Below are 72,089 nucleotides of genomic sequence, written 5' to 3'. Positions count from 1 at the left end.
TATTGCTTTCCATTCTCCATCTAACTCGAACATTACTTATATCCCTTTAGGTACATTGTTTATTCACAAAATTAATCATCTATTGTTCCTCTAATATAAAATTATCTTATAACATTCTTCCATATTTAAGCCACCAGTTTCCTCTTTTAGGCCAAATCTCATACACAGTTGTCTCTTCATCCCAAACTACATTAAATAAAGGAGGACATTTGATCACAATAAAACAGTCCTTAATCCAATCGTCTTTCCAAAATTTTACACCTTCATCATTGTAAACTTCTCATTGCATGCCAAAAATAAAATAAAAGCTTGTGATTTGATTAACAATTTCCTAAAGCCATTAAATTAACAAGAACTCAAAAACAATCATACTAGCAAAATATAAAAGTGAATCATAATTATGGTTTGAGCCACATAATCCTAATTGTAGAGTGATACTTAGATGAACTCTTTCAAAGCATTATGAGCACTTAACACGAAAATAACATGTTTAATATGTGTATTTAGTGGTAGGAGAATAATAGTAATATAATCCTTCTTTTTGCTTCTATCAAGAAACCCAAATAGTATTACAATGATCTCACACATACTATTTTTCACCAAACTCATATCATTTAATTCATTGTCGAATTTAGTTTGCTGGATTTGAGAGAGATAAATGGAACTGAATGTGTACAATGAAAATTTTAAGAGTTTTTGAAGAATTATCTTTTTTCAAATCGGGATAGGGATATGGATCTTAGTTTAGTTGACTTATATCCACCTAATAAATCTGCATTTATTATCTTAATTTTTTTACCGGCCATAATAATAGCAACATATTTAAAAATATTCTGATATTTATAAAATGCTGGTAAAACTGAGTCACTACGGCATTTCATTCATAATTATAACATTTACTAAAATTTCACTATTGTCCACACTTAATATGAACCCACTTATATATTTTTTAAGCTTTTGCCAATATTTATGAAATGTTGATGATTATGTGGTGTAAATATCATAATCATTGATATTTATAAATGCTAATAAAACTAAGATATTGTTATGGTCCCAATCTGAATGGGGGTTGTGGATGAGCTCAGCGACTACGATGGTGGTGGTGATGGATTAGCTAGGGTAATGGTGACGATGCGGTTAAGGAAATTATGGTAGACAAGTTCGATACAAAGAGAAAAAAAGGAGGAGAGAATGGTCTGTTTCTTAGGGATAAGAGGGGTTGGACGAAAGGGAAAGGAAGCCTCAGTGAGAGTCGACAACTTAGATGAGAGGAAGGGGGAGGTGGAGAGGGATGATGGAGAGAAAGGATGATGGTTCAATAATCTCTAATAATGGTGAGCACCACATGGCTACCTAATTTGACTCAATTAGTTGGGTCGAATTGGTTTTAGTCCGACTAATCCACATAAATAAATGTCTTATACATATAAGTAAAGGACTAGAAAGCATATACAATAATATATGGTCTAAATTGCAAAAGCACTCTAATAAGTAAGAAAAATGATAAAAGTAAATAGATAAATAGCTAGAGGCTAGGTGTATGGTATAAGAGCTCTTAACCTAGTCCCACGCCTCAGACCTAATGTGATTAGGCTTGCTCCCGTGAGTAGAACATAATAGATATTGCGATGTTCGATTAGTGTTATTTTAGAAAATAACACTTAAACAGTATCTACATCAACGGTCAGTTGGAAATGTCACAAAACTTTATATTAGTAGTATTTTTCTGACTGCTGGAACAGTAAATATCATTATAGGTCAAATTACTTAAAGTGAGAGAACATAAGTAATTATTACTTGCTACTTTAGGTGTTGTAATTTGATAATATATAAAAGAAAAACTTATAACAAATTAGGATTTATAAAATTAAGACTACTCCAAGTTTGGATCCCTTTTGCAGCAGCACACAAAAAGAGAGTATATATAAATAGAGTTTCAAAGATTAGAACAGATCTTACAATGCAGCATAATCTCCTTATACCATCATGCTCAGTCAACTAATAAACTTCCAAAAAAATTAATTCCTTAAATCCAAGACAATGCAAGTTTGTAAAATTGACCATTGTTAGGAATAGAAGTTTGTAATGCTTCATCAAATAACATACTGTGCAGAGATTGACAATTAGAAATTTTATGACATACTCAAATAAATAGAAACAATTGTAAGCCTTAATCAGCATCATTCATCACTCACTCAAAGATAAAGTATCTCAAATTTCACTGAAAGAACTAACTTTTATAACCATAAAACAAGAAATATTACATCAAATTAAAGTACAAAAAAAGAAAAAGAAAGAATGAACAAATTCCACAGCACCCAATTCACAAAATCCTTGCTGCCTCCTCAATGAATTCTCCCATGGCCAATTGTTTTCCTTAACAATTAGAACTATAATGCTACTCCATGAACAACAAACTGAGATGGACTATTAAATTACAAAAACTAAAGCGATTTACGAGAGCAATTTTATAATCAGTATCTGGAAAAAAAGTTTATTTATCAAAAATAATTTTTTCTAGTATATTAGCATAATTGATAAATATAAACATAAATTTACAAATAACACCTTTATTCTGACTATATTATAAATAAAACTCGTTTTTCAACAAAAGATCCCACCGGGGTCCTTACCGTCATTGGATCAGGAAACTAGCTCTTTTATTCTATTGGCTAAGAAAGCTGTCTCCTGTTGTAGCTTCGGCGGAACGTTAGCTAGGGTTTCGCGGTTCCCTTTCTTCTTTCGAAGTAAACCCTAAAACCCTAGTTAGGGATCTCGAATCTCGTCCTTCGAGTTCCTCTCTTGGGGTTTCATCCCACCATGGCGTCCCTGAAGCGCAAATCCTTAGAAAGCGAAAACCCAGAGCTCGCCAAACCACAGAAGACGGCGAGGGCGGAGGAGGAGCCGGTGCGCATCGACGGGCCCGTGACCTGCGTCCACGACGTCTCCTACCCGGAGGGCTATGTCCAGGCTGCGACGCCGCGCGCTATCACCTCCGGCGAGAAGACGAAGCCAGCGAAGGACTTCCCGTTCGAGCTCGATCCCTTCCAGTCCGAAGCCATCAAGTGCCTCGACAATGGCGAATCGGTCATGGTATGCTGCCCTTCTCTCGTAATCTTTGTTTGGTCTCTGATGAATTGGTGGTATTGGTCTTTTTTCTATTGTAAATTGGAAGAGAAGGTGTATACTTTTCGGTGCTAAGCTCCTGTTATGATGTTATATATTGGGTTTTCTCGTAAAGATGCTTCTTTTCCTTCTTACTTCTAGTTATTGAAGCTGTTCTGAAACAATCTTGACAGGTTAAGAATCACTGTTTTCCCTCATTTTTGCTGCTGAATTTTTTCTTCTTCTTCCTCTTTTTTCCTTTCATTTCTATATCCTGTTATGTTATATACCGCTAATTTAGTACCAATAGTGTTTTAGTTCTAAATATCTCTTCTGGGATTAGAGAAGATGAGAACTTGAAAATTTAGTGACCTTTTCATCTTTTACATATCATTCATTGTACACCTGTCACAATTTTGTATTATGACGTATTTTTTAGGTTTCGGCCCACACATCAGCAGGGAAGACAGTTGTTGCATTGTATGCTATAGCCATGTCTTTACGGGACCAACAACGGGTCATCTATACCTCTCCTATTAAGGCGCTTAGCAATCAGAAGTACAGAGAATTTAAAGAAGAGTTTGGAGATGTTGGGTTGATGACTGGGGATGTGACAATTGAGCCAAATGCCTCTTGCTTGGTATAATTAATAGTTCTCTTATCTTGTTCTGAACATTCCTAAGTGAGGTGACTGCTACTTAGTTATTTAGATTTGATTTTGAAAATGAAATTTCAGGTTATGACCACTGAAATCTGGCGTAGTATGCAATATAAAGGATCAGAGATTATGCGTGAGGTGGCTTGGATCATATTTGACGAAGTGCACTACATGCGTGATAGGGAGAGAGGTGTGGTTTGGGAAGAAAGCATTGTAATGGCTCCTAAGAACTCTCGATTTGTATTCCTCTCTGCTACAGTTCCTAATGCTAAGGAATTTGCTGACTGGGTCGCGAAGGTTCATTCTGGCTCCTTTGTTGCAATTCGTTTTGAAAATTCAATTGTGTTTAGATTGTATTGTACTTAAGATCTTTTGAACATTTTTGGAATACCGTGCTATTATAAACATCCAACTTTTTCATTTGTTTGAAGCCTTTGAAATATTGTTGGTGAATTTGGCTGCAAGAATACATATTTGTTCAGACATGTTTCAACTGTCCAGAGTAGCTGTCGCTCATGTGATTACTCTTTCTTTTTGTATTCAGGTACATCAGCAACCTTGTCACATAGTGTATACTGACTATCGACCTACACCACTTCAGCATTATATTTTTCCTTCTGGAGGTGATGGCTTATACTTGGTCGTGGATGAAAAGGGGAAGTTTAGAGAGGACAGTTTTCAAAAAGCTTTAAATGCTCTAGTTCCAGCTGGTGAAGGAGATAAGAAAAGGGAAAATGGGAAGTGGCAAAAGGTATTATTGGCTGGTAAACCTAGTGAGGAAAGTGACATATTTAAAATGGTGAAAATGATAATTCAACGCCAGTATGATCCAGTCATACTTTTCAGCTTTAGCAAAAGGGAATGTGAATTTCTTGCTATGCAGGTATGCTTTTTTTTTTTCAAGATAATTCTCTTCTATATATCAATAATAGGAAGCAATTAATTCATTGAAAACCACAATTGTCATTATCTTGAGAATGTTTTACTAAATAAGAATTTGGTGTTGGTCTCAAATAATACCTGATCATCATTTTCCTGAAAAATAATAAAGAGAAGTTTTGCTTGGATAGTTAGATGTTTCTTGATTTTCTTATGAACTAGCATGTTCCAAATAATTTAAAGCATAGTTGTCTGTACAACTTATGAGTATATGAATTATTAATTACAAATATAGTCAATAATAATATTAGCACAACTGTTGGAGAAAATTTGAGTATTTGAAATATGTATTATATTACTGACCAGAAAAGTTTTAGCTAGCACAGTCATTGACTCGCTGCCATACTTAATTTTCCTCTAGTGTTCTTCTTAACCTTCGTTTATTTTAGAAATAATTTTTTTCTTATTCTATAATACGACTCCTTATTCTAAAATAACAGCTAAATATCATAATAACTCTATTTTAGAATATAAATACTATTTATCAAAATTACATCTTATATCACACACTAACCTAATTACTAGTTTATTTGATAGCTTTCCCGTCAACCTACTTTATATCAAGTCAAAGGGTATTCATGGTAATTTTTTAAAAAATAAAACACATTTTTTTCATCTTTTCCTTTATTTTATATCACATTAAAGGTAATTATACCTTTATTTTATAATACAAGTGAACATGAATAGTTATTCCTAGAATAAAGATCTCATTTTGGAATAATAGAGAAGAATATTTATTCTAGAATTGACTTTATTCCTGAAATAAACGAGGCCTTAATGAATATCTTTAAATATTTTGAGTATCGATGTTATTTCTTGTTGCTTTCACGGTCTTAACCATCTATTTTATTTATTTCTTCTGACCTTGCATTGTGCATGGCAAATGATGGACTGATTATGTTCCTGTCTTTATGGTTTTAGATGGCAAAAATGGACTTAAATGAAGATGAGGAGAAAATAAATATTGAAACAATTTTCTGGAGTGCAATGGATATACTTTCTGATGATGACAAGAAGCTTCCTCAGGCAAGATGTAGTTCTTTGGTTGATTATAACTAATTTGAGAATGTATCATTGGCATTCTTATGTATGATTACATACACTTTTGCAGTGTAGTTCTATATACCACTCTTTGATTTCTCTTTGTTTTTTCATGTTTTTGATTTACCTTTGCCAATTGTTAAATTTCATGACCATTGATCTTTGCCCCTTTTTCTTTTTGGTCCTTGCTTAAAACATTGTTTACTAAGAAGATTGATGAACTATATTATGTACTTGGTCTCCTATAAGCATAATGGAGTCAATATTTTGGATAGAAAATCCATTTCCGATGAAATTTTTTCAAGGGAATATACAAAAAGGTATGAGAAATCTCCCACTTGGTAGGATTTCTTTGGTGGATTTCAATAGAGGTTCAATGACATGAGTATATTACTCTTTTGTCTAAATTCCTTTAGGTGGCATTTAGTTGTCGATTAAGGGGAAATCTAGTTTAGTTATTCCTACTTTTTACTCTTAAAATTATAACTCTAATATAAACTAGCGAAATAGGGTGTTTGGTTGTAAACTAGAATAGTGTAGTAATTTTCTTTGATGTGATATAAAATTGAGCCAAAAGTAAAAAAAAAGAGTGGGAATTGCTATTCTTTTGTGAATTGACTCAAATATCTCTAGTAGTGTGTATGACTTTTGATTTGACATATAAATTCAAATTAAAGTGTTCCTTATTCCAATTTAAGAAGTGGAGATTGAATATAAAACTTGTAGATATACGATGTATATTTGTAGGCATGCAATACATATTTGACATAAGAATTTTTTTGAGGAGAAAAACTAGTTTTGCTTACTTTCTACTCAGACCAAAAGTTTTCACTCGATTTTAACCATATTTCGTATGCAATGCATATTTATTGATATGGAATGCATACTTTGACATGAGAATTACTTTGGGGAGAAAGAACTAGTTTAGCCAACTTTCTCATTTAACAAAAAAGTTCTTGCTCAATTTTCACTAAATTTTAATCATATTTTTTGCTTAAAAGTAATTTTCACTAGGTATGCAATGCATACTTGTGATATCCTTTTTATAAGTGTGGAGAAACCTTTGTAATTTGTACTAGGTGAACTATAAAAGGAAAAAGTGCTTCTTAACTCTCCTCAATTTTGGCTGTTTAGTTTGAACCAATTTGAATGCGATTTGCACCTGACTTATATTCCATATACGTCTTATAGTCAAAACCAATGATGACTTTCCTGGCATGGGGTGTGCTAATGACACCTTGTGTCGAGCTGTGCCGACCAACACGGGTGCATGTCGACTTGTGCCGATGCGGATCCTATTTCTTTTAACTTTTTCCTATTTCCATCAATCATTATTAATCAATTTAATTATTTTTTTAACAAATATGATGTCATATGAAGCCTATTTTTTATTTTATTTTTCTATTCCATCAATCATTATCAATCAACTTTAGTCATTTTCTTATTATGTATATTCTTATTAGAATGACTATATTTATCAATCAACCACGAAATAGAACTTATTAGAGATAGTAGAAAAAAAAAATGACCATCTCAAGCTCAGATGGGGGAATGACTCGAGTCTATAGATAGCATGACATTAAGAGAAGCACACATGATAATATGAGTTCATCATTATTACTATTATATCAATCATACTCGCCAGAGACACAACACTCTTATTCCATATCCATAACTGCATATATTTATGGTGTGCCTATGCTGATGTTAATCCTTTTCGTGCATTTTCAATATCCATATCATATTATAGAATAATTATAAAATTTATATTTATATGAAAACTATGTAAGACATTATAATGAGCAATACTATTAGTGGATAAGTTTTGGAGATTATTGACAATATTTAATATTCTTGTGTTGTCAAATAAAGTCTTCAATCATTCTCTTCATTTTATGTTCAACTATATAATTTAATTATTGACCTATTATTAATTAATATTCTATGTTAAATATTATTATAGAATATTTACTCATATTATGAAATTTTCAATCATTAATATTAATTTTAATGAATGTATTCGATTATATTATATGTTGAACAATATTTATATTTGACTATTGTTATACCTTTAATAAAATATGTTATTCACAAAAATAATCTAAAAACAAACGACTATAATGTAGATTTTAATACATATATCTAAACCAAAATTCAAAGATTGACGTGCTGAAGACCTAAAAATATTTCTAAATATTTTAATTTTTTTATTAAATATTCTAAATATTTCAAAACTATGGTGGTTCTAACTGTTTCTACAAGAATGCTACATTTTGATCTTTTGGTTTCATTCTTTGATTTGTTTGCATGTACATGTCTTCTATAAATAGTGTGACTTGATCATACATAAAATCCTAGATAGTGCGATATAATTACTAGTGTTTTGTGTCGACAAATTTGCCATTGTAAAGTATTGCACTAACACGCCCTAAATTACTTCTATTTGGGTTGCCTTTCTCTTGAGTTTCTTGAAACTGTTAAGGGTCATTTGAGGTTTTAAATACCATAAGAGGCGGTGCCTTGGTGCTAGCCTCTGGCAGCAGGCACTCAGAATTTATTATTTAAATGATAGGAATTTTTGCCTAAGAAGCATAATAGGCTATTCGGATTTACAAATCTAGCAGCATCTATAATGAGTTCAAATTCAAGGTCAACCCACGTACTAAAGTAGAATAAGAGTAATTGATGCAATCATCTGGGTGGGACTTACGTCGGACATACTCTGTCTAAGGCAGGGCCTGGGCAGTAAGGCAGTCATTATCTGAAATAATGTTGAGTTGTCTCATGATCATCTAAGACTTCTCCCTGTAATATGGGTTATTTGGATCACAGCTCAAAGTTGAGGGGTCACTTCTTTTATAGATAACTCTCGGTTTCTAATATCTTATCACAAATTAATAGTTTATACAGTTAAATATAAGAATTTTATAATAATGTGGACAAGTTTGTTACCTATGATTATTTTTCTTGTTTCCTCAATTAAGTAATAAGAAATAATATGGCACTACTAACAGAATATACTATAAATACTGAATAACTCATGAATAAGTAGTGGATTGTAATTTCTTCATCCTTGATTTCAACTAAACTGGCTGAAAGTCATCGAATTAAGGACAAATGTTTGATTTGAGGTAAAACCAATTGATCAGGTGGACACTAAAGCAAACAAAGGATTATAGATCTGTTTCATCTTCTTTTTCTGCCAAACTATTTGATTTGGTGACAATAAATTGCATCTTGATTATAGTTTTCTTCTTTTGATTTGCCTTCAATCCTTTAGATTCTCTTCTCTTATATAATGAGTAGCCCATAAAAAAAGAAGTATGCCTATTTGTATGAGTACTTTCACAATCCATTTATTGTGTTACAAGTGGATAATGTTGGCAAGATGAGTAACAATCAATTTATTTGTACATATGAATAATTTATCCCATTTTTCATCCACAGGTTTCTAATATGCTGCCCTTACTAAAGCGTGGAATTGGGGTGCACCATTCTGGCCTTCTTCCAATCTTAAAGGAAGTGATCGAAATATTGTTCCAAGAAGGTCTCATCAAGGTACAAAATTCGTAACATCTAATTGATCTTCCTCTACTTCATTTCTGATCCCCTCAATAACTCTAGATATCTTTTGGCCACAGTAGCCAAAAAGTATAGATGCATATCCTGAATCTTTGAGCTATTGATTGTTCAGCTTCTTGGTATAGGTTGATAGGAACCACCGAAAAATTAGTGATAATCTTTAAAATTATGTTCAATTCAGCCACCTTAGGTGGGGCAGCCACCAAGGCGCCCATCTATATGTTAGGTCAGTCTTTAAGGCAGTTTGAGCCTAGGGGTCCACTTAGTTGGCCAGTGGAGTGCCTAGGGTAATGATGGGCTCTAGGTGCCAAGTAATTTAGGAGTCATACCAAAGTAATTCATTTTGCATCCATTACTATTTGAGAATTTATTATATAGGTCTGATCTGTTGCTGAATTTGAAACTTCCTGTTTAGTGTTTGTTCGCCACAGAAACTTTTAGCATTGGTTTGAACATGCCTGCAAAAACTGTCGTATTTACCAATGTACGCAAATTTGATGGGGATAAATTCAGATGGATATCAAGTGGAGAGTACATTCAAATGAGTGGCCGAGCTGGCCGTCGAGGTATTGATCAGCGTGGCATTTGCATTTTGATGGTGGATGAGAAAATGGAGCCATCAACTGCTAAAATGATGCTGAAAGGAAGTGCTGATTGTTTAAACAGGTATCAATCTTGGTTGCTCATATAGTTTGAAGTTTATTGATTCATGTGGTGCTTAAATCTTTGTGTTGCTGGCTACCATTGACTTGTTTCATACTTTATGTTATAAGATTAACATTAAAAAAAATTATAATGTATGGGAGATTACCGTTGTGATTTAATCTTTTACTTGACATGGACATCAAATGACAGACACACCCATGTGTTTATCTAGCATTTAGGTTTTACGGTCTTAAGATTTATGGAGGGGCATATTTTGTACTTAACTGTTTCTCTTTTCAAAAAGAAGGAATATTCAGACTTTTAACTAGAACAGAGTGTGTTTTTTGAGCAATAAAAGGAAAATACAAAGGTCAAATGGAGCATGTCAAAAACATAGGATGTGAACATAAGGACTATATCATTCATCAATCATCTTCCTATTGTGGTAATGACACTAACTACAAGTTCACATTTAGGTTCAACAAAATGTTGGTCCATGAACAACTTGAAAGAATGATAAAACTCATCATTAGCAGATCGTTTATTCATGCTAACTTCATCTACAGTGGGAGTGAAATATAATATCAAGGTCTTTTGGGGGCTAATAACAGAAAAATGCAGGGGGCAAATGAAGCATGTAAAAATGTTGGGGTTTAAACTATAATAAACAAAAAAACAGATTATTGAATATAATTTTCCCATGAAATTAATTGGAGAGATAATGAAAGTGTTTGATTCTCTTTTGTCATTTTGATATTGTACACTTTATAGCTCATGTATTGATAATTCATTGTTAAATTATTGTTGTAAGTGTAGCTGAAACTTGGTCGGATCTTCATAGGCCTTCTAAGAGAACCTAATTATAAATTAATATGCAGTTTAAGAATGCATGAGACGGTAATTTTCATAAAAAAAGCTCTTCTTGAAATCAGGGTACTCTTAAAATTCAACTGTAAAATAGACGAGTTCAATTTGAATCATATGCGTGTGATCATTATTTTAGTCAAAGATTAAGATTGCGGTGTGTTCCTCAGTGGTTGGAAGTTGACTTGAAAGGTATTAAGATTGCTTGTTGGTTGTAGCTTGAGTTAGTTCAATTGATTTGAGGTTAGTTGAGCATGGGCTGTCTTGCTGAATGCTGGCTTTGCAATGTGGTGTTGGTCTTGAGCATTGACAGGCATACTGAAACCCTAGGTGGAATATAATTCTTGTTTATAGGTTTTGGCCTCAAACTGTAATAATGGATTGTTTTGTATCCTGAATTTACTTAATTGATAGTGAAATCAGTTGAAGATGGTATAGCTTGGTGAAGGTTGGCTTTGTAGATTGTAATATTGTGTTGGTCTTCATGGTTTTGCTTGCCGATCACATGGATTACAGCAATAGGTGCATCATTTATATAAGTATTCGGTTTACGCATGTGATCATTTGAGGAATCAGACATGGCTAACAAAATAATTTCCAATTTAAATGACTTTGAATCTTCTGAAACTTGCATCTTTTGGTTGCACGAGTTGTAAAATTTTTTTGCACATGCTATAGCTTTGTTTGCTTTTAAGATGCTGTTATTCTTTCACATATTCTGAGATTCTTGCAGTGCACTCTTCTCTCTCCAGCGTATGTGTTTTTGTATCTTTGTGGGTTCCATATTTTTATTATAAAGTTTTTTCTTATATCCAGTGCTTTCCACTTGAGCTACAACATGCTGTTGAATCAATTGCGCTGTGAGGATGGTGATCCAGAAAAACTTCTTCGTTATTCATTTTACCAATTTCAAGCTGATCGGGCTCTTCCTGATCTTGAGGTTTGATTATGTTCAATATGATAGATATGCCTGTGTTGTTTCTCTAAAAATTTAGCATAGTTTCCAGGAAATATATCTACCTTCTTCATAGCACTATATTTAGTTTAGTTTCCAGGGAGAAAATCTACTTTCTTCCTAGCACTGTATTGGTAGAAGATATCTGAAAACCTATCCCTTCTAACTTTCTATGTTTCCTAATCCATTATGATATACTATTTTTCCCTGCAGAAACAAGTAAAGGAATTGGAAATAGAGAAAAGTTCTATGATTATTGAAGAAGAGGAGAGTTTAAAGGACTATTACAACCTCTTACAGCAGTATAGAAGTTTAAAGAATGAGGTCCGAGATATTGTGTTTTCTCCAAAACATTGTTTACCATTCTTGCAACCCGGAAGGCTTTTGCGTGTTCGATGCCCTAGTGATGACAAGACTCCAAGTTCCTCCATTGAGGAGCAATCTACATGGGGGGTGATAATAAACTTTGAGAGGGTTAAAGGTCAAGGTGAAGGTAAAAGCAGATTGTTAGAAAGTTTATTGTTTTTTTGTAATGATGTCTCGAAAACTTTCTTTTTTTTCATGCTTTTGTGCTACTTCTTTTGTGATGTCATAGATAAAAGGCTCGAGGAAGCTAATTATGCAGTTGATGTCCTCACAAGATGTTCAGTAAATAAAGAAGTAGGTGTGAAGAAGTCAATGAAGATTGTTCCATTAAATGAGCGTGGAGAACCTGTTGTGATTTCAGTACCTCTTACCCAGGTCATCATAGTTTTCTGTCTTTAGTTCAAAATGTAGCTTTTTTCATTTGTCCATTATGGCTTGCTTTTTCTCTATCTTGCTGTTAAATGTCTGTCTTTTTCTTGCAATAAACTAACCTACAAGATTGATACAGGTTGACAACCTAAGCAGCATCCGTCTATTTATACCGAAGGATCTTTTGCCACTGGAGGCTCGCGAGAACACATTGAAGAAGGTTTCAGAAGTTCTTTCCAGATTTGCCAAAGATGGGATTCCTCTCTTGGATCCTGAAGAGGATATGAAAGTGGGGAACAATTTCTATAGTAATATAGTTTTGATATCCTTTTATCTTCTTTTATGGTACCTAAACAAATTGGTGCTGCTCAGGTACAATCTAATTCATTCAGAAAAGCGGTCAGAAGAATTGAGGCTCTTGAGAGCTTGTTTGATAGGCATGAACTTCGAAACGTGCCACTTATACAACAGAAGCTGAAAGTTTTGCATGCTAAGCAAGAATTGGCAGCTAGAATCAAGTCCATTAAGAAAACAATGCGTTCCTCTACAGCATTAGCCTTCAAAGATGAGCTCAAGGCTCGGAAAAGGGTTCTCCGTAGGCTGGGGTAATGTATATCAAGCTCTATTTATTATTTTTCAACCAATGCTGAGTCTTTGTTTCTTGGCTATCAAGAGGCGATATCTAAAAACATCAGAAGTTCCATGAGAGGAAATAATGGCAATTCAAGTTGAGAGAGTTTTCCTTCAGAATGATTCTTGATGAGAAATAGTTTATTCGCTGTTGTTGAAAGAATTTCAAATGGAAAACCATTTACTACAATTTCAATACTTGGTTTGTGGTGTCTTTTAGTAATATATTATTATGTTGACTAAGGAGCATGGTTGATTTTGAATAGATACCACAGAAGAAATAGGTGTCACAATGAGAAACCTTGCCATAAACGCAACTTTTGGGCAGTTTTCCAGTCTTTCCTGATATATTATCCTTTGTCCATCAAGTGTGATCATTGACAAACTCGCACATATTTCATTTCTGGTGTTTGACTTTCTTATTATCCCTTTTGTTGACTTTTGGTTGATCATCACCTTATATATATCAGATATATTACTAGCGAGGATGTTGTGGAGTTGAAGGGCAAGGTAGCATGTGAGATCAGCACTGCTGATGAACTGACGCTGACAGAGCTTATGTTTAGTGGCGCACTGAAGGATGTTAATGTGGAGGAAATGGTGGCACTCCTCTCATGTTTTGTTTGGCAGGAGAAGCTTCAGGATGCCCGGAAGCCACGGGAAGCGCTTGAATTGCTCTTCTCTCAGCTACAAGACAAAGCAAGAAAGGTTGCTAATGTTCAGCTTGAGTGCAAGGTACAAAATAAGCCGCTTAATTTATTTTTTTCTCATATTTGTGGTAAATTTGTATTTAACGTCCTGTCTTTCCACTTATTTGCAGTTTACACCCTATTTCAATATTTACAAATTGAGCTTTTTATTTTATCAAATGTGTGTAGAAAATATCTTGATGTTAGTTTTGTTAACTAAATTTAATTAAACTCTTAGGTTAACTTAACTATACTAAGTAAATTACCAAGATATCCTTACCTAATTCAAAATACTTTACCCAACCCAAAATAACCAATCTTTTTAATTGCTCCAATTATGAGTACAATAAACATGTGTTCTTTAGGGAAATGATCATTGAGACACCTTACTCTTTCATCAACCAAATTAAATGTTGGATAGTTTGGTGGTTCAGGGCCTTCAGGCAATGTGAGTGGCTGAGAAGGGGGTTTTTCCTAGAAAGTTAAAGAACGTAGGTAGTTATAGGTTGGGAAGGGACTGTAAGGAAGGAAAAATGTGAGGGTTACACTGATTGGGGGTGTGCAGAGGATTGAATGGTTGGGTGAGCGGTTAGTAATATGTTAAATTTGTGATCAAACATCTATTGGGTTTAGGATCAGTACTATATCTAGTTGCTAAGCTCAGAGTAGACTAACTGGCTCTTTCTCTTTTACCTTGTAAATTTTGTGACAGGTCCAAATTGATGTGGAGAACTTTGTGAATTCATTCCGTCCTGATATCATGGAAGCTGTGTATTCATGGGCAAAAGGCTCGAAATTCTACGAGATAATGGAGATTACACAAGTATTCGAAGGTAGCTTGATCAGAGCTATTAGAAGGCTGGAGGAAGTTCTGCAACAGTTGATTTTAGCCTCCAAGTCTATTGGAGAAACCCAACTAGAAGCTAAATTCGAGGAGGCTGTTTCTAAGATAAAGCGAGATATTGTGTTTGCTGCTTCTTTGTATTTGTAGTCTGGTATGCATTTTAGATTTGCGGGAATACTCGAACTCCACTTACTGTGCTGAAGCATATTTTCTTGTAATCTTCTGAGACAAAGAATATCTGCAGATTTGGAGAGGGATTGTGAAAATTGATGCGGCATTCATGAACCTGCAGCTGTAACAACTAACTGGAAGATCACTTGCATTGATAGTGTGCCCCTTCCACCTTGTACCTTATCAAAGTTTTGAGTTAGAAATAGGTCACAGCAAGTCAGTAACAATTTTCCGTTTGTAACTTTTCGTATCTGTCAAATAAGCTGAGATGTAGAAACATTATATCTATTGAGAAATGAGAAATTAAATTATTTATATGGACCTTTTTGTTCTCATAAAGATGGAAGTTCTAATTTTTTGTTCCATGGACATCAACTAGAAGATCAATCAGTTGACTGTTGCTACTAAAATTTAGCAGTGTCTTGACTTTGTGATATATGCACTTCTACCAAATGTTAATTATATTATCCCGACATAATATTTGATTATGTGCTTTTCCTAACTTAGTCATGCAGGAAATTTATCATGTTTAAGCTCTGTCTATATATTGTTTTTAACATAAATGAAAGTTTGAAACTTGAAGTTGATCACATATTTGTTAAAGGTAAGAAATGAATTCATAATTCATCCTGACTTCTTGCCTCACTCTTGAATGTGAAATTTCTTCTTTTAATTGTTAGATTTCATATTTGTCATAAAGTGATTTAATCCTTGACAAGATTAAGCTGATCTTGAACTTTTGTTTATTATTTCCAGATTTCAGTTTGCCTTTTAACAACATTGGTTAACCAGAGCAGATGGAAAACATCTTAATGTTATAACTATTTGCAAAATTTACTTTATAAAATCTTTAGCTCCCGTTCACTTAGAAATACTATTTTTTTAAATTATATTTTATATTACACACTAATTCAATTACTAATTTACCATTAATTTGAGTATAATTTTTTTTAAAAATATTTTATCAGAATTTATTACTACTCTCTCTTCAATCTCAAACATCTGATCAATGTCTTATTATAAATTATAACTTATCTATCTCAAATATATATAATACATAATACCACCTCATATGATAATATATAATATTATTATTAAATATTATTTTAATAGTAAAATTTTGAAATTAAGTATATATTATGAAATTGCTTAATAATATAATATTTAATCGGACATAATAAGAAAATATTTATAATCTAATGTTTTATAGTATTTTTTCTGTTACACTAAATAAATAAAACTTAACGTCAAATATATAAATGACAATAATTTAATATTGCATGAAAATAAGTATTAATATGTTATTAAGTAAAAGTTATTAAATATTATTTTCCAATATCTATTATACTTAAATATAAATAGAAATATTAAAAAATTCTTAACAATAAACTAATAAACTAATATATAAAATAATATATTTACTATTTAAATTATGTATTAATGTAATTGATTCATTCTTGTAAATATTTTATTGTTAATAATCTCATGTTCTAACGTAAAATAAATATATTTTCCACACAGACGAAAATTTTATTATTATTGACTATAATGTTTTTAATAATCTTAATAAGGTGAAATATAATTTATATTTTATATTAATTTATATATACTACATAATTTCAGATATAACAGTTTGATTTAATGGTCTAGACTTAGGCATTGCACAAGTATCAACATATAATGCATATATAGATGACCAACATAGTAATGTCTCTAGGCATTACACACCTATCACTCATTGGTTGGAGCATTGCATCTTCATATATGTAGCATTATATATCTAACAGCTAGCATTGCATAGGACAGCTTAATAGTATTACCTACCTACTAGTGTATAATGCTTATGTAGATGACCAGCATAGTAATGCCTCTAGGCATTACACACCTATCACTCATTGATTGGAGCATTGCATATTCATATATGAAGTATTACAAATCTAATAGTGAGCATTGCATATGTAGGACAACTTAATAGTATTGCAATGCTAGCAATATTGTTTAGCAACGGTAAACATTACCTACCTACTAGCAAACAATGTATATGTAAACGACCACTATAATAATGCATGATGATCGGTGCATAAAATATGACAATACAATTTTTTATGCATGCATTGCATACATATAATATATTACTTTGTATCTCAGAAAGATTGGTTGATGTATCCAAAACTGCATTGGTTAGATATTCGCATCCGACTCTCGACTTCGAGACTACACCTGAGAGATGTTTTCCCCACTTAAATCTGCTTGCCTTACCCAAGACACCTCTCTCTCGCTCGGGTGGGAGCCACGATCCGACGGCACCACTAGCGACTAAAGTCTGAGCCAAACAATAGCTAGCCCAATAGCTGCTTCAGCAGCTACAATGGCTAACGACTTAGCCGAGCGTTAGCGAAGCGTCATTCGAATAGCGAGGATTTTATCTATCTATCACATCAATCTACTTTAAATCAAATTAAAATGTATTTTAGTAAATTTTTTTCTATATTTTCTTTCACTTTATATCATATTAAAGGTAATTATTAAACCCTTATTCTAAAATACAAATGAACATAGTAATAGTTATTTCTAAAATAATCCCTCATTTTGGTAATAATAAATAAGAATGGCTATTCCTATTTTACTTATATTCCACATCTATAGAGGCCATTACCATCTGGCACACTGTTTAGAGAGTTTCTTATAAAATTACCTAACAAAGATTAGATCAAAATAGAAAGAAATAATTTGTAAAGTGTTTACAAGAGAAGGGGCAAGTAAAAATGAGAGGGTGAAGAGAAAGAAATTTATATTAAGGTAAAGATAATTTTTTTCCTAATTATATCTTTCCTATCATTAGAGAAGTCATCCCTTGGACCTTAGATAATTATGAGGTTCTTCAAGTCCAAAATTTTAATAACAAGACACCTTCAAATCTCCTTGCAGAATTGAGGTAATAGAGGACAAAGACCGTCACTACTCAACAATGACATAGATAACTCTTAATATAGCTAGCATTCTATGTTAGATATAAATCAATTTAATTAGTGCTTTCTTCAAAATATAAATCACCAACAAAATCATGGGTTAATATATAGTGATGCGATAAACTAGAGAGAGATATTATGATTAAAATTTAAATTGGATAAAACATAAATTAAAAAAAATAACTAATGAAATTTGGACCGGATTGAGAAGGTGGAAAACCTTTATGTAATAACAAGGAGTATAACGTTGACAAAGTTCACCCTGAGTTCATAGTATAATATATGATGTTTGACTCTAGTTTGGTTTTAAAAAACTCACGTTTGTCGATCCTAAGTTCATACATATAATATCTATGCATCTCAATATTTGAAAGGGATAAAATGTCCCCTCGTTCTTCTTCTTCTTATGTATCTATTATTCTTTTCTCCTCACTAGCCCTAGCATAGCATACTGCTTTGGTGATTTCCTCGCTGAGAGAGGATTCCCTTGCCTTGACAACTCTTCCCTTCTCCCCTCCTTTAAAGGGGTTTTCCCCTTTCTTTCCTCTCTCTCTCCCTCTCCTCCTCCATCCTTATGCTCCAAGGTTTTGTCATCCACCCTCTTCGCCATCCCCTTTGTATCTCCCTTAATGATTTTCCTCTCCATTGTCGTTCATTTCTTAAATGTCGCTACCCTACTCTCCACCACTTCCCCCTTGTCGTTGTCCTCTTCCCAGACTAGGATCCTCCCTTCTCGTCGCCTTTGCTAGTTCCTATAGTATGTGCATGTGCACATGCATGTGTATGTGCATGTGTATGTGTATGTGTATGTGTATGTGTATGTGTATGTGTATGTGTATGTGTATGTGTATGTGTATGTGTATGTGTATGTGAAGCAAGTGTACGTATTTGTTTTATGTATAAGTGTATTATGTGTATATACATTTACATATGTGGATGTAATCATTTGATCCGCTCCTCTCCTCTTCCACCCTCTTCCTTCTCTTTGGATCCTTTTTTTTTTTTGGTTTGGTTTGGTTTTGTGTGACAATGGCTTCTCTAGTGGCCTCGATGTAGCCACTAAATCCATTACTTATAAGTCAGCATTCCTACTATGGTTAGTTCCATTATAGAGCTTTGCCTTCTATGACCTTTACTGTTATGATTTGTTATGTTGCCGCAGTTGGCCAAGCACGAGGCTTGCTTTTAAGGCTATCCCCTACTCTCTCCTCTTATGGTGATTGAGTTTTATACTTATATTGTTCCCCATTGTTGTCTAGTCTATTCCTTAGCCTAGTGTGCGTTTGTGTCTCGGGTCGTAGCTCTTATTTCTTCCTTTCTTTTCATATAAAGTTAAATCAGTTATTTGAAACTATTGGTATTACTAAAAAAAAGTGTCTAAGTTCTTCAAACATTTGAATTGGAATCCATTTATAGAAGATAAATTTACCTAATTAGGATATGATAATGCAATTACTAGTGAATAGTTCCTCTAATTACTAGTAAATTCCAGGATTAATTAGAGCAAAATTAATCCACCAATATAAAAGAGTTTTGACCACTAAAATTTTAAGTATTTGCTAAAAGTACTACAGTTTTTGCCAAGTAGGCTGCCACATAGATTTTAAGTAAATTGCTCTCTACAAAAGTTGTTTACAAAATGCTCTCTCTAACTAACCACCAATTAGGACAACTCTTCTTTGAGACAATAAAATGATTTCTTCAAAACTAACTCTCTTTTAAGCTATATTACTACATAAATTGATATGTCGAACCAATCAGCAACTAATGTAGATTTTGTTATGGACCAGATCTGAAATGATCCATCCGAAAGATGATTATAAAATTTTGGAGGTAGCCTTGTGAGTTAGGGTTCTAATGGCTCTAATTTTACATAAATCAGAGATCAGGATGAAAAGATAAAAATAAAATAATGGAGATAGGTCAGGGAGGGCAGAACAATAATTTTTGACATTGTGGCGGTCGTCGGAGGGTGGCGGACGGCCAAGGGTAGTGGTGGACGGCCGTGTAGTAGGGTGGCTGCTAGAGGTAGAAGATGGCTAGGGTTTGGAAGCTTAAATGGGATCTATGTTATGATCTACTCCTATAAAGATAAAGACAATCTAACAGTTAATGACTAAACTTAGATTTCTCTCCATTCACTTTTTATCAAATTATCAATACATGTGCACTCCTATTTATATGAGTAAAAATCTATAGTGGATCGGATCTACATGCAGATTATCCAATTTATTTGAAATTCAAACAACAAAATAAAGCTAGCTAGCTAACTAACTAAATCAACCTTCTTTAGTTTTCTCGGATTAATCTTTCCTTTCGTCATAGATAGATTTCGAATCTAGAGAAGTCTTGAATACCAAAGTTATAGATCTGGAGGTTGATGATCTTATTCGCTGGTTTGATATTATTTGAACGTCTGTAGAATATTCTGTGAATATTTTCTCGAAACTGTGCAGAGCTAGATTTAACTAATTAAATAAAATCCTAACCTTCTAACTAAACCAAATAAGAAAATAAGATGACTAGACTCAATCCATTGAGCCCAATCTCTACTTGATGTGATCCGATCTGACTTGGTTCCTATCAGATTCCCACATATTTTTACACGGCGCTTATATAACAGCAACTATAGTACTTATTTGATAAATAGTTTGTAAATAAAATTGTAATCCTTTTTGCCAGCAAAAGCTCAGATACAAGGTCTTATAGTTGTCAAAGGCACTCCTCACAAGTAGTAGGATAACCACTGAATGAGATCAGGAGTTCTAGCAGCATTGGTGCATAAGTGTGGAGGCACATAGTCCTCATCTCTCTTAGAAAGTCAGAACAGAAGAAATCACTTCAGCTCGTATTATTTGAAAGAAAACTTCTTCCTACGTCCACACATTATTAGATGTTTTTGAAGCTGGAACCAGATTTTAATTCAGAAATAAACATAGAAAAAATGTAGATGCTTCCTAGGCAAAAATTTCATCTGATTTATTTCATTTAGTTACTATGACAGGAATAGTTCTTTCACTGTGAAAATTGCACATTCTGAAGACAGAAGACAGGAGTAAACTCAGTCCAAGTAACTATGCTGCTTGTCAGTCAGTATTGGTAAATTGCCGGTGAAGTTGTCAATCATGATAAGGTAAACTGTAGAATGTTGCAGAATTTGCTCACGAATGGGAGATTGAAAAGTAGAGCATCTATATCGGAAAACACAGCATGGTCCTCTTTTTAAGAAAAATAGTTCGTCTCCATTATCGTCGACATTGTTGAATATAATTGCTACCAAATGTGTAGTACCTACACCTACTCTGGATGAGTGAACGTAATTATCAGCTTCCTTTTTTCAAAATTTCCACTTAGTTACATCCAATTGTCAGCAATTGCCATCTATCGACATGAAATTTCTTTGCCAAAGTCTGCATAATCAAGGATGCATTGTCGGTCTGACCGCCAGTTGCTGATCAAACAAAAGTTCTTGTTTGATGGACCAAGAACAAGTACTGATGCAATATTTCCACTTTCCTGCATTTGTTACTCAATTATTGGCAGTATTAAACATGGGAGGGAAGCTTGATCTTAACACAAGTCCACTGCAGCCTTAATGACTTCCACATCTTGTAGATGCTTCAGTGATTCAGGTCTGCCACTCTAGTTGGCATTTTATGTCAGATGTAAATTGCTAACCCTGTTAGAGTTTTATTCTAAATAGAAATCACTGAGTGATTCGTTGGGTAGTAGAAATGTCTTGTCGCAGATATCGCAATTGGATAAACTAGAGAGAGATATATCAATTTGAGATCGAATAAATTAAAGAGATTAGATTGAGACTTTGATTATAAAACACAAATTTAAAAAAAAAGAGTAAATAATCAAATCTAGATTGGATTGAGAATGTGAAAATTCTTACGCAATTTTTAAGAGTAAACTGTCAATGAACTCCACATTTTATATTTGGGATAGAGCACTAACTAGTTTAGGAATTTATGTCAAATATAAAATGCTGATGGTGTTTGCTATATTGGGGTATTAAGTTTGAGGGTGGCCTACTCAGTTATTTAAATTTCCAAGGAGAACTAGTTTGGTCAAGAATTCATTTTTGTTGACTCTATGTTCATCTGTATAATATCTGAGTATCTCAATATTTGAAAGGAGCCAAATGCCCTTGTTCTTCCACTCATATAAGTTCTCCAAGAATTTGAATAGGACTCCATTTATAGAAAAATTTACAACATCAGGATGAGATAATGCAAGTAGGACCAGAATTAATTTGAGCAGAAACGAATACACCAAGGAATACTAATCCTATAGTTGTCAAAGGCACTCCTTGCAAGTAGTAAGATAACCACTAACTGCAGGAGATCAGTTCTTCTAGCAGTTTAATTTTTAAGTCATTCTTTGAAATGAAAACTTATGCCTAATTAGATGGATGGCTACAGCTAAGTTTTGATGTTCTTACGCTAGATGTTTCTGAAGCCGGAACGAGATTTTAATTCAGAAACAGACAGAGAAAATGATGAAGCTTCCTTGACTCTGATAGAACTATATCTAATTTTACTGGATTGAGTTGCTATGAATAGGAATATTTCTTTCAGTGTGAAAATTGCACATTCTGAAGAAAGAGAAGACAGGAGTACAACCAGTCTAAGTAATTATGCTGATTTTCAAAGTCAATATTGCAGTTCGTGTTGGAGTTGCAAATTGACAAGTTGCTGATGATGTTGTGAATCATGACAAGGGAAACTATAAAAATATTGCAGACTTTGTTCATGAATGGAGGATCGAGAATATCTGAAAATACAGTAGAGTCATATTTTTAAATACAATAGTTCATCTCCATTATCGTCGACATTATTGAATATAACTGCTACCAAATGTGCAATGCTGTACCTACACCTACTAAGTGAGTGAATGTAATTGCCATCTTCATGTTTTCAGAATTTCCAGTTAAACATCTACGTCCACTTGTCGGTGATCGCTGTCTGTCAGCATGAAATTTCGTTGCCAAAGTCTGCAACATCACACATGCATTGCTGGTCGGATCGCCAGTTCCTATGAAGCTCTCTTGATCAGCATCTACTCTCTTTCAAACAAGAGTTCTGTATCTTCTTGATCAAGTAAACATCTGGCTGCCTGAGACTATCATGTCACTGAGATGGACCTAGAACAAGTAGTTAGTGCGATATTTCCACATTGCTGCATGTCTTACTCAATTATTGGCAGTAAGAAAAATAGAAGAGAATCTTGATCTTAACCTAGTCCACTGCAGCCTTATTTGACTACCAAAACTGAGAACTTCTACATCTAGTAGATGCTTCAGTGATTCAGGTCTGCCACTCTTTTGTATGATTGAAGGAAAGACATTGGATTCTGTTCAATAACTTCTATTCAAAACTCAGTCTCTATAAGCTAATGGCATGCAACACAAAGGAACAACACTTCTATTGTGCCTTCTTGTGATGCATGGGCCACAAACTGCAGTTGTGGTCATAGGAGATCAACAAAGAAAAGCCAATGAGCATACTATTTCCTTGTGCTTTCTCTAATTGGAGGTTGATTTTGGGATAGTAAAGTGAGCAGCAAAAAGAGCAGAGGGTTGGTATAGATGCATTGGTTGGTTGAAGGACCCAGCCCAGCTAATAGTGTGTCCTCTTGTGGAGTCGTCTTTGTATGCAGCCACCATGATTAGTTAATGTGTGCAACAAAATGTTCATGGTAGAGGAATAAGAATCTTTTTAGGTATTTGGCAGACCTAACAATGTGTCTGAAGGTTCATGATGCAATTCAAATTGAGGTAAATATGGATAGTATATTCTGAAATGTTTGTAAGCTAGTTTCATTGACCAATTTGAGTAGATGACTTCATTCCTTTCAAATCAGAAAATACATATTTATATTAGTAACCACTTTATTTTTCTTTCAATTATATGTGCTTAACTATATTCAGCAACACTGTTATAGTTCTTCCTTTGAATCCAACAAAGATCACAACTAATCTTACTGCAAAGAAACTATATATATATTACATTAACAGTCTACTTCTTCTGTATCAAAAGACAATAATATGATGCAATTTTTTTTTCTTTTTCTTACATTAATGTGAACAACTCACACTAACTAGGGCCCAAACTATTCTTTCTAGTTATTCTCATTCCACTCAATAACTTACAAAGGTATGTCTATTGCTCAACATGCAGTTGCACATGCACCATCACACTTTCCCTCTCTAAGCGTAATATGAACTCATAAATCCTGAACTTTATCTAAAAGAAGATGCTAAACTCTCTACACACTCATTTTTAATTGGCAAAGATGCTTCCTCTTTGGCTTCATCCAAAGACTACAACATGAAAAGCAGTACCGAAATGAGGAGTAACCCATGTTGTTGGATTCAGAAGCAAACCCTAGCTAGACAAAGGACTTATTAGTGTACTTGATGGAATAGGACACCCTCAAATTTAAGAACATAGGACCTACTCACACTCCTACTCTCTCTCTCTCTCTCTCTCTGAAACTATGTGCATGGCTTTAGAATTTGAAGGGCAAGTCATGTGGGTGATCCAAGTGACATCATTTCTTTACAGTGAAAAGGAACAGCTTCCCCTCTCCCAAGTCTCCTACACATGGGTCCATGATCTCCCATGTTTCCACTTCAGTAATCCCCATGAAAGAAGAATAAGATAAGGTAAAGTAGCTCAACTAGTGACTGTTAATGGACTGTTCTTTTGAATATGTATATATAATTACCTAGGTGCGGCATGTTCACATACATCCATTCATTTACTTCTTGTCATAATTTGGCACCCTCCACTATTTAATATCCTTAATCTCTGGACGGCGTAATAAAACATTAAATAACCATCTATAAACCTCTCTTCTTCTTCTTTTTCCTCTAAAATCTGAGTAAAATAATTCTTACAGTTCCTAAACTTAATCGTGCGATATATTCTTCTTGAATGAAAAAATTAAACAGTTATGAAATTAACGTTTGGGAGGGCTTACATAGTTGAGAAAGTCATACGTGGTCTATGAGAAATTTGGGAATGGTACAACAACTTAAGTTTGTTTTTATTTTATATAATAATTAATAAACTTATTTTTTGGGAGGAAAGCCCATAGGTTAGAACAATTCAATAATTTTAATAGAGCAGCAATGCGGTCTATTACATATAATAGACGAGGGAGACAGCAGCAACGGCTATTAGACTCAAGCCTCTCACTTGACCTATATTACGTAGCCGAATAGAAAGAAAAGAGAATCTACACCAAGGGCAAAATATAAAAATAAAAAAAATCTGCAACAAAAGCAGTTAAACGACACTCCATAAAAAACGAGCAACACAACCAAGAAAGAACTACGGTAGCCATAGTCGAGCAGGTGGCGAGTATGAAAAAGAAGAGATGTTTCTTATTAAATAAATCCCTCTTCCATTTTATGCCAAATATGCCCTCATCAATATTCTCATCTAAATACATGAAAAATTATAATATCTAAATAAATTGAGATCTGAAAAAGAATACCCACTTGTGTTAATAAGTCATCTTTATCAACTTTAGTAGCTTGCACTACCAAAACCTCTTGAAGAACCCCAAATTCATCTCGGGCTGCTAGACAGTAGAATATTTCCTAGTTATTAGAATATTTTTTATTTGACATCTTCCCGTTTCTTTGACTGACTTCCTTTAATCCTAGACTACGGTTTATTTAACTCAATAAATAAAATTAGTATTCTTAAGACACTTTCTAACCTAACCCAACACTAATTACATTTACTAAAATACTGTGGTTAAGAAGTTAATTAAGAGAAAAGGAAAACAAAAGGCGATAGTAAATTAAGAGATTGGTTAGTTTAAGTAAACCTACATGATAATTACAAATCCAAGGAGAGATTATATATAAACTATTTTAAAGACAGGAGTTAATCAACAAACCATTAAAATATAGAGTGTCATTTAAAAGGTTTCTTATTTTTTTATTCTTCAGATAGAATATGGTTTTGCTCGATTGAGGATTAACATAAGGATTATATTTATTCTTATTTAGAGGAAGTAAATATTTTGATTGAATTGGAATTTTCATGGAGGTTGAATTGGTCAAAGAAAAGAGTGAGACAATTTGTAATTTAGTGGGCAAAGAAATGAACGTGGACACAAAGATATGGAATCATCAAAGACGACATCTCTGGCTATCAACAACTTTGCAGACTAAAAATCTTACCATACTAAAGAAAGTATATATATATATATATAGTTATAATGCATACTAAACTTTATTATTATAAATTAAAAAATCAAATATAGTTAATATACACCAATGTTTGTATTTAGGGATTTTTTACATAATGGCTATTGAGATTCTTTTGAGTATTATTGAGCACCAAATTTTCTCTTATATAAATTACAATATTTTTTTTCTTTTTCTTTTTTCAAGTAAGAGAGTTGTATTTAGCTAACCGCTATCCGATCAGTTAACTAACCAGAGTCATCAAGGTGCAAAAGATTACACAAATACGGAGGAAGGGGGTGACTTGGTCCTAACATGACTATGGCCCCCACAAACAATCCGTGATTGGCTGCCCAGTCAGCCACCTGGTTAGCCTTTCTGAATACTATATAAATTACGATTTCTTATTAAAAAATTTCTTAAGTATATATTGCCTTTTTTTTCACAGTACCACCCCTAATTTTTTTTTTTAGACATAGACCCCTTTACGCAATTGAAAAATATCTCACACTTTTTATTTCGATAGGCATCTATAAGTTTTTTAAAAAGAAAAAAAATCTTTAGAAAATAAATGACAGGTGACGGATTACCTACGTTACAAGCCGGACGGCAGCAAATTCCTACAAACGCACTTACACTTGGCAGTGCGCAGTTGGCTTTGTATCGGAGTTGGATACACCTGGCTACACAGCCGATCCCGCGAGGTTCGTACACGGCCGTACGCCACACCCACGAGAGAGGGATTTGTCGTAGCATGACGTGTCAGTTACGGTCCAATCAGAACCGTCCAAATTCCGGTCAGCGGTCCGAGACCCGATCCGCGGGGACCGGGCGCCGTCGGCCACGTGGGGGTCGGGCCGGGGCCTGGGTCTGGCGAACCGGGCCGGTCCAGGGGTAGACCGGTAGGTGCAGGAGCAAGTGGGGGTTCGAGGTGGGGCCGGCCCTACTTGACCTGACACGATTTGCTTCTCCGAGATTCGTGCACGCCTTCTCTGAGGACGAGGCGGATTGAGTGGTCTCCTTTTTAAGCAACTTAGAGAAACTGAGGTCACTCTGGATCAGGAACAGTATGTTTTAGGATATGGATATTACTTCCTTTTGCAGAGTTGCAGGGCAATTCAGCAAACCTTTGATTTCTACCCCTTTTTTTTTCAAAAAACATAAAATGCTAGAATAATTTTAGCTATAGGGTAAATTACAAAATATACCTCTAGTATGGTTATGCCTAAAATTAATATATCTTTCTGAAATTTTATCCAAACTTAACAGGAAAAATATATGAAGAAAAGAAATAGAATTCAGTGGTGGAACTAGGATTTTAATATGCAATTACTTTTGATAGTTTAATTACATTTCAAATACTTAAAAATTCAGTCTTAGTCCAATTATTTAAGAGTGATATATATATATATATAAGTTATGAATTTTTATTTGAAGTTCAGATTTCCTTATTTGATTATACGAGATTTTTTATTGTTTTATTGAAAATTACCTTACAAGAACAAGTTGTTATCATAAATTCAATATGCAAGAATGGCAAAGTTGCCAAAGCTAATTCAAATAAAGAACAAACATATTTTGACAAAACAATTTTGTTGTCTTTACTATTTCTTTGTTATCTACTTGCTATTCTTATGAAGTATCTTTCTTATTTAGATTAATTGAAAGCAAGGATGATGAAGAAGTTACATAAACATTCAAGCCGCCTACAACTCCTTATTTTAAGAATCTTCTAAATTGCAAAAGACAAACTTAAAACTTGTACAAAAGACAAAAAATTTGAAACCTAAGAATGATAAGATAGGTAATGATAAGTCAAATTAAACAATAAAGTGGAGCAACTTAAAAAAGAAAAAGTAAAAACTTTATTGGAATCTATATTATTCTCTCTCTTTGTTTCATGATTTAGCTTCCAAAAAAGTTTTCTTATTTAATAAAATTTAATTTTAAAAGTATCATGTAGAATCTATGAAAAGTCTACCCCAGAGTAAATGAATTAGAATATGAATTACTAAATACTAACCAATCTTTTAAGAAATTTACTATAGGTCTAAATAAGATAAATCAAAAGGACAAAAACGAGTAATAAATGAGATATCAAACTAATATATCTATTTAATCTTTCCTCGACAAGTAAATAAAATTGTAAGTTGTGGACAAGTTTACATAGAGCTCAAAAAAAGTCAAAATTCAAGGAAGTGCTAGGAAGAACGATGAATCATCTACATGTATACCGCCTCAATAAATAATGCATACCATCGACCTTTTTCCTATAAAGTTCATATGTCATGCTTTCCGATTTTAAAAATAATTTTGCTTTGCCTAAGCATGCTAGGGGTGTAATTTGTACAAAAATAGTTTGTTAAGCATACTTATGTGGAGAAGGACAAGATAAAGAATTATCATTATATAAATAAATTTAAAAGAGAATATCATATTCTACTTTATTAAATGGTGATCACATCAAATCTAAATGCCATACTTAATACTTAATCTTAGAAGTTTGATGCACCTAGGCATTTCAGTTATGGTATGCAAAACTATTTTTTTTTTTTTGCTTTGAACAATATGTATAGTTTTAATGATCTATGTAAATTCGAATCATTTAGGTTAAGAAAAAAAAAAGAAAAATTATCTCACCATACCCCATTGGGTGATGTAATACAATTGGATTTGGTGAGTTAAGGGAATTTATTTGAAACTATTTATCCCTAGCTATGAGTTGGGCATATTTTATATTTTGGCTTTTATATTATTGGCTTTTATCAATTTTATTAATTTTAAAGGTTGTAATGTGCTTGACGATTTTTTATTAATACATACTTGACCGCACAAGGTTTCATTTATTATTTTGTAATTTTTAGCAAATTTTATCAATTTATATTTGTGCTCGTTTTTGTTGGATTTCATGGACATGTTATGAATTTATGAGTTCTTTTTGGTATGATTCCGACAAATTTTATTACCATATATTTTTGACTTTTTGGGGATTTTATGTTTTTGATGAACTTAATGTTTTAAGTGAATTTTTAATGTTTACATTTGGGTCATTTTCATCATATTTCATGGGTTTGACAAATTTTTATGCGGATTTCATTATCATAGGTCTTGAACTAATCGAATTCTAATGACATCCTTTATTGACCATCGGGCTTAATAATATATCTTGTGTCTGTGATGGATATTGGATGAGCACATCTCATGAGTTTGACATATTTCACATATTTATTATGTAATTTGGTGTTCCTTGATGGATCTTATTTTTTTTTGTTGGATCTAGATGGATTGTATTGACATCTTCCTATTTTGACGGATCTTATTGACTTCGGATCTTGATTAATTTTATTGATTTATTTTAAGACATTGACATTTCTTTGATGTGTTAAAAGTGAACGGATATTGGTTAGAGAGATTTTCTTAATTATACTTTTTTGTATCGTATTCATCCTCTTGGTTTTACTTTCTACGGGTTAGCATTGCAACTTTTTGATAATGAAACATTTTTTCATCAGATTTTCATATTTTTCTTATTTTGTATTTTATTAATTTTGTGAGGTTTCAGTTGTGTTTCCTTCTCGTGAATTAAGAAATAAAATCACGAATAAAAAATAATATCAAAATGACTTGGATTTGAAACCGTTGAGATAAAAATTTTCTGCATATACCTTTTTTTTACCATAGCACTTCTCTTGAGTATGTTAATATTAATCTCTTGATAAGAGTTAGTTATATTCCGACTTTCCATGTTGGATTGTAATTATTAAATCTATTTTTTTATTTTGTATCTTTAATGTCTAGTAGGTTACATAAATCTCATAATGATAATACTATATTGATCTATAATTTTGCTACAATTTCATGTTAAAAAATATTATTAAACTTGCATCAGCACTATGAAAATCATCTTTAGATGAGTGTTCAAGAAACTCTTGACTTATTATAAAGTTTCACAAAATGAAAATTAAGTCGAAAAAAAAATTATCCTTTAAAAAAATATAAAAGTTGTATGAAGTTTGTTTAAATATTTTGAAAAAAAAGACTACAATACTTCATGAATGTAAAAGGCATCATAGCATATCAAAATTCTTTTCATCCCTGTGTCATAGGTTAGTTTAATTCTTAGTTTTGATCATATAGTGACATATGCTAATCAATGAGCCATGATTGGAGTCTTCTATAAAATTAGTGCATAATGCCATGCATTATAGGGTTAGTATCGGATTTTTGCATGTTGATTTTGACATCTTTGACCTAAGTCTAATTTAAGACATCATTGATCAAATTTAAAATGTGTGATTGATGATTCTTGCAATTTCAAAATCTCGTATCTAATGTTTATGATTCAATTAGTTTGATTTTTATGATATTGATTCGATTTTATCATATATTTTTTACTAATAGAATCTTGTTGTTTGAGTGAGTTTCAGGTTTATTGTGTTAGAATTAAATTGAAAATGATTAGAAAAATAATGTTTTTGCACTTTCGATGGCATTGTGCTCAAATCTTGTGATCGTTTTGACAATCATTTCAGATGGCTCTACACTTTCGATGCATATTAAGAAAAATATTTGACAACCCTGATAATAAAATCTCCTAAAAACTTTTGTCATAGTTTTTGCGTGTGTTTCCTATTCGCCTTTATTTTTCTTTTCTTTTTTCATATTTATGTAAACCTAGTGAGACTAGGGTTCCCATCTCCTTTAAAATTTCAAGTATGATAGTGCATAAAAAGTGACCAAATAGTGCATAGGATGAATGAGTTGGTGATGCAAGATGAGCATATAGTGACTGTATCTATTCAATATTATTTAGAATGAGTTTATTATGCATCTTCTATAGTAGATATGTTATTGTCTTGTAGTTATTCCCTAATTGGCACGTGTTATTATATTTGAATTTTCTATAATTATTTTATTCTCTTTTATGGTTTATCAAAATCGGATTATATATAAAGTATATAACAAAACACTTCTGCTGTGTATAATAATCTTTCTCAAAGGTTAGCCATTTGCAAACTTTCAAGAGTCAGCATATGTATTATCCTAATTATAAAGTTGACAAAAAAATTTAAATGAAATTGTAATTTATTCAGGGGCAAATAAGAAGAAGATGTAAATATATGAAAAACCAATCATATACAATAATCTTAGAGAATATATTATAGATTACAATAGTAAAAGATTTCCTTTGCAATTTAAGCTCATTCCATTTTAAAGTGTCAAACGAGCACATCCAACTTGGCCTAAGCTCCACTTGCTTTACATTGTATTTTAGCATGGTGAACAAAATATATCTAATTAACTGCAAGTAGTATGATGCATATCTAACAACAAAGTTTTATAAAATTATTGTTTAAAAATATTAATAAGTTTATGATATTTTAATTTGTTTAATTGTAAGTGAGTTAAAGATCAAGCTTGAGCTTGCTCATTTTCAAAACAGGACGATCTAAATTTGTAAACTATCTCATGACTTGAATCTCTTTAACCAAGTTGAGTTGATCTCGCTTTAAAAAAATAAATTTTTTTATATCATTGCTATTAAAAAAATTTAAAATATTTTAATTACTACTATATTCTTTAAAATATTATAATTGCTACCTTAATTATTGTGCTATTTTAAAAATGATATTATGTCAGTTTAGTCTAATTGATAATAGTTAAACTAAACTTAGATAAGAAAACGACCATCTTGCTCTTCTATTAATTGCTTAAAAAGTTTTGAAAGATATCTAATGTTGCTTAGATATCATTATACAAGAAATTGATCTTATTATTGGTGAGATATAAATATGCAGTAAATATTTTGCACTCTAACCTTTAAGACACAAATGCATTTTAGTCATTTATTTATATTAGTTAATTCTTATAACCATCTATTACAAATTTTCTATGAATATTCCATCAAACTCTACCTTAATGACAATTGTTAAAGAATCAAAAGATAAATTACAATTTACCTCGCCGCGGTCCGACTAAATTGCAATCGTTAAAATGTTCGTTCAAAACTATTGATATTTTATTGGCTCCAATATGATAAATTTTAATTTCCTCTTAAAAAAAGTATAGCGTTAATTATGATATTATATCTTTTCAATAACAATTATGTTAAAAAACATTGTAAAAATAAAAAGAAAAACTTTGGAGAAAGGTTACACATATTGAGGGAGATGCCTGATATCCCTGATAATAAATCTTCTAATATGACGCATGTTGATGTCTTGGCATCTAATTTACTAGTATAGGAGGCCATGGCAGCAATGCTCCAATTTATTCTCTCGATTATGTTATTTTCCTATTTTTCTTTGCAGTTCCCATACAAAAATAATAGTATAGCAATTATTAGCAAACAGGCTGACTAGTGTAGCATAGTGGATTGGTTTCTACTAAGGTCATGGGTCCTAGTGTTTTTTATTTGTTGAAGTTGGAGTTAATATTTGATAGATTTTAACTAGTATGGGCATACTTTAAGCCCTATATTATTTAATTTTCAAAGAGATTGACTAAATTCTCCGACTTGTATATTAGGGATAGCTGACTCCTTTATTTAACCTATGATTAGCTTATGCGCTTATGATTTATATAAATTTACTATTTTTTGAGTGCTAATCCCTATTAGAAGTAAGTATTTACTTTCACCTCATTTAATATTGTGTTATTCCTGATTTAGATTGCATTACAAATAAAAAATTATTTGAATAGGAGATAAGATTTTAGTAAGTAATTTTATCATTTAACAACCCAAAAGCTAAATATGGGCTAGACAAATAGCCAACACTCCCTTAGTACGAAGACAATTTGGCTTCACTAAGCTTTAGCCAACATACTTAGCCGTCTAATTTAAACTCAAAGTCATTGCTTCAAGCTATATGCTGTCGAGTCATAACTCTAAGCCAAGCTTAGCTAAGTCACCAACAACCTAATAATTTGCCTATAATAAATTTACTTCAATCGAAGTTGAACTTGTAAGTTGTAAACTCCTAGGGCATAAGTACGTACCCTCCCAATTTCTTAAAGTTGGGTAGTGATTTTAACAAGTATTTATTTTTTATAAATCATAAGTCTGAAGATTAGATATGAGCTAAATAAAGGGCCAACCCTCCTTAGATATAGAGGCACTTAAGCCCCACCAAGCTTTTAGCCAATATAGTAAGCTGTCTAGTCTAGGCTTCCAGTAATGTGTGTTGTTGAACAATTGCTCCAAACCAAACACTAACCTGCTCTAAGTCGTCGCGTTGCCGAACTATTATTTCAAACCAATCGAATTTTGAACCATCAATCGAGTCGAGCTGTTAAGCCAAGCCATCAACCACTAAATAATTTCTCCACAATATTATTTGGGGTTGGAGTTGAACCCATGACCTCCTTGGTCATGGGGAAGAAATTTTAACAAGTTTTCCTTGGAAGATCTACTAATGTTCAATCTTATATATAGAGGATCATCTAAAACTTAGATTGCCGAAACTTCCTTCAATTTTTTATGATCACACTTATTGATATTTACCTAGGAACTTTATGCTATGAAAAGTTATAATTTAAATAATAGATTTCATTCCTAATAATTAGTGAACACTTCTAGTGTTCTTATATAAATCATCACTAAGAGAAGTCGAACTCATAACTTCTTAGTGGAGAACTAAGTGTCTTGATTATTAAAATACTAGCCAAAAGATAATAAAAGATTGGAGAAATAATTCACCACTGATTGGCTATTTTTATAATTGTCTTAAAATCTCTTGAATCACATACTGAATTAGTTAATAAGTGCATTTAGCACCCCAATCATAGACTAATCGTGATTGGACTCAATAATAGGTGAATGGTAATGCATCAATTAACCCAATCACAACATGTAATCTTATCAGGTTATTCGTGGATGAGCCAATAACAAGCTTGATAAAAAGGGTTTTAAATTGAATTTGGACCCAAATAAATTTTCAATCAAACACCAACCTAATTTTTTTTCTTTATAATTGAGATGAAAAAAGAGAGGTTTTGATTGATCTACTATTTTTATTAAAAGAATTACCATTATGTTATAATTTTTAAATTATTTACTAAAACAATTGGTATCATGTAAGTGCCCCATCAACAATGACGTAAATCTTTACTTTAGAAATTCATAAATTATTTTCTAAGACTATATGATAATAAATCTTAGAATAAAATTATTCTTGATGATATTTTATTGTCCTAAAGTAAAAGAATGATTGATTGAGAAAAAAACTTTATAAACTACTTTTTGTGAGAGCGATTTATTATAAAAAATTTACATGATAGTTTACATGTTAAAAATTATAGTAACTTAGTAAATAATTTGTTGACTATAGTAGAATGGTTATAAATTTGAGAAGAAGTACATTTTTAATACTAGGTCTAACCTCACTATGAGGACCAATCGTAATTTGGTCCAATGCTTCTATGTCACATTTTAAAGTTTGGTCAATAGAAGTTTTGAGCCAACTACTACATTAAACAGGGGCAAATGGCTAGTGAGAGCTTTGATGATTCTATTAGGAACCCTAATGATTTAGAGGGAGACGATGATCCCTTGGACCCAAAGGCTCCTAGAGATATTGCGGGAGGTGCTACCTCCTCTACTAAGTAGGGTGAACCTAAAAGACATGAAAACATCTCATACCTTGACAAAACTCCTACCACATCAAAGAGGAGGAAAAGTTAGGCCTTAGTGGATTAGAGGCGTTAGGAAGATAACTGCCCGTTTGAGAATTATCTTGAATAAGGTTCTAGAGAATATAAAGGAAGAGACTGAGAATTGTGTCAAACTTTATCCTGAGATACTAGAGAAATATCATGCGAGGTAGCTTACCCTCTTCGATAGGTTTCTCGGTAAGGCTATACCTCTTGAGTCTTTATGTTTTGTTCTTGCTAAGGTGTGGTTTCGCATAGGGAGCTTGACTATCTCTAATATGGCATCAGGCTTCTATGTGTTTTGCTTCTTTAATGAGGAGAATCTTACCGATATTTAACAAAAGAGCCATGGATAATATACGATCAAGTATTAGGTGGAGGAATGACTTTAGATCCTCCCTTGAGGTCTTTTAGGTCGCTCTTGTTTGGATCCAACTTTATGACCTTCCCATAGAATGGTGGGAGTTTGAAGCCCTCATTCTCATAGCTGCTAAGTTTGGTAGACCTCTTAGAGTCATCCACCCTAACACAAGACTAGGAGCATATTTGCTTGTGGTTGTAACGAGATTGACCTCTCCAAGCCCATCAAAAAGATGGTGTGGCTAGGGTAGAAGGACAAAAAGGTCCATCAAAGGGTCATATATGAGAGTATCATGATTCTTTATTACCAATGTGGGGCGATTAGGCATCGACTAGAAACTTGCCCATTTTTTCTATCAAGGAGTGAGAAAAGTATTAGTCATAAAATTTATGACCACCTCTAATCTCAAGGAACTAAGAAAGACTCGATGCCTACTAGGCCAAAGGGGGAGAAAGGTGAGGATATTGTCACTAGACTGGCAAATTATAGTTCTACCTTTGAGCCATAGGTTACTACTCAACAGCAAAAAAAATATTGTGATAGCACTTTCGACTCTACTAACTGTGATGCTAGAGTTCAAGAGAGTCCTAAACAAATCGATCGAATTAGACCCCTTCACTTTAGGAATAACTTTTTTCTTATTTTAGAATAAAATTTATTATTCTATAATAATACTTAATATCATAATAGTCATATTCTAGAATATAAAAATTATTCATCAAAATTATATCTTATACCATAAACTAACTCAATTACTAATTTACCATATTTATCCCATCAATCTAATTTATATCAAGTCAAAGGGTATTTATTATAATTTTATAAAAAAATATATTTTTTCCTCTTTTTCTTTACTTTATATCACATCAAGTTAGTTATTACATCCTTATTTCAAAACACTAGTGAACATATGAATAGTTATTCCATAACAAATAAAAACTTATATTCCTATTTTAACTATATTCCATATGTGAATGAGGCTCATGAAATCCATTGAGTGTGCTAAGGACTTCCCTAGCCAGGTTGACTCGATGTGAGTGTAGGGTTATTGCTTCCAATTGTTGCCGCAACAATCACTATTCCTCTAACAATTCAATTAATCTAGCATGACTAAATAATAACCATGCCTAAAAAAATCACATGGTGGTATGATGGCTAGCAAAAACCCTAATAAGTATGTTGCTCAAGGCATTAACTACCTTACTATCGTACTTTGTTCATGAGAAGGAAGATGTTAATGTGGGTATGGGAAGTGATGACTCCTCAGGTTCATATAGTTATGTGAGTAGCCATATGGGGGCTCAAGTAGTATAAGTGAATGAATTTTATTCGTTTTGACTCTTTTGTAGGTAAAGTGGTCAAAGTGAGGGGAGCATACCTTAACCCCAATCTAAGGATATGGGGATCTTGCTCCTTCGAACCCTTTGGGTCCTAAGCCATCTGCCTCTCCTAAATCTCCATTTCATGGTCACTTGGTGGTGGTTGAGAAGTATAGAGAGGTAGCGAGATTCGAAAGACAAAGTTTCTCTCATGAAGGAAGAGGTCGATGCGAGATCAAGCTTGTTTTCATAAAGGGAAGGCTTTCATGGAGGTGGGAAACATCATGGAGGTTGGCCATGACAATTCTTCAAAAGATGATGGTCTAAATAGCTAAGCCCTCTTTCTCTCTCTTATTTTGTTAAATTTATGAATATAATAGTTTAGAATTGTAAAAGTTGTGGTAGAAATAGAGGTGATCATCGGGTGGGCCGGGCTGAGTTTAGGGTGGCTTAGAATAGTCTAGCACGTTATTACTTGTCGGCCAATGAGAGAGCGGGCTGGCTAGGCTGGGCTTCGCCTCCTTCCTCTCTTGCTCCGGCTTATTCTACTGCCCAACAATGGGGTATTGATGTGGATGACCAGCTTTGAAGTAAAGACCAATAGGCTTTGACAACTGATAACACCACTTGAATAACGCCGCACGACATGACGATCAAGCTGGCCTTCTAGGGTGGCCCAACTGAGCTCTTTCCTGAGTCGCAACTCATCAACGAGGTCATGTTTGAGTACCCACATCGAGGCATATTCACAGCAATGAGGTATCAATGTGATCCTTAAAGAAGACTCCAAGCGCGAGACACCTATCGTGGTGTGCTTTGGCGACAAGCAGCGATCCATCAGTCATAATCTCCTCCCTAAAGCAAGAAGGCCCATCTCATGGCTGGCTCTGTGAGTCTCTCCTCCAGCATCTTCGCTTTGGCGAACACAAGAGGAAGGTAGCCCTCCAATGTTCGGAGCACTAAGTTAAGCTCCTACGGTAGCCCCCTTCACTACTTCGCACCACGCATCTTGCTGAAGATAGAAAGATGGGAGGGCCTCCTCACTAGCTGCTCACCCTAATCCCCAAAGTCTAGAAGATATTAGAATCTAATATATTTAACTATTTAAAAATATTATTTATAGAAATGATTAATTAGATGACTATATAAGCATATACTTAGATCACTATAGACCGTCAGATATTTAATAGAAACCACTACTGTGACCTAACGATCTAAAATCACTAATCTGACTGACTAGTGGAGTATTTCAGACCAGGCTTTAGGGTTGGGCTTCTAGGTCGGGCTGGGTGGGCAAAGGGTTGGCTCGTGCCCACCTATTAGTAGTTCGGGCTCGGGCCGAGCTGGGTCCAAATTAGGTCTAGGCCGGGCTTAGCCCGGTCCAAATCGGGCCCGGCACGGGCGAGTTGGGCCTTTTGATATAGTCTAGGTAGAACTGAGATTCTTGATAGATGTAGAGATTTAATCCAATATTTTAATCCTAAATTTTTTGATCCTACTTGAAACCCATGCTTTTGCATTTAAGGATGTGTCATGTATTCACAGCATTGGTCGAGGATGTGAGTTCTTTTGTGCTCCTGCTATTGGTGTTCTAATGGCACTATTGTGACTTGAAGAGCCTATGTTGATGAGGTCTTAGTGCCAGAGGCTTCTTGTTAGCCAACTCATATTATCACAACTCTACATGATAGCAAGACCTAAATTTATTATGTAGTCTATGCTAGCAACCATGTATAGGAACAAAGAGCTCTCTAGACTAAGCTAGGTAAGTTTTCTAACTTTCATTTTCCATGCCTTATTACTAGTGATTTTAGTAAATTGTGATACTATTACTAAACTAAAAATTGAGGATGGTCTAGGTATTAGAGAATTCCGATTGGCTAAAATGGTTTTTATAAGGTATATTTTTTCAAATTTCTTAATAATGATGATGCTTTTTGGGTTTTTATTATGAAAGAAAAGTATGAAAGTTTAAACATACGAGCCAACCATGGGCATAAGAACCCTTCTTGGGTCTTGAGAGCTATTATGGACTCACCTAAGAATATGAGGCTGGGAACTAAACACCTTGTGGGACTGATGCGAACCGAGTCAAATCGTATTATATCATAAGGATATTGGGCTCGATGGATCGAGTCTATTTATTTTTTAATTAATTCATACTTATGCAAGCTCTTAAGACAAGTATGATTAAGTCATGTAAGCCACTAAGATAAGTTCAATTAAGTAATGTAAGCTTCTAAGACAAGTCCTAGTTTGAGTCGTATAAACCTTTAGGGCTAAATCCGAGTAAGACACATTATACCCGAACTCTATCTATAGAGAGACTGAGCTTCTTAATTTATTAATCCAATCATCCAAGCATTGAGAATTAATTTTCTTATTATCACATTTATCATTTTTATCGTAGCCATTATATCATTTTTATCTTCATAGGAGTGGATCGTAATCGTAGAACCCTTCAAAGCACCCAAATCATAGCCATCACCTTTCTTTAGCAACCACTCTACTATATGGCCGTCCACCACCTTCCGACGACTGCCACAACATCAGATATTTACAGTTCTGGTCCGTTTTGACTTTGCTTCACTATTTTATTTATATCTTTTCATCCAAATCTCCAATTTAGGTGAAACCAGAGCCATTAGAACCCTAACTCATGAGGATACCACTATCTAAATGTTTAATAATTTTATTACCTTTGGATCACTCTAGATCTATTTCGTAACAAGGATAGGGATCTAAAGTTAATGTCCTTAATGATTCTTAGGTCACTGAGTTGCATAATAGGGGGCAATGGGATAATATAATCATTCACTTGGCCCTTGGACTTGAGCTCCATAACCTTATTCGGGGTTTGTGAACTGGGAATTTGGATAAATGGATTTAGTGGTCTAATTTTACTAGAATGCATTTTGCTAAGGCCATCTATAATTTTATTAGACTTAAACTATAGTTAGAATACCCATAGTGGAAAGTGTTAATGGAAGCTTAAAATTAATCTGATAGTGAAGCTCTTTCTCTGGAAGGTCCTTAGAAGTAGGTTCCCTACCAAGGTCTTCCAAAATTTGTGTATTGGGCCTTTCGAGCCCTCTCCAATGTTTGGGTTTACGAATGAAATAATCGACCATCTTTTTTATCATTGTTGGTATGCTCATGATGTTTGGGAGGTCATGGCGGTCCATAAGCTTAATGTATCATTTATCCTCGATCCTAATTGGATCAATTATGATCGGTCTTTGGGGCCAAATCAAAAAAATTAAGGCTATTATCACAACCACTATGTGAGTGATTTAGAAAACCAGAAATAATCTTTGATTTGAAAATCTTAACGAAAGCTCATATATCACTACTTGGTTGTCCCTACACATGTTAGAAAACTATGGAGTATTTTGATTACAATGCGGTACAACTTGTGATGAAGAGATCTTAATGCGAATTGGGTCAGATTGTATTGCATCATGAGGATATTGGGCTTGATGGATTAAGTCTATTTATTTTTTAATTAATTTATATTTATCTCTTATGTTAGCTTTTAAGACAAATCTAGTTAAGTCATGTAAACCACTAAGGTGAGTTCAATTAAGTCACATAAATTACTAAGTCAAGTTCAATTAAGTCATGTAAATTTCTAATCTAAATCCTAGTTCGAGTCGTATAAGTCTTTAGAACTAAATCCAAGTAGAACTCATTGTACTCGACCTCTATATAAAGAGGTTAGGCTTTTTTATTTAGTCATTCGAGTATCCAAGCATCCAAGTATTATAAATTAATTAAGTTTAATTATTTTCTTATTATTGTATTTATAGTTTTATTGTACCCGTTAGATCGTCTGTATCTTTCTAGGAGTAGATTATAGCCGTAAAACCTCCAAAGCTTTCAAATCCTAGCCACCACATTTCTCCTGTAGCCACTCTATTTTTAGGAGTAGATCATAGCCGTAGAACCTCAAAAGCTTTCAAATCCTAGCCACTATCTTTCTCCAACACGTATCTTACTATACGACCATCATGCACCACCACCTCTTGGTTGTTTGCCACCTTCCGACGACCGCCACAACGTCGAATATTTACCAATATGTCCAATTCTGACATTTCTCTACTATTTTATTTATAACTTTTCATCATGATCTTTAATTTACGTGAAACCAAAACTATTAGAATTTTAACTTCCGAGGCTACCATCATCTAAATTTTTATAATTTTCTTACGTCCGAGTCGGTTCAGATCTGATTCATAAATGAACCTACTAAACTGGACCACTCCCAATGGAGACTACATAAAATTTAATTTTAAAAGATCTCATGATCCATTTGCTAGTTTAGCTGGAATTAGAACTGTTGTGGAAGATAGTATTAGCGAAGTCCTGTTTGCTAGTGCTAGGTCAGTTTTGGCTTCCTCCCCTCTTGAAGGTGATGATGTCCTTGCCTTGGAAGCTAGCCTCATCCTAGCAAACCAGTAGTATCTCACTAACATGATCTTTGAAGACGACTCTTTCAGCTAGTCATTTTAACATGCTAAGGAACTGGTGAACCCCCCATGGCCTAGATAGAATATTATTCACCATTGCTCCGCTTTGAAGAACTCTTTGTATTTTTGTCATATATAATGAGAGTGTAATAGTGCAACCGATTAAGCTGGCAATTTAATAAGTTTAACCAATTTTTGTAGTGTTGAGTGTAATAGAACACCTTGAGAGAATGCTTTTAATTAAAACAAAAGTTTGGTCAATATTTAAGGCAATTATCAAATCACGATTAATATTTAGGAGCATGTGAACTCTTCCCGTCTTGCCCCTAAATTTTTACGTAATTACGTCGTCTTCAATCTCACACCCATATATAAATACCCCCCTTAAAAAAAGCCCGAAAACTCCACTTCTCCAAACCCACCTCCTATGTTTCGAATCTTTTCACTCTTCTCCCCGAAATAATTTTATTTACGTTTTAGTCCCTCTTCTTCCATATTTCTCTCGGAGGACGAGTTGGAAGCCGCATTTGCGATCCAAATGGAGGAATCGAGATCGAGATCAGAATTGTAGGGGGCCGACCGATGCCGGCGAGGGAGATGCACCCACTTTGCTGCATCGCGCTCGACTGCCACGGCGTCGGATGGCAGTCGCCGGAGCAGGAGGCGAGGCCGGAGATGCCGCCGGCTCCGGCGAATGGGGGTGACGTGAGCGTCGCAGGGGTTCTCTACAAATGGACCAACTACGGCCGCGGGTGGCGATCCCGGTGGTTCTGCCTCCGCAACGGCGTCATCTCCTACTCCAAGATCCGTCGCATCGCGCCGGCGCCGGAGGGACCCGCAACGGGAGACGTACGGATCATCGGAGGCGCCTCCTCCCGGCTTGTAGGCGGTGGGAGGAGGTCTCCGGAGCCCAACGGCGTCGTCCGCCTCAAGGTAGGAACAGAGATCGAACAATTTCTTTTTTTTTTCCTAAAAAAATCTTTTTTTTGACCTTTTCTTTAATTTCTTCTTTAATTCTAATAATAGAGAGTAATAAAGGAAAGAAGAGGTCGCGTCCCTCATCACATCAGCGGTTTATTCAGATCTCTCCTTTTGGTGGTCTAGAGGGCGATATAGATTTCTAAATTTGGGGTGGATTTAATCGTAGTTCCTTGAAAGGCTTTCCAATTCCGTCATGCCTCTGATCGCTTCTTTCGCCTAGATACCCGAGCTCTTCTCTCTCCTTCTCTCTCACCCAAAGTAAAAGCTCACTTTTGCCCATTAACTCTTCGAGTAAATTCCTCACCTATTTTTTACATTCCATTTCTCGTTTGCAAATAAAAAAGAAACCTGTTCTCTTTTTACAAATTTGTAGGAACAAAAGTTTGAAACTTTGGGAAGTGGGTGGGGTTTACTGGCAGTAGCTTCTGGGAGTGGGTCACACGCTATTGGATGTGGGTCACATCGCGAGTTAAATGGTTGGAAGAGAGGAATTTATTGGTTATATACGAATCGGAGCGGTGTGGCGGAAAGCTCAAAGCCGTGGGCTTTGGATATTGGGAATAGGACGGCGTGGGTAATTTTGGGGCCCGATTTGAATCCGTGACACGGAATTGTAGCTCTGTCTCGTCCCCATTTGTCCATGGCTGGTCGTAGATGCTTGTGTGTGGCTCTTGAGGTACACGTACCCTGTTGACCTCGTGGCGTGAATCTAGGGTTTGCTTTCGTCCCAAAGAGTGATTAATTTTGGGTGGTAGTGATGGTGGCCTGGTTGGATCTGTAGATTTCAGGTAGTTCTTCCCTTGGCCTTTTTTTTACACATTTTTCGTTTTTCTTTTTTAATTTTGGAGAAGTAGAGTGACGTTGTTTTTAGTAATGCATGAGATAGTGCAACCAATTTGAAGGCGATTCATAACTCATTTGGCCTGAGGAATTCACTTTCTTGCATACTTATTGTATCGCTTTCTCTTGGATTTGCAGAACAACTTTTAGTATATAGGTTGCTATTCAAATAGGCAGGTGGACGATGGAAATTGTTCGATCCTGTTTACTTATTTTGTTTCTTTCAAAAAAGAAAAATGTTCTGCACAGAAATGCGCATTCAATAGTTCATTTTGGTTCTCTTTTTCCTTATTTATCTGCTATATCTTTGGTTTCTTTAGTATTTAGGTCTTCGTGACGTTCTTCATCTAGTGGTTCCACTTAGTATTAAAGTTACTGGAAATGGCCTCTGTCTTAATAGCGCTAAGGCTGCACATAGCTTGTCCTCCATCCTGCATTGGCAGGATTTTTGTGCATTTGGGACGCCTTCTCTTGTCTTTTCCTCCATATCAGTAGGTACTGGTGATCGTCCCTTGTTTATTTGTTTATGTGCTACAATATTTTTTAAAATCCTTAGAATTGGTTGTCTTTCATGTGGAAGTGAGAGGAAAATACGATATATAGCTGCATTGTCATTATTCTGTTGACTCATCACTTCAATCTCTTCTGTGTCCTCACACTCACGACTTATGTGTGTACCTCAGAATCTCTCATTTTCCTTTATTAGTTTTCTCTCATCCGTTTTTTAATACAATTATTTAAGTTAAGCCCAATATAGAGTTATGCATTGCTTGAAGAGGTCCTTTTACAACTTCGACTGAATTGCTTTTTGCAAAATGAGAAGCGCTTATTTGCTTCGTGAGGGCTAAGTCATGCGCTTCTTTCTCGAGCACAGAAAAAGATACCATTTGTCTTATGCAGCCTCACCATTTTGTATATTCAAAGTATTGAGTTTGCTTATTTAGGTGGTTGAGTAGCCTTGGAAAAGCTGAAACTCGACATATGACTTCCATATGGATTTAAAACATAGATGCTGAAGTTTAACCAAGTTATGTTGAGGTCTGGTATAATTCATAGGTAGTATATTTCTATCTATAGGATTCAGGTTAATGATTTTAGATGTATGTTTAAGAAAATGAAAGAGAAAAGAGTGAAATAGAGAGATAAAATTGGATGATGAAATGTAAGAGAGGAGAATAGATGATGGCAAGACCATAAACATAAGAGCTATGGAAGGACGGGAATGAGTTTTAGCAATATAAAATGATGGGCAAAAGAAATGATTGAGGAAAGATGGTTTATGTAAAAGAAAAATGATATCGAGAGAAGCTGAAATCTTTTTTCGAATTTATCCCTATAAAAATCATGTGGATGGTTGAAGTTTAGAACTATATTGCAAAGACACAGATATGTAGTATATGATAAAAAATCTAGTGTGTATGTTTGCGAATATAATACTTGGATAAATTTTTGTCAAAAGAAGACAACGTATTGCGTAATGCAATTGTAGGTGGTGGTTTTCTTTTTGAAAAATCTAATGGTGAAAGTTAGTTAATTTGCTTATATGTTGAGACATTTCATAATAAGGCTGAAATGTAGTTGGTGATATGCAAAAATATCATGATGATTTCAGACTTTTACTAGGTTGTTGCAATATTTCAAGATTATTTTAGCTTACTTTAAAGGCATTTAAACTTTAAAGCTCATCTAATGAACAGTATAAGATATATAATCATGAATTTTTTTTCCAGTTTTTATATATGGCCATTTATTTTAGCAAACTTGTACTTTTGGTGCCATCCTCCAATATGGAAGAGCTGGAAATATATAATTGTAATTTTAAGATCATTATATATTTGTAAATTTCATAATTTCTTATCTATGTCTAATTGCCTATGTATTATTTATTGTGTGGTCATTGAGTTCTATCCTCCCATGAGCTTTCATGATTTGTGACTAATGATGTATTGGTAAGTTAGACTGGTAGCGTACTTTTTACGTAGAACATCATTTGAAAGAATAAGCTTTCTCTTTTTTTGTTATAGTTGATTGATTTGGCTTATTGTTTTTGTTCCTAGGTCTCCGCATTTCGTGAGAGTAAGTCTGATGATAGAAGATTCTATGTATTTTCTCCCACAAAGACACTTCATCTGAGAACTGATTCAAAAGATGACCGTGTGGCCTGGATTGAGGCCTTGATTTCGGCAAGAAGTGTTCATTCCCTGAGATCATTGAGTGAAAGGATATCTCTCATCCCTAATGACTTATCATTTTCAACTGAAAGGCTTAGAAACCGCATGCATTTGGAGGGTCTCAGCGAGACACTTATAAAGGAATGCGAACAGATCATGCTTTCAGAATTTTCGGATTACAATAAACAATTAAAGCTTCGCTTTGAAGACCATATAAATTTTTTTGAGGTATTACGTGCATTTGCATGTACAATTTTTTATATGTTTAATTGACAAATAGTATATAACATTGCTTGTTCTTTTGGCCATAACATGATGACTCAACGGGATTTTCTTGTTGAGGAGTAAGTATGTATATAGGGTAGAGAAGGCATGTCACTTTGTTGTGCTAAAAGACACGATCATATCTGGACAGAGATCAGATAGCCATAGGACTCAGAATGCTACCCAATGTTTATTAATATGCAAATTGTCTTATTTGAATACGTATATAGCTGTTGGTATTTAATCTAATTTCAGACCCTATATTTGTATATGAATTAATATCTGCGTCCTTTTTGTTTTCTTAAACCTAATTTATCTGGAGGCAATTAGTAGTCTGGTTGCTCAAGGAAGCAAGGCCATAAAGAAGGATGTTTGTCACCTAGATATGTTAGGTTAGTTGGAGAGAGGAAAAACCTTCTTCATTTGAAATGTTGATTAAGTTCTTGACTAGCCTAACTTAATCCATCTTTAATGAACTTCAGATCTTCTTTTTCATAATCTTTGTCATATAATCATCACTTTATTGCCAAACGGTGCTGATTCTCTTCTAGTTCTCTATCATGCTGGTCATCATTAGATGAGCCATAGTTGTTGTCAATTCAACTTGAAGTTATGTTCTTAAGGTAACCATGGGTGACCTATTTCATGCAACATTGTAACTTCATTCGCATGTGCATTTATATATTTTTATGCAGCAATACATTTCTACTTTTTGCTTCTAAATGTAGTCACCTCATTAATTCTAATATGCACTCAAGCAATTTCATATATCAATCTGGCACATCTATTGTGCCTTCAATGGACAATATTTCAATGTGTTAATGTAACCGTCACTTTATCGCCATACAGACTGGTCATTATAAGCATGGTCTTGAATTTTAGTTGATCCTGATTGGATCAGTGGAACAGATAAGGATTCAATATATTGAAAGGCGGTCGTGTGGCGAGTGGTCACCCCACCGCCTAGTACCAAGGCGAAAGATGGGCGCCAAGGAAGTTTAATATTTTTATATTAAAAATAAAAAATAATTATATATGATATAATATATATATATATATTAATATAGTGTATATAAATTTATTAATAGTGTAATTTATAATTATAATAACAAAATATCATAATTTATAAATATGTATATATATTTATATTACATATTTTATGAATCCATCTAAAATTAATAAAAGTGGGTCTGTGGGTGCATGCTAGCTAGTGAGAGGAAAAGCAAGAGTGGGTGAGCACGTGGCCTTTTAAAGCTTCTATTAGGATTCAAAAACCTTCTCCTTTCTTTTTTCTGATACACCTTACCTTTCTAAGAGCTCCCATCTTGAGAGAGATAGAGAGAATAGGCGATCACTAATGTCATCTGTTAAGCCGTCACCGGACTTTGCCAATCCTCAATACCACCACTCGTCATGCTGCTTGGGAGGAAGGGAAAAATGACTTGAGTTAGAGAGGAAGATGGGCTCATCACTACCTTAGCTGCCGCTTGCTGTCACCAACGCCGAGAGTTAAAGGGAAGAAGTAAAAGTAGAAAAAGAAGAACGAAAAATTACCTCCCTCCGCTGCTACTATCACTTGCGGTTGCCGCTCAAGAGAGGAGGGAGAGGAAAATGAGAGATCGATTGGGTATTTGGGTTAGGACTAGTAGCTGTTTTTTTACTTTTTATTTTTAAATTAGTCACTAACTCACTATCCATTGGATAGTCCAGTTCGTTGCCCGACCCGCTATAACAACTAAGCCAGCTGCCAAAAGGAAAAGGCGGGCCGCCAAATGACAAGGAGGGCCGTCAGAAAACAAATGGCAGCCCGCCATTAGCAGGCAGCCTAGTTGCATTGCTGCCCCGCCATGGCAGCCGCCATTGCCGCCTTTAAAAACACTGTCAGAATTAGACATAGTCTATGCCTATCTAGGTTCAAAACCAGTCAATTGATTGGTTCAACATGATTTTGGCCGTGCGTTTCCCAATCCGGAGTGGTTGAAACAATTGTTTCACTTCATTTAACTAATGGGTCGGATCTGATTTTTTAGGCTGGATCTGACTCTAATCTGAAATCTTCAAATTTTTAATTGACAAGGTAGGTCTAGTAGACTGATGTAACATATTAGCTCACTAGTTACTCTAAATGTTATTTTATCCTTCACATTGTAACATTTCAAATTAGGTGAAGTTCCTGTTACTCGTAACTTGGCACTTGCATTTCATTGTTTCTCATCCTAGCCATAAGTTGGTATTATTTGATAAAGTTTCAGATGGTGATGATGTGTACTCGAAGATTAATTTAAAAAGTATCCTTCTATGTGTGACGCACATCCTTTTGTGTGTGTGTTTTGATGTGTTCATGTGTATGCATAATTATATTATATATATATATATATATATATATGCATTATATAGGGGCGTACGTGTGTGTTGTGTGTATATATGCAATCATTGCTTAATAATATGCATTAACAATCTTTATAAATCAGTTCTTTTTATGCATACTGGAAAACATTCCGATGGTCTTAGAACTGGCTTCTTGTTGGAAGGTTGCATTCTTTTTGTTTATGCAAGGAAAGCAACATATTATATTATATATAGGTTTTTGCTTTTGCGCAGGAAGTTAATGTGGAAGATGGATCAGCAATGCGGGGAAGAAGATTGCAATTGATGAGAGATGAATTTTCTAGCTCTGCACATGCAAAGTTTAGTGGTATAAACAATTCCAGTAATTTTATCTACAATTTATCTCAAATTTTGGACATGTTTGTCAAAAATATGCAAATTTTACTTATGTGGCGCTTGGCTTCTTAACTATCTTTCTTATTAAGTTTGACTACACTTACTCATAATAATTTCTTGAAATCATGTATTTTTTATAGTCTATCTGTATTCCTTCGACTGCTTTGTTCTTTTGATGGTTCATTGTGATATTGTTCAACCCCTCCACAGACCCCGCCCACCCCTCCTCGTCTTGTCAAGTCTTTCATGTTGGCTGGTGAAAATAAACGATAGGCTGCCCAGAAGAAATATCCATATCAATAAGCATGATATGTATACCAGTAATTAGAATATAATGGCATTCAAATGTCCAGGAATTAGAATACTTGATCATGGGTCGAATGACATAAAGATGGGCTATGGTTATTATAATGGCGTCCTTATTATAGACCTCATATTATTTTTGATGGTGATGATACTCTTCCATCTCAGAACCAGCAGAAATAGAAGAATTCGTTCTTCCAAGTTGTATATAAGAAAAATCTTTTATCTCATCTTTATATGCTTTTGACAATCAACTGCAGCAGATTTTCAGTATGGTCAGTCATTTAGCTTGCATTGGATCAGTCCATTGTAAGATATCTAGTTGAAGTGTTCGTCCAACTCTTAAATATGTGATGGTCAATGTCTTTTGTTTCTCCAGAATTTATGACTGTGCATAGTCTTAGTAATTGTTTTCAACTAGGAAGCAAAGATACTCCCATACTCTAGGTGTGTTCAGATAAGATACCAATTCACATATGATAACCATTGGAGACTTCACAAATACATATCAGGTACTTACTAAATTTCCAATCTTTAAGAAAAACAAAATATATAATGTGACTGAGATTCTTTCATAGTACAGCTTGAATACTTTCGAGAGTCTCACAAAGATGAGACAAATTGAAGGAGATTACTACCTTCATTTCTTTGTTTGGTTATGGGAGTTCTAATTTTGATAAAGTTTAATGAACTCTATTTTATGGTAGAATGCAACTCTATGATTTACTGAGCTCTCCTTTTGTCTTCTGCTTCTTAGAAATTGAAATAATACTTTGGATGATTTACTATGAACAATTAGCTATGTTGATGAGTCCATATGGGATATGCTTGAGTTAGTATTACTTTAAAAAAAACGGTGTCCCACTGCACGAGGCTCCTGCCTTACTAGTATCACTTATTAGAAATACATGCATATACAACATACTACATAGGCTCCCACCTATGCTACTAGACTATTAGACTTATTAGTTTGTTGTTTTTTTAATTTTTCCAACCGCTGCACACTGAAGAGTTATATCTTCCGGAGGTTATGCAAATTGTCATAAGAATATGAGGTAAATTTTATTGCTTCGAAGATTTGCTAAGGATAAAGACATGGATCTTACAGCCTTAACTAATCTGGAAGCATCAGACAAAGAAATGATAAATAATATCAGTAGGATATATGACACTAATTGTTGATTTTTCATGCATTTGGCTGATAAGCTATCTTCAACGTCCTACCTTGTTCCTTTTTGAGTAATTCTTGGTACTAATAATTTTTTGATGCATATGATCATCACATTAGGAAGCGTAGGTAACAAGAGTTTATTGCCATCATCTATCATGATATTATGTGATTACCTTTTATTACCGATTGTAAGTTTCTTATTAATTTATATAAAGCAGCATACTGCAATAAAACATTTTTATATAATTTTTTTTATGCATTAGGATATCATGAATATCAACATGATTTAAATATTTAATACGGTCAAGTCTCTTCTTTAGTACGTGTAAAACAAGTTAAACACGTGGACATGTCTTTGACGTACCTCATTTGCTTGTATCCATTTCATACTGCTTGTGCTATGTTTAGAAAGGTCAATAAAACAATTTTTGCATCCCCTTAATGTTTACTGCCAATCATGATTTGCTGTCTTCTGATCTATCGGATTCTGGGCATCCCATCTGTCTACCTTATGTTTGACAATTCAATTCTTTCTAGCTAATCTTGCCCAATTTGAGATTGACTTGGATCTTCTTCGTTTTAATTGTGAAGAACACTATGCATTCGGGGATATATGATTTAATGTTGTTTATTCAGCTCATTAGTTTATAGTTCATAGTTCAGCTGCAATTTTTCTTCAGTTTTAAGTTCGGCATTGGCCTAATACAGGCAGTCTTTGACTTATGCTACTTTACATCATGTGGTTATTCTCTTTCCGAAGAGGTCCTTGACGTTCACTAAACTATACAATGGTTTGGCAGTCTTTTTACCTACATGATTCTGTCAGACCACGATTGGGGTTGTTTGTTATCAGTGGCTTTCTCATCTGGCTGTATGTAAATTTGATAATACAAGATGAGAGATATTGGAGTGTATTACCTGTACCTTTGACAGATTTACTTATCCACAGTCGGCATTTTCTTTTTTCAGTACTGGCTCATTGGTGTACTATAGACAACTTTTGCCTCATTATATTGTACAATCTTAAGTTCATATGATCTAAAAACAATCTGAGGACACTTTTCTTAGGCTTTTTAAAGGGAAGTTTATGAAAAGCATTCTAAACTTCAGCTTTTCAATTTTAAGTTGTAATAAATGGCAACTTTTCTTATTATGATGTATATTTGGTGTCAGTTTTGTACTAATTGCATTTATGTTCTGGGTTTTCATTTTTTTTCTTCAATTGAATCATTTCCAATAAAATAATCCACTATGGATATTTCACTTCATTCCATTTCTGCACTTGATGTTTGATATATACATGTTTATGTGTATTTGATACCTGTGTTTCTTGATGTTATTCAGAGTACAGCACGACAGAATCATCTGATGATGTTGAAAAGCAAGAGGCTGATGAATTATCAGATGAAGATCAACCTTCTTTCTATGATGCAATGGAATGCTTTACTGACACTTCTGATATGAATGCTGAAACAGAATGTAAAAATCGTGATATGTTTCCGCATATAGAAAGACGTAACAAACTACCAGAACCTCATGAGAAAGAGAAAGGTGTTAGCCTTTGGTCGGTAATAAAAGATAGTGTTGGGAAGGATCTGACACGTGTATGCCTCCCAGTTTACTTTAATGAACCCTTATCATCTCTTCAGAAATGCTTTGAGGACTTGGAATATTCATATCTCTTGGATGAAGCTTATCAATTTGGAAAAATGGTGAGTATCACTTTTTACTTTGTTGATCTTCTATATATAGAATATTTTTGAATTCTTTCTGAATATTATGATCACTATTTGCTCTAAGGATGGCCGTGCCTACTATTGGCCGGCACGACATGGCATGGCACGTGCTGTGGCACTTGCCAGCCATGCCGCAAGTGAGAAGAGAGAAAAAGTGGCTACTCACCTTCACTCTTCAACCTCATCAAGCTTTCCATCACCGCTGTTCGCATTGCTGGAGCTCGTCGATGAAGGCGCCGCTCGACCAATGTGAATGTCCTGGCTCAAGGAAGAAGACCTCGGGTGGGTTAGGCGAGCGAATAAAAACTTACATTGCATATTTGGACGACAACTTCATTTTTATTCACCCGCCTCGACTCGCCCAAGGTCTTCTTTCTCCTCGAGCTAGGGCATCTACATCAGTCGAGCGACGCCTTCATCGACGAGCTCCAGCAACGCGAACGATGACGAGGTCGGTAGCGATAGAAAGCTCGACGATGAGGTCGACGATTAGTGTATCACTGCTAGGAGGGGTGCCGTGCGGCACCCCATGTGTCGGTATGCTGCTGGCATGGTATGTGTCGACTGGCACAACCATTGTTGATTTGCTTTTAGAACTCCTTATTTGAGGTATCATTAATTCTAACAAAGATATAAAACTTGAAATTTGAGGGCTGTCACTCGATGTGACTCTCTGGCTCGCTGTGGCATCCAAGAGATCATGAGTTCTAGTAATGGACGCGGCCTCCTTGATAATAAGGGTAAGGCCTACGTCTTCCCTCCTCTCACCCCGCATTTGCGGCAGTATGCACTAAGAACTTAAACTTGAAATTCACATAATTCTATTGAAAATTATTGGTTTATCATTTAAGAATCATCTGTTTTGTTTACTGATTCTGGCCATGCAATATAAAAAGTTCTTATTGTTCATTTGTTCATTGGATGCATCATTTATAGTTGATTCATGGAAGATATTTCATTTTATTTCATTAGCATATTTTCTGACATTAGGTTTGCACTTTCATGGTGTCAATGAATCACTCTATAATTAATTAGTTGCTTTCGATGTTGTTTGGAAATTGAGGATAAGATGTTTTGAGATATGATATGGCTTGATGATCAGAGTGTCTTAATGAAAGATTGAGCTTTCATAATGTCCTTGGCAATTTTCTATTCTATGGAGTTGCATGTGTGTCGCAACAATTTGTGCTGTGGTGCATATAATCCATTTTCAGTGCATAATGTAGTCCTCTTACTTTACCTTCTCACTTATATCTTAATTACCTAAAATGGGACTCAATATTAATTCCGTAATAGGAAGTTACATCTCAGGAAATCAGTTTAAAGAACAAGCTAAAAATAGGTGGAGCATACTGGAAGAATTTTTTAAAGTGGCACGGGAATCTTCCATTTTTCAATACATAATTTCTCGTTTATCTCTTTTTTGTTTTCTTACATAATGATGATATCCTACTGATGTTAAATTAGTCATCCTCAGTAAATCTATTATCTTTAGTTCTTTACCTTTTGTTTGTTGACATAATTGACTTTTCAAGCACTGTCAAATTTTCATTTAAATCTATCTTTTTTTGATTAACGGGCCATAGCCCTTGTCTCGTTGGAACTTAAAAAACATTAATCTCCAACGAGATTAATGCACAAAATTATCACCTCCAGGTATAACATAGAAACTCCAATAAAGAGAACATAACATACCACTGAAGTTTCAGGAGTTTTATCACCACCTACAATATCCTAACAACATCCAAATAAGACTCGCACTAATTTTATGACAATAAAACAAATTGACACAAACACAATTCTACAGAAATAAGCTCCTCACCTCCCATACATCACCATCGACGAGTTATAGCTAACAACCATGAAACATTTAATTCACAAAAAGGCACTACAATTTAGATCAACTGGATTCTCCACATCTTCTTGCATCAGCTTCCTTGCTTTCTTCATAGCTTCTCCGACTTGGATTTCGGCCCAACATAGGAAGAGGCCCGTTACTTTGTGAGAAACTCTCTCAGGTTTTAGAACAGTTGTTGAAAATTTTATTATTCCTCTCTAGCCAAATAGGCCATAACAAAGCACTCAACCTAATCAACCACCACTTAGAATTTCCCTTCTTCACTTGAATTTTCTTCCCTTGAAATCAATCTCTTAAATGCTTTATTCTATAGGTTACTCCACATTATTTTTTTCATTTTACTCATAATGTGTTTCATATAATTACATCTTATAAATAGATGATCCACATATTCATCTTGAGTACAATATGTACATTGACTAGTACCTTACCAACCTCTCGTTCTCAGGTTGTCTCTAGTCAAAAATTTGATTATTGCATGCTAGCTAAAGGAAAGCCCTCACCTTTAAAGGTATTTTCAATTGTCAAATCTTAGCTAGTCCTTTTGAGATTACCCTGCCATTATTCAAAAATTTATGAAGTGATTTCACTGTGAAATAGCACTCTTTTCAAACCTTCACATAGCTAAATCCCTATTTCCATTCAGCTGTATATTATTGTTACTGATCTAGTTTATCATGTTTTGTTTCTCGTCTAAAATTTGTTCCATTAAATATCTCCAATATTTAAAACACCACTTCTGCTCATCTCAAACTTTTTTTAAATTGTCGCATTTTCCTCCCATGTGATTTCAAACATCCGAGGAAAACATTTAGCCAAAGGATAGTTCCCAATCCAAATATCTATCCAGAATTTAATTTTTTTTTACCATCTTTATACTTCACTGTAAAACCCAATTCTAAAAATTTAAACCTGTTGCATTGCGCCTCTCCAAAAAGGAGAAATTCGTATGGAATTCCTCAGTTTAAAAGACTCCACCTTAACCTTTTTATAATAATTATATTACTATTGATGCTCACAATTGATTATCTGAGTTAAATAATCTCCACCACCATTTAGTTAGTAGAGTTTCATTCAGCTCTTTTAGATTAAGAATACCCATACCACCAAATTCCTCTCTTATAGACTTTATCCCAGTTAACCATAGCATAACCATTCTTTTTTAACTGAATCCTATGCCACAAAATTTCCTTCTTAGTTTGTCAATTTTTTTCCTCACCTATACAGACATATTAAAAAAAGCCAAGTAATACAAAGGAACTACACTGAAAACTGAATTAATGAGAGTAATCCTCTCACCTAAGGGCAACAATTTTCTTTTCCAGCCTGCAAGTCTGTTTTCATATTTTCAATCACAAGCCGTCTTCTTTACGCAACTTACTGTTATGCTGAGGCAAACCCAAATATTTAATAGGTAAACTCCTCTTTACAATTTAAAATCCTTGTCAATGCTCGACCTTTTCTTTTAGCCACTTCTCTTTCCTCAACCTGCACAAATAGTAAGGTAACATCAGCATTTTGCAAATTGATCATCCCATTTGGTACTACATTGCACCCAAACCTCTCAGCAAAACTTTTTGCTTAGCCTTTTACACCATCCTATTTAATTGATCCACAGTTAAAACAAAGAGATAAGGAGACAGTGGGTCTCTTTGGCTTAGACCTTTCTTATGTTTAAAGTAATTTCATTTAAAGCTGTCTTTATTTTGGTGAATGTCTGTTGATCTTTACTATACCTTTATAATATATTTTTTTCACTTAAGCATGAAATTCTTTTGCAACTATAGATTCTTATAAACTTGAGGCTTTTTAAAACTATCGATTTCTTTTTCCCATCTTGTCACTTGACAAGTTCTGAATTCTTTTCATATGGTATATATGGTAAAAAGCTATCTTGAATTACTCGCACATATAGATCTATACAGTTTCTTTACACTTCCTTTCTTTCTTATGCTACTAGGGGAACAGTCTCATGAGAATTCTGAAAGTAGCTGCTTTTGCAGTATCTGGATATGCCTCGTCTGATGGAAGACCCTGCAAACCATTCAATCCTTTGTTAGGTGAAACATATGAAGCTGATTTCCCTGAAAAAGGAATCCGTTTCTTTTCTGAAAAGGTCAGTTAATATATATGATGCACCGAGTTGTGCATTCTCTTTATCTGGGGCAACTTATATACCCTCTACTTCTTACTATTGCATCATAATCAATTGGCATAAAATGTAAGGTCCAACGCACTGCAATATCACTGCTTGAAACAAAGTTTCTTTGATGAATATGTTTGTAAAAGGAAGTATAATAGATCTTGACATTTATTTCTTTTACCAGATATAAAATATCTATTGCATAGGTGTAGTTACACAAAAATGCCAAAGGTACGATTTTCATCCTTTGTTGCAAATAACTAATATTTGGACATACAATTTCTCTGCCATCATGTTTCATTTTCTGGATTTGTCATATATTTCTGTCAATGACTGAAGCCTTAACTGCGAGTGTCAATATGTGTTGAAATAAGTTTTGAGCTTTACATCTGAATGGTTTGAACTACCTGTTCATGAATAACAAATGAGAGTAAGCCTTAGTTTTGCGTTATTATGATTTACTGGACAAAAGGATAGGAGAACTCCTGGGTAAAGGATTTTACAGGTTACAACCATGTCACACTCTAGCTTACAACAGCCAAAAAAGGAAAAAAGAAAAGAGAATTAAATATTTGAAGCGTTCACATTTTTGACAAATGAAAACATAATAATTTGCTCTTCTTTAACTCTAGCTTACAACCAGCTGAAGGAGGCGTGTTTCCATCACAGAATTACTGTCTTTAACAATCATAGAAATGTGAAAACTACAAACTACATAGTTCATATATATGTATGTATGTATGTATGTTTTTTCAACTCATATGTCAATAGAATGATGACCAGTTGAATTAAAATTTCTCAAATTTTCTTTCAGGACTGTCAACTTGCATCTTCCTTTTCTCTTGTTTTATATCAAACATTTTGTTCTTCATTTCCAATAATAGGTTAGTCATCATCCCATGCTGATTGCATGCCACTGTGAAGGCAAGGGTTGGAAAATGTGGGGCGATAGCAATCTCAAATCAAAGTTTTGGGGACAATCAATTCAACTAGATCCAGTTGGTGTTTTGACCCTGGAATTTGATGATGGTGAAATATTTCAATGGAGTAAGGTAGCTACATTTACATCTCATTTTAGGTTTTACAGTCCGGAAGTTTCTTTTTTCTTCGTATCTCCCTCTATCATCCATATGCTTTAAAATTTCAGGTTACAACTTCTATATACAACCTCATCCTTGGAAAAGTGTATTGTAATCACCATGGAACAATGCATATAAAAGGGAATCGGCAATATTCATGTAATCTCAAATTCAAAGAGCACTCTTTTCTTGACCGTAGTCCTCGTCAAGTAAGAATGAAATACCCAACTTTGACTTTTATTGTAATTTATTCACCTTTTGTGATTTATTATAAAATCATCTTGCAGGTTCAAGGGTTTGTTGAAGATCTGATTGGAAATAAAGTTGCGTCCTTGATAGGAAAATGGAATGATTCCATGTACTATGCTATTGTAGATGATATTTCCAAGCCTAAGAATCACAATCCAATGCAAGGTGCTTCTTTACTATGGAAAAGGAATAATCCTCCTGCTAATCCAACTCGATACAACTTGTCATCATTTGCAATCACGCTAAATGAACTGACTTCTGAACTGCAGGTAAAGGTGACAAATGGAATCAACTCCTTAGACCTATTTGTTCGTCCTTATTCATTATTATTTTCTGTTCTAGTTGTCTGATCCGAAATGTTTGATCACGGATTAAGGAGAAGCTTCCTCCTACTGATTCAAGACTTCGACCAGACCAGCGGCACCTCGAGAATGGGGAATATGAAAAAGCAAATGCAGAAAAGCTAAGATTGGAGAAAAGGCAACGAATGGTATGCCTTCTTCCCCCTTTTGTGAATCCAAGACAAATATAGATGCACATAAACAAGTTTACATGTGGATTCTAGTTTCATTTGGTCGAAGCATTGTTTACAAGCCGAATGTTGGATGTTTGGAATCAACGTTTTGAGGTGCAGGCTGTTACGACCCAGCCATGAGGGCCGCACTCAATTGCATTGAGTTTGGTTCCTTGAGGTGGTCAGGGGTATTTACATCTTTTCCCCTGGCTAGTTATTAATTTATATTTAGCTTTTATTTGCTTATTAGATGACTCTTATAGTTTAGATCCTAAGTTTGGTGCATTTGTTTTCTAGTCCTTTGCTTGTGTATTAGTCATTACTTATGTGGACGAGTTGTTGCTTATGTGGATTAGTCGGGGTCGAGCCTGTTCGATCTGGGTAATCAAGTCTGGTTTAGGTTTAATTATTTATTAGATTTGTAGTTGATTAGGCCTAATATTTAATTGATGCAGTAGGGCTGGTTTGAGTCAGTTGGGCTTACGCCGAAGTCGGCTAGGTAGACCAAGTCGGGTTAAGGAGCCACCTATAAATGTTGTGGTGTGGACCTGAGTTAGGCATGATTGGATTATTGAAGCCCTAGCTTGTCTATCTTTCATCTATCTTCTCCCTCAACCTCCCTCAATCTAGCCAACAACCATTGTTGACCGAGCTCCTTACCTTTCTGCCTGGTTGCTCCTTTCGACCCTAAGAAACAATCCACTTCTCCTTTCTATTCTCTGCCTTGCGCAATACCTCAACCTACCTCCACCAAACCTAGCTGAGTTCCATCACACCCACTGCTCGGCCCTCACTTCGTCGATCCATTTTGATAGATTCGATTCTCCATCTCGGATCTATCAAATCCCAAAATATTATTTTGATCCATCCTTTGGATCTCAAGTACCCTCTTAACCTCGAAGGTTCGCGGTAGACCTAGCTTTCAAACCTGAGATCGGATCGTGAATCAGAGATCATATTCGGACTCGCATCGCTCGAGGGAGTTGGAAGACACCTAGGGATCGCTATTCGAAGATGGTTCATAACACAGGCCTCCATATATGGCAACTAACTTTTATCACCAGCGAGTATTAGTTTTTTAAAATAAGTTTTAATTGATGGGATTTCAAGAACACCATTATAGGCGTCTCCCACAACCATTGATGAGGAAGGTGGCATCCATCTGCAGATGAATGCTAGGTGAAAGCAGGTGAGCAGGAAAAGGTTGAAGGATGGTGGTGGAGCATATGTAGATAAGGTTGTGGGTGGCTATGTAGAGGTGAAGAGGCTATGGCAATTGTGCAAGTGAACTGGTCGAGCCATGGGGCTGAAAAGGTGGTGAGAACAAGTAGAGAGAGTCTGCAGTGGTGAGCAGAGCAATAGAGAAAGCTGGTGGTAGCGAGAAGTTTAGGCTTGCCTGATCAAAATCTAACTAGGAAATAGGAATTTAAGGTTTTCTTGTTGGTTATATAATGGTGCCTGGAATCATATATATTTACATGCTTAGCTAGGCTTAACTTGACATTTTTGAAATTAGAATGTTTGTATTGCTAAAGCCGCCCAAGAAATTACTCAGCTAAGTCGAAGTGACTATATTCAGGCTTAAGACTATGCAGTGCGTGATGCTCTATTCTTGCACTTATAGTATGGTATTTACTGTCTTTTTTCATCTTATTCTACAGTCAAGGCAGTTGCAACAAAATGGATGGAAACCCAGATGGTTCCAAAAAGATTCAGAAGAAGGGACATACCGTTATATAGGTGGATACTGGGAAGCAAGAGAGCAGAGTAAATGGGATGGCTGCCCAAATATATTTGGGGAGGTTTTGGATAATGTGAATGCTGCCCCCCACTGAATAGAGAAGCTCAACCACAGAGATGAGATTTGAAACTTATTCAACCTTTGCCATGACCATCAGAGTTCTCAGCAGTGGTGGCGACTAACTCCTGGTCACCGAAGGTGGCTCTGTTCTGGATTCCACGAAATCAGATTGGGTTGGTGAGCACAGAAAGTTGATATATCTTGAAGCTAGATAGCAATTGGTATTATTCATTCATTCACTTACCATATGAGCATTTTACTTATGTAACCTGCTGTAGTTGCTGTTCCATTTTGGTGCCACCAAGTCACCTCAAATACCTTCTTTGCTTTCAAATTGTTCTTTGATATTAGAATTGTTATTTGCCATGAAAAGCAAGCTTTATAGAATTTCAAGTTACGTTGGTCAAGGTTCCGTGTGTTGTAACTTGTTGGAGGCATTTTGGCATTTTGCTGGTCCTCTTGTTGGAGGCATTTTGACATGTCCTTGAATTGTATAAAGTAGGATCATCCCTTCAATTACAATGCATGCACACAAAGTTTGTGCGGAAAAATTTGTACTCTTTTTTTTGAAAATTTTTTTTTGGAAGAGAATTGGATATGTGAACCCAGTGAAAGTCTTTTACTAAGTTCATGACATGAGTCTAAAATGATAGGGTTTATAAAGCCTTCCTTTCTAGCTCAGGTTATGTTAACTTGTAGAATAAGAGTGGAATAAGTATAACTATTTTAATTTTTAATACTAGATGAAGAGAGCTAATACTAGTACAAGCTATTATAATATTTTAGTCCAATACTAGTAGAAGGAATAATAATCATATTTGATGTGACATAAATTTGATGCAAAAGTATTAGAAACCGATAATGTTTTAAACTAAATGATGAGAATACTATTGAGCCGGTGGAAAATAATATTTTAAAATTTTTTTCTGTATTATGCGAGTATGCGAGGTTATAACTCCACAATGTGCGAGTACGTGGGGTTATAGTCCTGCACTCAAGTATTGGGGGTAATATTTTGCACTACACGAGTAGACAGAGTTATAATCCCAAGTTATAATCCCACACAAGTGTGCTGGGTAATACTTTGTACTATGCGGAGTAATATCTTGCACTGTGCGATCTGGGATATAATCTTGCACTCGGGTGTGCATAAAAATACCCTCCACTGTGTGGGTATGTGGGGATACATTTGAGAGGAGAGAAAAGATAGTAAGTGTAGTTGATATGATTAGTAATTATGTATTGTTATCTTAAAAAGTAAAATGTTAATTTTGGGTTATTAATATATGGTTTTTAGAAAGTTCTATGGAATAAGATGAGAGAATGTTGAATTAGTAGAATAAAGTAAGATATTATTTAGTTATTACATTAGAATAAAGAGGTTTATTCTTGAATAAGTTTATTCCTATTTTATAAATGAACTGGGCATTACTTTTTGAGTTGAGTTGGAGTTTTGAAGTTTTTTAAGTCTGTTTTTGTTAGGATTTGATTTTTGAGGCTCTAGTACCATTTGTTGGATAGAGTAGTTCTATTCTAACTGAAAAATAATTTGAATTCAGCTCAATCCAAAAGACCTAAGAGAGTCTATAAAAACGTTTTCACTTTACCTTCTCATTTGGATATGAAACTAAACCCCACAAACGTCAGTTGCTCATTCCTCTTTTTATCAACCCATTAGCCAACAAACGCTGCCATCTCTAAGAAAAATGTAACAATTCATTTTTTTTCGTAAGTGCTAGAGAATAATTTTGTCAAATGCTCTTTAATACCTAAGAGAACTTTGCGGCTTAAATAAATCATATGCTCTAAAGTTAAAGGTAGTTATGTTGGATCATAGTATCCAACATTAAGCATATATGTTATATAATTATGAATTACATACTATAATGTATGATTGTCTCACTAAAGTGATTAATTTAGATTAACAATTATTTCACAATCTATGTATTCATTAGGATATAGTCCATAAATGTATAAACTTATTTAGGCAAAATTATAATTATTAATAAATTAATTATAAGATTTACAAATAAAGGGAGTCAACATAGTTAACTTTTAGAATTTTAAGAGCTATTACTTAGGTAGATTGGTTCTCAAGGCACAAGATAATGAAAAGATAATTTTTTAGGTTATTCAAAGATATATAGATCTATTGCCTTCTCTTTTTTTATACCATCTGTGAGAGAGAGAAAGAGAGAGATGAGAGATCCATACAGAAAATTGGAGAGGATTTTTTAAGAGCAAATATTGAAGTTTTGGAAGATTTTGCTATTAGAGGCAAGTCATGTGCTCACGAGAATAGTTGGTGATTTCTCAAGAGATTAGATTGATCCATGAAAACTTCCATGATTTAGGTATAAAGTTCTACACTCAAGTAATTTATGATTCAAATATACTTTGGCATAGATCGTTCCTAAGGTTTAGGTGGGAAACTAATTTTTTTTTCTGAGGAAGTAAGTGTTTGACCCAACAAGTTAGTCAAAGCAGAAAGATATAAATAAATGTAAACAGAAAGTAACTCTTGGATAACAAATAACTCAAGGACAAGACAATAATTTTTTTTTAAAGTTTTATATGTTGACATGTGTATGCATGTGTGTACATAAAATCGTGAGGTAGTAAATTTTAGTAGCAATAATTTCGAAGAAAATTTATCAAAAAGACCTATGTTGTCTTTTCTATTATTCACACTACAACATAGATATTTATTATTTGATTCTTGTATTTATTATTTTTTTTATGAGAGAAAGTTTGTACTTTGATGATTCAATAAACTTAGCAATTTGTTACAACTTGATATACCAAATAGAAGGGAAATAAGACATTGTCCTTTCAATAAGCCATATACTTAATTGAGATATAGATTGACCAACATCAAGCAAGTGAAAAGATAAAGTAAGACAACTCTAGAAATGAGCCTCCTGCTTGGCCAACTCTAGTAGCACCACAAGTAGAAGCAACAAGAAGGTTGAGCGGATAATGTAGGCAAAGATGATTTAGTATCCTATGGCACAACCAACATCACAATAGACTGGAAAAAGCACACTTGCAATACAAAAACTATAAAACTTAAAGAAGTAAGATTAGAAAGGAGATGCATGCTAGGATAAAGCAACTCTAGAACAGATACAACCTCACATAGAACTGATAAGAATCTCCTCCAACTCGGAATCATCTACTAATTTAAAAATATTCGCACCAAAAGTTGATGAGCATAAAACCCAACAAGTATATACCTCTATAACCTAAAATAGTATGAAAAGAGATGTAACATGATATATATATATATGCCAAATATTATCACAATAATACATCAATGCAACATGCCCATCATGTCCATATCTACAACTCATATTTGTTACTAATATAACACATAATATGCACCACTCAAACCATTAAATCCTACCTTAGGCTCACGTAGAGCCACAACCATAAACAACAACAAAAACTTAAATCAAGAAACACCCATCGAGGAGAGAAGATAATTAACGGTAGTATCACCATGCCTATTACCCAGTGAACAAGATGATTGATAGCCCACCATTGCAGGCTAAAGACCTATCACAAGCCCATCACCATCTCCATCATCACCGCTCAAGCAACATCATCACACATAGTGGAATCGTTATGTATGGTAAAATTATTATATATGGCTAAATCATCGCCTATAGTAGGATCGTCGCACACAACAAAATTATCACATATAGTTAAAAGAATTACCATACACACCAGAATTATTACATACAACGAAATCATGAGCACACGGCTTAGAGTGACTACCCTAACCTTGTGTTATTGGGTACTACTAGATCTATGACCCATACCCCACACTCAGTTTATGTTATGCTTGCTCAAACTAGTGCACATAATGTCTGACAGTCCCCTCATGACTTCATGACCTCAGACATTGGCTGATATAAATATATGTACTATATACATTTTGCCCTCAAACTCTGGCTAAGCAAGTAAATGAGCACTATCGAGATGAGACTTAACTACATCATGATATTAAGAGTGTAAAGGAGCCGAGCCTGAGCGAGCCGGCTACTGCTCAGGCTCGGCTCGAAATTAATTTCGAGCCTCTTTATTGGGCTCAGGTTTGGCTTGCCTTAGCTCGAGCCGAGCTTGATCGAGCCCGAGCCGAGCCTGAGTCTGAAACGAGCCTATTATCAAGCCTCATTCGAACCGAGCTGGCTCTAGCTGGACCGAGCCAATTCGATCCCAAGCCGAGCCACAACCTATTTAAAGTGAAAATAAAGATGAAATTGAATAACAAATTTAATCTGTAAACAAAATAAAAGCTAACCAAATTGACTATAAATTTTAAAGTTAATCAGTGATTAGCAATCACACCACTTTCAAAATTTTTACTAGTAAATATAATAAAAGCCAACCAAATAAACTTAACTTAAATTATACAGAACTTTACTAAAGCCACCAAATTATCACACCAATTGCAAAATATTAACATAGTACCATTCATCAAAATTTGGCTCAAAGCAATCACACTAATTTCAAAAATTTTACCGGCAAATATAATAAAAGCCAACCAAATAAACTTAACTTAAATTATACAAAACTTTACTAAAGCCAACCAAATTATCACACCACTTGCAAAATATTAACATAGTACCATTCATCAAAATTTAGCTCAAAGTAAATCCAAAATTTGACATCCAAATCATAAGTCTATCACTTGCTAAATATTACAATATAAATTACTTAACTTATATCTTGCCAAATATTACAATAAAATCTGATAGCATGCCAAATATTACAGCTAAATTTATTTGGCACTCTCAAGTCTCAACACCAAAAAGAAGCTTCATCCTATAACTGCAAAAAAAAAAAAGAAAACAAGTTAATTGCAGCTTAAACATCATTGCAACTAGTATAAACAAACAATGATTGGAAAATTCAGAAAATCCAGTTGTTAATTAACTTAAACATCATTGCTCTCAATTCAAAACATTTTTAATATATCCTTGCCTCTTCTATCATCTATGCAAATGAAAATGCTATACAAATGGAAAAGACATACAATGTATGATACTTAAAGATCAAACTACATTTGGAACCTTCACAAACACATTTTCCATCATCGATACCTAAAGAAAATAAGATTATGAAAAAGAAGTCAGCAATAGTTTATAAAAGCATAAATGAGAAAATTTTATTATGAGAAGTATAGTACACATATCCTAGAAGAGCTAATTTGTTTCTTGATGATTCTCTAATCTAATTCCCTCCACACATCAAAGCTTCCACTGTCTCGGAAGACAAAGAGCTTCGAAAATCATTTAGAAATCTACCGCTAGCGCTAACAGCTGATTCAGATGCAACAGTGGTAACATGAACCAAAATGATATCTCAAGCCATCTTGGAAAGAATAGGAAATTTTAACATGTTTAGTCTCCACCATTATAGAGCATCAAACTTGTCAATCAAACTTGTAGTCTGCTCCTCTAAGTATATTTCTAATTCAGATTTCAGAGGTTCAACTGCATTTGTTGATTCCAAAAAAATTTTAAATTCTGCTTGACCTTCTGATTCTTTAGCACCAATTAAGTCATCACTCTTATCAAGTTGAGATCTATCATTCATTCCATTATTTTCACCTGATGCATTCTCAAATTCATATTAACTCTATGGACCATTTACATGTTTATTTGAGCTTCTGCAAAGCAATATATTTTTAGAAAATAAAAGTTAATAAGCTTCATTTTGTATCGAGGATCTAATACTGCTGTCACTGCCAACAACATATCACATTCTCCCCAATACTTATCAAATTTCTTTCTCATTTCTATAGCCATATTCTTTAAAAAGTAGAATTTACTTTTAGATTCTTTATTTAAAGCTTCTTTCACTTTCCATAAATCAATCAAATATAGATTTGTAGTATGATATGAACTTCCTGATATAATTTGAGTAACATCATAAAATTTTTTTCAGAAATTTAGACTTTTGCAGCTTTAAACCAATCATCTTTTAAAGGTAGCCATTTGTAATTTGCATCTCTCATTGCATATTATTCAAAAACTTTTTGGTACACAAAAGCATGCTCTAACATAACATATGTAGAATTCCAACGAGTTGCAACATCCAAAGCTAAACCGTTAAAAGTAGTAATAGAGAGTTGTCTTACAATTTCACCAAACTTATACATACGCGAATGACTCTTTTTTAAGTAAGTAACACGCATTTGACATTTTCAATGACATCTTGAACGACATGAATCCCATCTTGAACAATTAAATTTAAAATGTGAGCACAACATCTAACATGAAAAATAAGCCCCTTGAAGCATAATTTATCTCTAACTTGAAAGTTATTCATAATAGTCTTAGCAACAACAGCATTGTCTAAGGTAATAGTTGATACTTTATCCTCTATTCCCCAAGCAATTAAACAATCAATAATAGTATCTGAAATAACAAATCCAGTGTGTGGAGGTTCCAATTGACAAAAGTTGATAATGCGTTTTTATAAAGTTCAGTCAAAATCAACAAAATGAGCAATCAATACGTAGGGATTTTGATACCACCAAAAACAGAAATAAAATACTATAAGGAATCAATGGACTAATGGAGGAGGACGATAGAGGATACCTCTTGCCGACCGATAGAGGAGGACGACGCGACGGTGGCGGCTTGGAGAAGGAAGGCGAGGCGGAGCATAGAGGACGGGGTAGCATCATGGGTCTGTGGCAGCTTGACAAAGCGGCACCGCGGCAGCTCAAGGAGATGACTAGCATGGGTGCCGAAGTTCCGAACTACCGACTATCGAGTGACGAAGGAGGAGGAGGAAGAGGCGGCGGTAGTTCGAGGAGACGAGTAGGGGGGAATTAGATTTGGGGTAGGAGGTAGGGAGGGGATGTGGGACTTAGATTTGGGGATTAGGGTTTTATAATTTAGTTTTATATCGAGCCGATCGAGCCGAGCCTGAGCGAGCCGGCTTTAGCTCAGACTCGGCTCGATATTGATTTTGAGCCTCTTTCAGCATCTCGGGCTCGGCTCAGCTCTGACCGAGCCGAGCTGCTCGACAAGCTTGACATCCCTAAATAATACATGCTAGTGGTGTAGTGATCAACATCATCAATCACACGGCATGTACATCAAAGTTATCATATCCTAGGAATGAACCAATAATCAATGCATAACTATGAAACAATAAAAATAACATAATTATATTGATTAGAAAATAAATATCTACCCATGCATGATGTATGTGATGAAATTATAAATTAAAATATCACTTTCGTATCACTACTTCTAAACTACTGAGAATTCAGTTGCCTAACACTGCTTTATAGTTAATTAGCTTTAATTACACCATGAGATTATCCTCGCATGGTAAATCTACCTCTACGATAAAAGTAATAAAAATATAAGCACCAACTTACATTAAATTAATTAATTAAATAATATTACTATATGTTTGGGTAGGTACACCTAAGAATTCTTATTTTTATTATTTATATAGAATTGTTATAACAATAATAACGGTCTAACGTGTTATTAAGAGTAATTAATATAGTTATCGATATGTTCACTATTCCACTAACTATTATCGATTTGAAGTAAATAAAATAGACAATATTTAATTAACTTGCTTTATTGAATATCAAAACATGCTCAAATAACTAACAAACTAATTTTCTATCAAGAGCAATAAGTAGAGCTACTCTCATATCGCAACTTTATTTATTAATATTAATTTACAATAAATATTATAACTAACAAAACTTCATCTAAAGATGACTCACATATAAGGCTCAAGTAAATGAAAATAAACTAAAGAATTAGGCTATAACCAATCCAAAAATTATAACACTAACTCACCAAGTTAGACTTAAAGACCAAAACAACTAAGGATGTCACTTGGGTTGGGTCGCAGCCTGACCTGCAACAAAATCATTAACTAGTAGCTACAACTCCTAAAAGAGGAGGGAAAGATGACTAGCCTGAGAGGGAGGAAATATGACAAACTATAGCAGTTGAAAAAAACGTCGAGAACCTAATGAAGAGAGGGTAAGATAAGGGGTGTAGCCTCCACTGAGAACTTAGAGCACCCATGAAGGGTACCTAGGGGTAAAGGACACCAAGGGGAAACTTCTCGAATCGGTGCAGTCAGATATGGGGTCATCGGCCAGCTAATTTCTCGACAATGTTGAAATGCAGGCAAAAAAGCTAATATCAATCCAGTAAGCACTAATTGACCTAAGACCCTATGACTTAGTCGGCAAGGTCGGAGCCCTGACAAGCATAGTGAGAAGAAAAGGGAGGGAAATGGGTTGCGGGGGAAGAGGAGGAAAGAAAGAATGAAAAGAGGGGGGCAAAAGGAAAGCAACTTGAATATTTTCTGTCGGATGTTACATGCGGGGTGCGATTAGACATAAAGAGAAGAATATAGTTCTAACATCAATGGTGAGGGGCAAACCGAATGAGGCCAGAGGGGGAGGCCTCGAGGGAGGGCAGTGGTGGAAGAGAGGGGTAGCGATGAGGACCTGTAAAGAGCCTCAAGGAAAGAGAAAAAGAGCAACATGGATAGGTGGAGAAAGAAGAAAACACCAACAAACCTGCAATCGCGGCAATAAGACGAGTGGGAGAAAAGGGTAAGAGAAAGAGAGGGGAGAAGTCAAAGGAAGGGGGAAAGAGCTCTTCCCCTCCACTTAGCCAAAAGCTAGATGATATGAGAGCGAGAAGATATCAGCATGAAAAAGACTTTGAAGATCAGGGGAACAAATGCATAATCCTAGCAAATCTCTACTAGGGTCGATGTAGAAGAGAGTTCACACTATTCCAACTCTCGTACTTTACTTTCACACAAAATGATATAATTTCTAAGAAAAAAAAATATCAATCTAGAAAGTAAGAAAATAAAATATATGAGTATTCTTTAAAAAAAAAGAAATTACTTATATAATAGAGGAATGGCAATTTTGTTTATAAAAAATAAAAAAATAGAGACAATTTAGCTGACCATTTAATTTTTGAAATTTTTTGATTGCACTATATTATTATGGATAGAAAAACTAATGATCTTAATTTAGTCGTAAGTATAGTGACTAGTTTGAGACTTTTTAAAATATAAGAATTCAAATAATTCTAGACATAAGTATAAGGAAATAAAATATATTTAACATAAAATATTTCTTATTTGACTCTTCATAATTTCTTTTAATGCTTCAGAAATATTAAAATATTTAGTTTTCTTAATGAATACTTACGATATAAATGAGCAAGTTAACCATAGACGCAAAATGACGTTTGACACTCTTGAGTAAGATTTTAATGTTAAAAGTATAAATAAAAGTGAAATCAAATTTTAAGCTCAAATAAGGAGTGTCTTAGAGGCATTTCAGTTTTTTATTTTAAAATTAATAGAAGATTATCTATTTCAACTAGTTTAAAATTAACTCAGAATAACTTTTAGACAAAAAAAAAGAGAAATATATATACGCATGATAAAAATCAAATAATGATAAGACAACAATTTTAATGACCATAATAAAATAAAATATCGTTATACACTCTGATGTGAATTGCAAATAATACCAGCAAATAAAGCCACGACTTCTTTTCTGTTATCTTATGAAACAAGATTTGAATTGGGATTGGTAGGGGCCGCGCGTGCGCGTACCCCCTCTGCCACAAATTATGACGTCCACTCTCCCACTTGGGGAGATGGTAAGCCAGCGCTCCTCCCATGTGCAATGGAGGCCGCTGGCCTAGGCCATGAGACTTCCTGATCGCCCATAGACCCCGTCCAGGTAAGTATGGAAAAACGTTAACCCTCTCCTCCCTTTTATAAGCTCACCCTCCTCTCCATCTTTTTTGTCAGCCGATGTGGGACTAAAATATCGAGAAACCACAATTTAAGCTAGGGAAAGAGAGGTAAATTATTTTTAATTTTTGTGAAGTGGAACGAGCTGAATTGGTAAATTGGTAAATTGGAAACTAAAAAGAGTTTTTTTTACCAAACTGGTCCTCTTTTATATTTTATTTATCTAAGTAGACCGCACCTCAAATTTAATACTAAAATGGGTCTATGTCATTGTAGCTCTACGGTCAACCTTTTACCTTTATATAAAAATGCCAAAAAGTTTATTTTATAAAATACTTAATTATTCAACATAAATATTTTATAAAATACTCAATTGCTCAACGTTTTACGTTGAACAGTTATACCGAATAATTGAGTATTTCATTAGAAAGAAAATTTAGAGAAATTTGCATATAACACCCTGTCTTTTAGTAAAATTATAATTATATCATACATTTTCACTATTTATAAATTGAGCTCTAAAATTTAGTAAATATATGTAGAGAACGGCCGCCGTTAGATTAGTTAGTTAAACTTAACTAAACCTTGATAAGCTAATTATACTAAATGAATTATAAAAATTCTCTTAATCAAGTCATATTAAAGACATTTTAGAAATAAGAACATTTTAATCATTTTAGATATAAAATATTTTTACATAATAGAATATTCTCATGGTGTTAGTTTAAATCTAACATAGGAGTTTTTCTACACATAATCGCTAAATCATAAGGCTCGATTTATAAATAATAAAAATATAAGGAATAAATCATAATTTTGTTGAAAAGTAAGATGACATATGCAAATTTTCCAAAAATTTCACAGTAAAATTAAGAGGAGCTAAGTTTTCTACGATTATGAGAGTTTTTATAAGGTGTTGAATAGTTTAGTATTTTTAACAATAAGACACTTAAATGTTCGACATTTTATGTGTATTCCATTTTCCTAGTAAAACATAAGACTTTTTTAGCATTTTTTATTACACCAGCCATATTAGCGTTTTATTTGAAAAAAGTAGTGATACGATCAATATTTTATTTTTGGCTAGGTAAATGCTTAATTTGAAAAAAATAGTGATATGATCAATATTTTATTTTTGGCTAGGTAAATGCTTAATAAGTTAACGTTTTATGTAACCTCGTTTTATCTAAGGTTACAGTGAAATAGACCCCTTTTGATATTGGTATTATGTTTGAGATATAATCTATTTTAGTAAATAAAATTTAAAAGATGTCTAATTTGGTTAAAAAAAACTCAACCTAAAAGTGCAAGCCACTTTGGATAAATGTTTTTTATGTTTTGTATTTTTGTAAAGTATTGTGGATAAAGTTTTCAATCTTTGTACACTTAATAACTCTTTAATACAAAATACTTTTAATTAATAGTGTGTTTAAAGTAATTTATTAATTTAGATTTCACTCCTCCCCACGTAACAGAGTAATTAATGTGGCAATCCCAATTAAAAATGTTAGAACTTTCATGCCTGGATGGTGATAATAGGAGAATATAAGAGAAAATAAGATAAGAGAAATATTTTCTCCCATTTAGATTAAAAGTATAAGAGAGAACGGAGGCTAAATAGAAAGAGAAAGAGAAGAACTAAATTTTCTCTCATTTTTCTATTCTTATTTTTTGTATATCCAAACAAGAAGAGAGAAAATTCTTTCAATTGTTTTATGATGCAATCCGGGTCAAATCGGATCACATCAAAGGGAGATTGGGCTCAATGGATTGAGTCTAATTATCTTATTTGGTTATTTAGTTTAGTTAGTTTGTTAGGGTTTTAACTTAGTTGTTTGGGCCCTAGGGTGAGCTTTTATAAATATGTGGAGGAAACCTTAATTGGACTACCTCCAACAGCTACTCTACAATACGGTCATCCACCACCACCTTTGGTCGTTCCCCACCCTCTGACGATCGCCGCAACGTCGGATATTTACTATTCTGCCTCTCTGATCTATCTCTACTATTTTATTTTTAACTTTTTATCTCGATCTCCGATTTAGGTGAAACTAGAGTCATTAAAACCCTAACTCATGAGGCTACCTCTACCTAAATTTTCATAATTTTCTTACGGAATTGGTTCAAATATGGTCCGTAACACTAGTATTAGAGTCGATATTCCTCGGACAATGGTGAACCTGTTATCCAAAGCTAACACAGGGGAGATCGCGGCCATGAAGGACCAAAAACTCGTCTCCATCCCTATGGAAGTTTCCTCGGCACCACCAGCAACTGTCGGCGATGAGCCACCGGCGTGGGCAAAGGCGATATTTAAAGAATTTTTGGTCGAATCGAAGAAGAGCTCCGAAAAGATCGACAAGGCTCTCCAAGCCTTGATGACAACTATCATGGCTCATTACTACGCCCCCCCCTCCTCCGTGCCGCCAGCCACAGCGAAACATGAGCAACCTCCATCTTCAAGCACTAATAATGGTGAAACCGTGGAGACCATTCAAACCGCAGCAACCATCAATCCTCCAGTTGAGGTGGAACACCCTCTATCTTTACAGATTGAGCCCTCCACTATAGCAACACCAGAGCAGCCCCCAATAACGGTCAGGATGTCGTCTTCCCCACCCACGGCAGGAAGCTAGGGCCAAAAACTCTAACTTTCCATTGGTGGTGATTCCGACACTTTCGATCCAAGCCACCACCATCAGCACCTTCCTTGGACTAGCTGCACCAGAGTCATGGCCTAAATAACATGTGCTAAGACCTTGGCTCAAGCCACCTATAGCTAGGATGGACTATGGCTCAAAATGGTGGGCCCTAGAGCAAAACCCACCATGAGCCCTCCTCTTCGTGGTAGATGAGACCCACACAAAGATCAAGGACATAAAGTTTGAGAGTGAACGAAGGTTTGGAAACCACCATAGACACCTTGAGGACAAGGTGATAAGAAGCGTGGTGGATTGTTACGATCCAACCACGTGGGTTAAGTCGAGTCTATTATTTTTTTAATTATTTCATACTGTAAGCCTTTTAGGCAAGTCTAGTTTAGTCATGTGAGCTATTAAAATAAGTCAAAATAAGTCATGATAGTCCTTAAGGCAGGTCTAGTTAAGGCAAGTCCAAATAAGTTAAAACAACCCTTAAGACAAGTCTAGTTAAGTCAAGTCTTTAAGGCAAGTCCAATTAAGTCATGTAAGGCTTTAAGGTAAATTCTAATTTGAGTCGTGTTAGCCTTTCGGGCTAGTCCTAGTGGAACTCATTGTAACTGACCATTATATATAAAGAGGTTGGGATCCTTTATTAAGCATCCAATAATCAAAGCATCAAAGCATTGAGAATTAATTAAATTTAGTTATTTTCTTATTACCATATTTATCATTTTATCGTAGCAGTTAGATTGTCTTTACCTTTCTAGGGTAGTTCATAGCCGTAGATCCTCTAAAGCTTCCAAACCCTAGCCACCTCCTACCTCTAGCAGCCACCCTATAATACAATCATCCACCACCATCCTTGGTTGTCCACCACTCTTTGACAACCGCCACAATATCGGATATTTATTATTCTACCCTCTTTGACCTATCTCCACTATTTTATTTTTAACTTTTCGTTCGACGTCCAATTTAGGTGAA

The 72,089-nt window shown here is 34.3% G+C and overlaps 2 protein-coding genes and 1 non-coding gene across 12 annotated transcripts; 2 read left to right on the top strand and 1 right to left on the bottom strand.

The window, feature by feature from the left end:
• Nucleotides 1-2,690: 2,690 nt before the first annotated feature.
• LOC140801359 (DExH-box ATP-dependent RNA helicase DExH9) lies at nt 2,691-15,173 on the top strand. 2 transcript variants are annotated; one of them, XM_073156436.1, is made up of 15 exons: nt 2,691-3,093; nt 3,545-3,745; nt 3,842-4,060; nt 4,308-4,646; nt 5,624-5,728; nt 9,191-9,301; nt 9,741-9,991; nt 11,651-11,774; nt 12,003-12,282; nt 12,385-12,530; nt 12,664-12,813; nt 12,897-13,129; nt 13,625-13,889; nt 14,556-14,838; nt 14,932-15,173. In XM_073156436.1, the coding sequence occupies exons 1-14, from the start codon at nt 2,821-2,823 to the stop codon at nt 14,832-14,834; spliced, it is 2,976 nt and encodes a 991-aa protein (XP_073012537.1). In that variant the 5' UTR covers nt 2,691-2,820; the 3' UTR covers nt 14,835-14,838; nt 14,932-15,173. The 2 variants fall into 2 exon arrangements, with proteins under 2 accessions (XP_073012537.1, XP_073012536.1); XM_073156435.1 differs by having other exon boundaries at nt 14,556-15,173.
• A 26,090-nt stretch (nt 15,174-41,263) lies between these two features.
• On the top strand, nt 41,264-59,228 carry LOC140801337 (oxysterol-binding protein-related protein 2A-like). 9 transcript variants are annotated; one of them, XR_012111414.1, is made up of 11 exons: nt 41,264-41,776; nt 44,722-45,063; nt 47,701-47,794; nt 50,642-51,009; nt 53,340-53,402; nt 54,852-55,007; nt 55,919-56,086; nt 56,182-56,322; nt 56,401-56,631; nt 56,705-56,852; nt 58,538-59,084. XR_012111414.1 is itself a non-coding variant. In XM_073156394.1 (11 exons), the coding sequence occupies exons 1-11, from the start codon at nt 41,426-41,428 to the stop codon at nt 58,709-58,711; spliced, it is 2,202 nt and encodes a 733-aa protein (XP_073012495.1). In that variant the 5' UTR covers nt 41,264-41,425; the 3' UTR covers nt 58,712-59,228. The 9 variants fall into 9 exon arrangements, 6 of the variants coding, with proteins under 6 accessions (XP_073012495.1, XP_073012496.1, XP_073012498.1 ...); XR_012111415.1 differs by having other exon boundaries at nt 56,401-56,527; nt 56,739-56,852; nt 58,538-58,679; XM_073156394.1 differs by having other exon boundaries at nt 56,739-56,852; nt 58,538-59,228.
• A 9,072-nt stretch (nt 59,229-68,300) lies between these two features.
• On the bottom strand, nt 68,301-68,460 carry LOC140801531 (U1 spliceosomal RNA). Its single transcript, XR_012111479.1, has one exon. It is a non-coding gene; the product is annotated as a U1 spliceosomal RNA (small nuclear RNA).
• Between the last annotated feature and the right edge of the window lie 3,629 nt (nt 68,461-72,089).

This window comes from Typha latifolia, chromosome 14, assembly GCF_019914945.1.
Source record: "Typha latifolia isolate L0001 chromosome 14, TyphaL0001v2, whole genome shotgun sequence".
Lineage (NCBI taxonomy): Eukaryota > Viridiplantae > Streptophyta > Magnoliopsida > Poales > Typhaceae > Typha > Typha latifolia.
The sequence above is the reverse complement of the archived record's forward strand: the minus strand, read 5'-3'. Positions and strand labels throughout refer to the sequence as shown.

Excerpts from the sequence above, each read along its gene's own strand:
- LOC140801359 (XM_073156436.1), top strand. The coding sequence starts at position 2,821 with ATGGCGTCCCTGAAGCGCAAATCCTTAGAAAGCGAAAACCCAGAGCTC. Across the intron at positions 3,094-3,544 it reads ACAATGGCGAATCGGTCATG|GTTTCGGCCCACACATCAGC; the intron begins GTATGCTGCCCT and ends CGTATTTTTTAG. Across the intron at positions 4,647-5,623 it reads GTGAATTTCTTGCTATGCAG|ATGGCAAAAATGGACTTAAA; the intron begins GTATGCTTTTTT and ends TTATGGTTTTAG.
- LOC140801337 (XM_073156394.1), top strand. The coding sequence starts at position 41,426 with ATGCCGGCGAGGGAGATGCACCCACTTTGCTGCATCGCGCTCGACTGC. Across the intron at positions 41,777-44,721 it reads ACGGCGTCGTCCGCCTCAAG|GTCTCCGCATTTCGTGAGAG; the intron begins GTAGGAACAGAG and ends TTTTGTTCCTAG. Across the intron at positions 53,403-54,851 it reads GAAAGCCCTCACCTTTAAAG|GGGAACAGTCTCATGAGAAT; the intron begins GTATTTTCAATT and ends TTATGCTACTAG.